Source organism: Cygnus atratus, chromosome 4, assembly GCF_013377495.2.
Source record: "Cygnus atratus isolate AKBS03 ecotype Queensland, Australia chromosome 4, CAtr_DNAZoo_HiC_assembly, whole genome shotgun sequence".
Lineage (NCBI taxonomy): Eukaryota > Metazoa > Chordata > Aves > Anseriformes > Anatidae > Cygnus > Cygnus atratus.
In genome coordinates, this window is record NC_066365.1 from 25,090,773 (window position 1) to 25,162,000 (window position 71,228).

Below are 71,228 nucleotides of genomic sequence, written 5' to 3' on the forward strand. Positions count from 1 at the left end.
ACAAGCAGCTAGAAACTTCACTATCTTTTGTTTAGATACAGAATCATATCTTGTATCCACATTTAAGTTAAAATTTAATTTTTCTTTTATTTTGTGTCCCAAAACTGTTTCAACACAACTGGATATGAAGCAAAGCTATAGAAGAATGGCAAAATATTTTGTGTATGCGAAAAAGGAAAGAAACTGTCCCAGGCACAGATGAGGACATAACAGAAGACACACTAGTGGCAACAGATGGCCTTGAGCTAAGATTAATGCTCAAAAATAGACCAAGAAGACATTAGCAACATCTACAACAGACCAGAGTAATTCAGACAATGATTTAAGCTGAAGAAAATAAAATAACCAATGTTGTTAGTTCTTGGTACATTGGCATTGAATCTTCTTCACTGGGTGCTCAAGAGGTCAAGCTCATAGCTAGCATAAGAGAGGTAAACATAGGAATTTGTATATGTCCCTATGTACTCAGTTCTCTACACATACTTGGAACATCCTATATACATATGGCAAAAATGGGAAATCAGTATATATGCAAATACATCATATTACTAAAATCTGAAGGAGAGGAGGTTTTTTCATCAGGCAACCTGAAAAAGACAATGTGGTTTCTCCAACATAATAAAGTATTTTAAAGGAAATATTTCCCCTCAACAAACTAAGCAGCATTCATTTCTCTTTCAGTGAAGGGATGGTAGGTCAGCTTACCTAGGAACAGGCTCATCCTATAGTACTCCATAGACCTACATGTCTTTTATTTTCCTCCCTCCTTGTTGTTTCTCCAGACAAAAGATGGTGGTCATTTTGGCACTACCAACCTTTCAGATTTCCTTCACTCTTGCTTGTATGATCCCATTCCAAGGAACCAGTAGCAAGGACAGTGGAGATGTACAGCAGCTCCCCAGCTTTTAGGAAAGCAAGGAGAAAAGAATTCTGAATCTCCAGGGGGTCCCATTCTAATACTTTGGTGTGTCATATTCTGGGTATCAGTGGCTGTTGGAAGAGGTTCACAATGCCTAAGAAATTGAGTAGAAAAGGCAAGACACTTTGTGTTCTTTTCTTTTGGACAAGCAGAATACTTCTACAGAAATACAAGTGTAATTTAGAACACCCTTTACAGAAAATAAATAAATAAATAAATAAATAGTCCTATTACAAATAATGTCTCTTCCCACCCTAAAACTAGCCTTCACGTTAAAAAATGAGTTTTTTCTTCACAGAGATTTTCCTTTTTAAATTGTTGTTTCCTGCATCATTTATTGCGTTCTTTGATCTTGGACTATACCTTTAAATCTATGTCATCTTTCTTAGGCTGTTCAGATAAGTGTAGCCTAATAACTTCGCAGTTTTATCTTTAGTAACACAGATAACTATCAAACATTCAGTTTGCTGTTCAGTTGTGAACAACCACAAGATACTATTTTTAAACCTTCATAAAAGCCCAAAAAATAGCTGAAATCACTTAAAGTATAATACTAGTAGCTATCATTGTAATTGTAAAGAAAACCTATAAGCTCATGCAAGCCATTTCTCATGTTTTGTTATTTAAAAAAAAAAAAAAACAGATATCAAAGAAAATATCTTTACTCAGTAAGGTCTCAGCTATTCAAAAATTCTGTATTTCTTCTGCATTAAAATCTCAGATTATATTAGTCAGACTTTTAGTGACAAATTAAGTTCCTCCAGTATTTATTACTTCTAAAGACATTCTGACTTGTAGATCTCTTTGCAGACAGTAAAAAAAACTGAGTAAAAGAACTAACATAGAGCAAGGTAATTTTAAAATAATGAAGTATTAGCAGAATTTAATACTTAATGTTACAGAAACAAATTTAAGGAGGTTATCAGGAAACTACTGAGTAAAAATGTAGCACCAGTAGACATATTTCCACAGACTTCTAAAAAGACAGAATTTCACTCCGAGAGGAAGTGTTGGTGGCTTTACCACCTAAGATTTTCTGACACCAATGTGCTTAATGAATGTTAAGAATTCAAAAAGAAAACTGAAACAATGCTTAGGTACTAGATTATAGTTTGGAAGATTTTGTTGAATGTCATTTCCACAGATTCAGTGCTTTACACTGAAAATTTATATTCAATATGCTCTTCAATATATTAAAAAGAACTGGACACAGAAAAACAGTTTATTATCAGTTGCAATCTTTTATTCTGAACTTTTTTCAGAATAGCTCCTGTAAATGTACAGATTCAGTAAGTTTCATTTAAACATGGTTAAGCTCACATTTTCCCTAGCATCATTAATCATTCTTTCTGTTGCAAGTGCATATCAAAAATTTTGTGCAAATAGTTAAGAGATCAACTCTTCCAGTAATTCTTTCTTTTAATAGGGCCAAATATATCATGTTTGATAAAGATTGTCTCAGGTGACAGCTGAGAATATAGTTACTGTGGAAAATTAAGATATATTTATAGCGCATGAGTGATACCTACTCTACTTAGATCTAGGTGCCCTCCCTGACAGTGCTTCTGAAGACCCTTATATGTTATCTAACCCTTCACTAAACAACAACTAGCAAATTGAGCTGACAATAATTACCCTTTGCTTTCTTTTACAGTGAAGGAAATGTTCTGCTGCAATAAATTACTTTTCTACAAGCAGTAAGGTAGGAAAATATAAGAACGTTTTACGTGAATACTGCATTCCTGACGCTGTATGAGTAATTTTCTTATGTTGTAAGGATCGAAGAGCTAGTCCAATTTAAATACCTGCATTTACCTCAGTTATAACCTTCATTTGAACTGGATGATAATGTTGTTTCCTATAGGTTCTAAGTTAAAATAAACTGGTTAAATCAGCAGCTGGATAAGTGGCAGAAGTATGAGCCAAGTGAAAGAGAGAGAAAGAAATGTCTCTCAGAAGAGTTTACCCTGATCAATATGCTCAAGTTCACCTAATAAAGCTACCTAGTAATCACTCAGAAATGAGTGGGAGAAAGTAGTGGACAGATAGGAACCACAGCTGATAAAACCAATTGAGTCCATCAGAGGGTCACCAAGAATGTGAAGGGGCACTAGACTGTCCAATCTCTGTTCTTGAGGGTTTTCATGATCCAACAGAACAAAGCCATGAGCAATCTGATCTGACCTCTTAGCTTACCTTGCTTTGAGACAGAGGTTGCCCTCCAGATGTTTCTTTAGCTTTAAATATTCAGCGATTCCATGGCTGAAGATAATCAAAGGCATCTCAGATTTAGAATGATCATCAAGAAGTTTCAAGTTGTTTCCGACAATTTTGAAATGAAATGTTTGTACCATTCACTTACATGGAAAGTTGTGAGACAGATCAGCTGTTTCACAGATTTTCCAACTCCTGCCAGTTCTCTTGTCTGTGCAAGAGACTAGAAAGCTGTGGGGAAAAAAAAAAAAAATCCTTCCAAGTATGTGTCTGCCTGTCCATCTGTTGGTGTACTATGACCTAGCACTCTTCAATCTTTACTTTTTGAACCATGGTAAGACAATGAAGTTCCCATTTTTAAACTATAAACTGGCTTTACAGGAAAGTTGTTTGGTTTTGGGGTGGAGAATAAATAAGGGATGAGAGAGACCAGTTAGCAATTCACTTTTTATTTTTGCTATAGATAAATATTTGGTGATAAAAGTAGGTACCTCATAATGAAAAAAAATCTCAAAGACAAAATTCTTTAGATCTATCAATTTGTAATGAAGTGGTTATTTCTCGGTTCTTTTATCTTTAGCTTTTTGTTATTGCATTGTGTTATACTACTTACATGCCTGCATACAAGACTGCATCAAATTTATTGGTATGTTTTTCATATCAATAAATGAAAAAAGTAGTAAATAGATATATTTTTTTAGTTAATATGACGTAGATTTTGAATTTTGTTCAACCTTCATTGAAGTTAAAGAATGCTGCTTTAACATCTTTTGAGGAAGCTCACTAAAATAAAATAAAATAAAATAAAAGCAGATAAAGCAGGTGACAGTGGACATATCCCATGATAAACATATATATGGACCTATTACTGTCTATTTGTACATTCATGCACAAACACACACTTTCCAAATGACAGTTTATTCATCATTTTCTCATCATCATAATTATTTCCCTGTGTCTTACCTAACCTATGCTTATTTTAATAAAAGGTGATAGGTTGGTCTGAGAAACAGACTAGGCTTTCAGTTAAGGCTTGTATAAAAAAAGCAAAATTTTTGAAAAGCCCATAGTGAATCAGAAATCTACTCTACCCTGAGAGTCAATGGGGCTTGAGTGCCCGACACTCTAAAGATCTACTGAGAACTTGCCTCTATCCTTGATTAGACGTACGGGAAGGCAAAAGGACTACCAGCCAAAATTATCCTCCTGCCTTTCAGTTTTGCTTTTGCCCTAAATCTGTATCTAGGCTCTTTACATACACACACACTCATATAAAAATGAAGCATATGTTTGAATAGACACATTTTCTTCACTCACACTGAAATACCACTGTGGTTATTTGACAGTTTTCAGGAAAACCACATATATCTGGTGTCCACATACCAATTAATACATTTGCCTGTCCTTCCAATGTTGCTGATTGTTCCTTGGGCTTAACCTTAGACAGTGACTTAGTTAAACGCTGTATTGAATTTCACCATTTCCATTTGAACTACCTTTCTGGTAGTTCACTGAAGGGTTTATAGTTATCATGAGTGACCAAAGTACTTGGATGTGTGTACTTAGGTCAGTGTATAGGCCTATACATGTGGAATGGGGGTGAAATCTTTTAAAATAAAACAGCTGCACAAGAAATGGTCAAGCCATTGAAGGCAATATGATAGCTGCTATTAAATCCCACTTTGAGAAGCTTCCTTTAGCTTTGATGATTTTTTTTCATCTCAAAAGTTGCTATCAATTTTTCAGTGACCTCAACTCAACCTCACAAAATCAACCTAGCTTCTAGTCTGTTCACATTTTCCTTATGTGGTGACAAAAAGAATAAAATAAAACTAGTAAATTACACCAAAAATGAATGTGACAAAAAAAAAATGATTCATTTGTTTTTGAAAATGAATTTTATTTTGTTTTTGCAAGACCATTACCCTGAGTTGGCTCAGATCAGGATCCCTTTTGTCTAAGGTTCAGGGAGGTTTGGATACACAGTTTGAGACTTCACCTTTAATTGTAACCAAATGCCCTATCTTACAAGCAAATGAGGATTACCATAAAGGTGTTCTCAGCTTTTCAGGAGCTTTTGCTGTGCTAGGAATAAAAATTATTTATCCAGTGCCTACTCAATACAAAGTCTGAATAACTCATAATCTCTATCTATGTTAATAGTGTCTTTATTAGGCATCCTTGCAATTTTGGTCTCAGATATTCCCATTCAGATGGGAAATGAAGGCATAAAAGCCATGATCTCTGTATCACCTAGAGCTGCGCTGCCTACATGATAGTGGGACCCAGCAGCACAAGTTACGCACTGAGTATCTTTTTCTCAGTGCGTATGAGGCATCCTGCAATGAGATCAACAGAATCACTATGTCAAAGAGCAGATTTCTTGTGGCCCTCATGCTGAACACATCTTAAAATATTGCCCCTCCTCAAGACTTAAGTGACTTGGCCAGTATAGAGCTCCTATATTTCAGCCTGGGAAATCTGTGCAGCGTATGTGCACTCCACCCCACGCTTCAGGAAGCAACACGTCCTGCTGCACATGCAACATTTCATTGCTCTGCATATTCACAGTAAATCTGACTTACAGAGCCTTTACCGTGCATGTTCCCAATGACTGGGTAGCACATGGGCAGTAGGTCCATTAGACAATCCCCAGAAGTGTCAGTCTCACTGTGCAGGCATGCAGTGACTTTGTCACATGTGCATAATAAATATGATGCTCTCTGAAAGTGTTGGGCTGACTATGAGAGTTCATGCAGTCTTGTGGTTACCACCAGGCTGTGTACAACCTGCTCATAGAGCAGCCAGGGCAGAGCATCTGACCTGCCACAGAAAGCAAACAGCTTGAAAATTTAACAAATGTATAAATTATTCAACAGCTGCCTAAACAATGTTTCTGGGCTGAAAAAAGAGAATGTGTTCAGTAAATCCAGCTGTTTAGTAGCCTTAAGTCAGCAGTTTACAAAGGTGCCTATGAAGCTCATGGTCTTCTCCTGAACATTGGCAACCGCACCTCTGTTCTCACCCTGGGATAAGTGACCTTCTACCTCCATCTGCATGTTCCAAACCCCACCTCAGATAATGAAGGAGCCTGTTTCTTTCATAGCCTGGGTGATATTTCTAAAAAGAAAAAAAAAAAAAAATGTGTTTTTATAAAGTCAGTGGAAGGACTTTAAAATATACTCAAACCAATAGCTACAGCAGTTGGCCAGAAATGTGAATATTTATAAACTAAGAATGACATCCAGGTTGATAAGTGCATGGAATACCTGTCTTGAGGATTTATGCACCTCTGTTTTGGCTCGCCCAGAATTGACACAGCTTCTCAAAATTACAGAACATGTCTGGAGCAGAAGTGGGGCATTTGAAGCTACTAATTTTGTTGTCACATCATAAATGCTGTAGGTGACATTTGATTTCTTAGCCAAGATTATCAGCACAGGCTGAGTGAGAGGGATGGTCTCGGAAATGATCTGCTTTCCAGCCTGCTCTGCTCTTCACAAAGTCACGCAGCCCTCAGCACCACATGCAGTAGCATGCAGCATTGAGTATTAGGTTAGATCTGATGGAGAAAAACAAGAAGACAGCTTCCCATGTGGAGTTTGTGTGTTGACTTTTCTGATAGCTGATTCACTTTCTTCTGATGGGATGTCACCCTATACGCCTTGGTACACGCCAGAAAAGTTCTGTCTTTCCCACAGACTAACCTTCTCATGGTTACAGAAATTAGCATGCCAGGTGAAGGCTTGGGTTTGCCTGCCAGACTGCCTCTTCCAGAGCTATGGTTGCTGTTTTTACATGCAGTGTCCAGCTGTTGAATATCCTGATGAGACATTGCACCACTCCACAGGAAACTGGCAAAGATGGTGGAGGGCACCTAGGCGATATGGCTGTTTGGTGGGGAGACCTGCTACTGCTTAACGTTCCTCACATACCCACATCTCTCTGCTCATCTATGTGGTATTGTTTTACTTCATATGGAAGATGGAAAAGATGTTTATAAAAAAAGCAGAACCACTGTCCTCCAAGATGAGGCAGCCACAAACGAAGTTAGATGTTACACACAGTTACAGCTATATGAAAGTGTCAAGGAAAAAACAAGACCATTATTAAAATGTTTTCCTATTTTATTTTATTTTATTTTATATTTTATTTTATTTTTATTATTAAACAACATCTTCCAGAAACGTCATCCTAAATTCTATCATAGTGCTATGAATTTTGCATTACATGTATGCTCTTGACAAATATTCTTGCAAGTACAATGTAATTCTGCAACCTTTTTACAAAATCTTCAGAAGAGACCAAAAGAAGTGAGCTACCTTGGGGCCAGATTCTGTTCTCAAATGCATTCTGCCTCCTACTGGCTTTGGTGGGGGTTTAGATTAAGGATAAAACAAAATGCCTAAACTTTCAGATTAACCATATTAGTTTGTGAGGTACTGACAAGTTTCTAGGGAGTGTCATTCTGATTTTTATGACAACTTTTTCTCTGAAGGTCTTCAGCAGGAAGACATCTTAAATGAGCACTTGTTTTTGTAGCCTTGGGAACCCTCTGAGCCACCATCAGCAGCAGTGATTCTCGTTGATCCAAGGACTAGGGAGTTGAACCACTGGGACTGAAGAGGGGGATCATGAAAGGAGTAACGGTGGTGACCTTGTGACTTCATCACGGCTCCCAGTTTCAGGGTGTGATCAAAAAACAGAAGTCTGTGTGTGGTTCTCAAGTTGGGAATGTTCTTTAGTGTCCACAAAGAGTTGTAGGTGACTACATTCATGCAGCCATAGAACTGACTTAACTTACAGGAAGGGCCAGTCAGACTTTGAATAGGAAATGTTGTAAAGTGTCTGCTGCTCAGCTGGAACACATGCAATTATACAGAATACATAGAACAGTGTCTCAGTGCTCTGTGGCATGCACAGACATAAGCAGGCTTGCACTCTGCACTTACACTGGGCACTTACCGTGTCAGGAGTCTTTCAGCTATTCAATCACTTTCCTGTACTTCTTCCAGTTTTTACACTATGCCCTCCTCTCATGCGTCAGGTCTTTTCATCCTTTTGCCCTTTCCCTATAATATTTTTACCCCTCCTTTCTTTAGTCTGCTTTTCTTTCTCTGACCTTTTCCCTCTCTATTCTTATTTTCCAATCCAGTTTTTGATCTAGCTTCTTTCTCGGACTCTCTATTCAAAGTCTGTAATGTCACCCCCACTACCGAGTGCATCCCTTTTTCCTGCTCTTTTTAGATTACTATTTCAATATAAGTTTGTTTTTCCTCAACATTCTTAAAATCTTTCTTCTATATATTTTATATATTTTTCATATTCCTTTACTTTCTAAATCATTACACTCTGGTCAGTTCCAAATGTAACCCTCTTCCCTACTGTTATAGTATCCATTCATGTAATGCTCTCACTCACAACTTGCTCTACTTCTCCATCCCTTCAGTTCTTAAAGGAAATGGCATACCATGATAAATCTTCATACAAAACTTCAAAGTTGCTACCCAGTCCTCTGCAGTTTTCTTCATAAACCACCCCATCAGGAAAAATTTATCTGTTGCCTACATCTTCTCACCAGCTGGTAGACAAGAACTCACATTGCTTGAGAGAGCTAAGGCAAAGGCAGTTTTGGTTCTTTAAATTCATCGGGGTCCCATACATTCTCTATCTACAGCAGAAGGTTTTTGGTTATCACAGGTATTCTCCATTAGAAATGTCTTCATTCTGGAATAATCATTCTATTGCACTATCAACACTAGTTATGAAACAGGGTAATATCAATATTGTTCTTGAAGAACAAGTCTGCTTAGAAGACATGATCTATGAGCATATTCCAAGACTGCAGTTCTTCAGCTGCATATATTTCCACTGAGGATAGGAAAAATACCTGCTCATCTGCTTAGAATTTTAAAGCCAATCCCTCAAAGTCATGTAAAGTGTTGTTTCTTATCCTTCAGCCTACCTCCTGCTGAAAATAGGGCATGAATCAATGGAAATGCTGCAAGAACCCAGGTAGCTGACACCATCCTGATAGATTCCTGTTTTTAACATATGTTAGGAAAAGAAAAAAAAAAAAAGAAAAAGAAAAGTAGATCAGATGTATTTGATGGTCTCCAACAAAACCATTTAAAAGCATGTATTACTGTGAAAATTGTTTATCTACCTATATCACTTTCAACCACAAAGCTAGTTCCTTCTATACTGCTTTTTTTTTTTTTTCTGGTATCAGGTGATCACTTTCGACTTCCCTACATATCCTTTAAAACTAGCAACAAGGACACAAGTTACTCATCTTTCCTAGACTTCTTGCAATCTGGCAAGAAATTCTTGGATATTCTGAAGGTAAACTCTTGCTCCTTGCACCACCATCAGTTGATCTTTTTCTCGAAGAGAATGCTTCAGCAATCTCTTTGCATCTCTCAAATCAAAGCCCGATCAAGAACGCAAATCCACAGTCCTTTCCACAAAGAATGACTGGAATTTTTTGCACTTAGACTGCTTTTTAGAAACACTGGGAGAAGTCTTTCCCATGTAGAAGATATACTTGCTTACAGAGAATTGTGAATTTTTGTTGTTTTTTTTTTTATGCCACCTAAAAACATGAAGATGAGCAATGTAAGCACCTGTGTTGGTACTTTTCTTCCTCTGCTATATAGAATTTTAAAGTTTAATTGGATGATAATTTCACAGTGACCATAAGGATATGTTTTGTATCTACAGATGTATGCCATGAATAACTGCAGAAGTTGCTCCTAGTATGATGACTAAGTGAATGCTAGATGATATATCAAGGAAGTAGTTGATTATTTCCAGATCAAAAATTGGTCTTGAGTAACAAATAACAGTTTTCCACTTCTAAATGGCTATCCTTTATTTTCTTTTCATGCAATAGCAGACAGATTCTGCATGGGGAATAAGAGGACCATAAAATCTGTGGACGGATGGGTAGAGGCTAGTGTTAGCTTGGGCTGCATACCTGGGTCTCCTTTTGTTCGCTGGCAGAATTTCTCGGGGCAAGTCCTTAAGCAGAGATGAAGGCTGGACTCAGTGGTAGAGGCTTTGTTTAACATGCTGCGGCAGTGAATCCACCAAACAGACTTCAGGTAAGTTGGTAGGGACTTGGACTAGCAACACAGAAATGAAAGGCTCCATTCTCTATTCATGGCCTCATAAACTATTAACTCCCACTTGAATTGCTCCACTAGATTCTCACTGTAAGGTCTTCAGCCTTTCTTTTGGTCTTTTCTCTTCACTTTATCCCATTGATTGTGCAGGAGACATTCTAGACATGTAGAATTTCAAGCTGAAAAGTCCCTTCCACTGGAAATTTAAATAGATTAGACACTATGAAAATATCTTACAGCATGCACATGTTGCATGTTACAAAGGAGTGCAGTTTCTGCCTGAGTCCTAGCTATTAATAATGATTTGTATGGAGACTAAGTAACAGAAAAAATATTTAGGAAAAGATTTCTTAGTTCCTGTAAGATTGATTCTTTGGTAGGCAACTTTCTTAGTTTATGAAGTAATTTAGAAAGTGCTGTGTTGTAAATTACAAAGTACAGTACATAGCACTCAGGCTAAGGGCAGTTTTGTTATTATGACTGCCTGAGATCTGATAAACTATTATATCTGCCTTTATAAACACTTTATTAAATATCACACTATCGCAAACCCAAGAATGTTGTATAAAAGCAACTTGAGCAATTCAACATCCACTTTTTGTCATAAAAAAAAGAAATATTCTCTTGATTAGTTTCTATGAAGCATAATAACCATAAAATAAACAAGATAATCCTTGTGTAAACAGCACAGGGTACGTGGAGCACAGAAATGGATAGAGGCACAAAGAACATTCTTGGCTTTAAAACTTGAAAGCAAATTTCCTCTTCATTTAACCTAGTTTAATAACAGTTTTAATTACAGTATTTTTAAGTCACTGGAAAAATAAAAATAAAAAAAAACACTTTCCTAGTTTGTGGTGTTGTTTTTTTTTAATTTTATTTTTTAAGTGCATCTCTCTTCCAAGGAAGCATTCCCTGGACAGCAATGAATCTTTGTGTTCATAAGCCGCTTCAGATCTACCCCTAGACTTCAACAGTGGAGTTCTGCCTGGCAACTATTGTTCTGTTCTTCATATATCAAAGAAACAAGATTTGGCTTGCCTGCCCCCAGAGTAAATATCTAACCTAGGGTTCACTGGCAACACTCGTTACTCCATATTAGAAAAACAGCAAGTGTTTCATGGCTATAACCATAGGAAATACAGACTTGTCTGATAATCAGCTCTTTTCCATCTTTAAACATTTCCTTCATGTCAGACATAATGAATGGATTTTATTTTCTTTTTTCTCATTATTTTAATCCCCGATTTTAAAGGCTGTACATTCCCATACTTGACAGTCCCACAGTGACCAAGGTCTATAACACTGTGCAAATGTTACATGGTGAAACTTCATGGGGCCAGCTGAGATGAAGACACCTGCCTCCACAGAGATCATCATTCATGTGGATGCCAAAGAGAGCAGTATCAGACCTTTTTCAAAAACTAGATAGTTCTCAAATATTACTAATTTTGCCAGATCCTAATGTCTCTTTTGAACTAGAATACTGACTAAGGTGGTTATGTAAATACTGAAAGGAAATGACTAAATCCTGTGGGGTTCTACTTTTTTTTTGCAAATTCTCATATGTGCATGCATATGTGTGTGTTAATCAACTTATAAAACATTTTTTAACTCCCATAATCAAAATATAAGACATAAACAATGTTAGAATTTAAAGTCCTGTTTTGATCTTATTTATAACCTCATAGCATCCATCCTACAGATAGCAGATTTTCTGTTGACAGCAGCCATGGGAATGCGTAGTAGCAATCAGTATTTAAAATGGTTGGAGTCCAGGCTAAAGACTGGGGTGCACTGAAAATTCCCCAATGTTTTTAATGGAAGAGGGTGGGGGAGGAAAGGACAGTTAGCTTTTTTCCAATGTCTGGTATAGAAACACTGGAAATTCTGAAAGAGTCAGGAAAGAAAGAATCTTATTTAAAATTATTCTTTCAAAATAGTGACATAATTCTGGACTAATATTTAAATCATTAGATCATAATTGCTGGATTTCATAGATTTTTAGGTTAAAAAAAAAAAAAAAACTACTGTGCAGTTTCATATTATATTACTCATTTGAGCACTTCCAAAAATAAGCAATTATGGTTCCTGTGATCTTGGAGATATGCAACATATAATCACAGTCATCATTTAATTGGAGATGTTATTGATTTTATGAGAAAACAGAAAAGTGTATGGGGGTCTTTCTTTACCATTTGCTGTTAGGCTACCTCTGGTGATTCCCACTTTGTCCTGGCACATGAAGGGTAGAGGTTATTGTAGAAAAAAATGTCAGAAAGAAGTAAAACAATCATTGAAAAGGCCTGTGCCAGTCAAGCCTGGGGGTGTTCCAGCCTACTGGAAGATAACCTGTCTCCAGACTCTTACCTATAGTCTAAAGAAGGAAGCAATCCTTCCCCATACAGAAAAGTATTCGAGCATATTATACCTACTCTTTTCTAGAAGGTGGATAAGCATCAAGGTTTTTCACTTACACTAATGCCATCTTTCAGCTAATTTACCATTTATACACCATTTCTGAAACCCCAAAATTTAACCTGTGGCAGATTTATGAGGAGTCAGAGTGAGAAAAGAAATTTAACTTCCATTATTAACTGCTGGGTAGCACCGTACACACTCCTATGGCATATTATGCTTTCTTAGTCATGCACCACCTCAATATAGATTAGGGCAGTGTCCTCCCAGGGATTATCTTCCTGTTTTTTATTATTATTATTCCTTTATCAGGAGGGTGGATGCAACATTTGCAACATTTATACATCGATATATATTTTTAGACATAGACCAACAGGCAAGAGCAACAAAATGTCTTGCAGATGTACCACAGTGTTCAGTGCAACTCCACGTTTCATACAGACTGCATTTATCATTAGTCTATAGGGTAGAAGCACAGTTATGTCATTAGCACAACAATCAACATGTTATGTGGTAGTCAATAAATGTAATTACTTGTACTTAAACGGACACATACAGTTTAGCTTATACAAGAGAATCTAACATAAGTTAGCAAGGTTTTTTTTTCTGAAACAATTTTTAAGGGGAACACAAAAAGGAGGTTTTCTCCTCTGGCTTTGCAGAAGAGTTTCTAGACCACAGTGCCTCTAATCAGGATTAGATGATACCATTTGAACACAGGCAGCTGGGGCTCTGTTCACCACTCTCCCCGGTCGCAAAGCTGCATTGCTGAGCTGATAACAGACAAAGATTTAAAAGCCTGTCCCAGGCACAAGCTCGTCTCTTTGGGAGCTGTCTTGTTGATATGAGGGTGAACCTCTGCCCAGTACGCATGGCCTAATGGTCACAAAGCAGCACACAATAGGAATCCCATTACCTACAAGGGTATTAGGAAAGTGTTCCCAGCTGAAAACCTTTATCCAATTCCTGTTGTTGTTTGAAAAACAAAAACATTAAGGGCAGCATTGTTCCATTCGCTACTGTGTAAAACAATGCAATGACTGTTTAGAATCACATTTTGTTTCACGAGTAGCTGAATTTACTGTGGGAGTAGAGAAGCATTTACATCCAGAAAATCTGCATTCCTCAAAGCAGATGTTTTTGATTTTAATAACATCAGCCTGTAGAAATGAATATCTGAAATATTCTGATTGCTGTGTGCATGTTGCTGTTTAGGACTAACACTCCATCGTGGTGGGTTTGCAGAAAGATTCAGGAGCCACCAGGAGAAATAAACTGCTGCTAACTCAGCCACCAAGAATAATGCTGCATTTTTTTTTCTTTGAAAGTCACCTAAAAATGCCCTCCTGTGCAGAAGAATGTCATTTTATGCACTGTAGATATGCCGCATTATAGACCCATAGACCCCTACTTTGAAAATTGCACATGTAAAATTGTTTGCGGTGTGTGCCTTTACTTTTCCACACATGCAGCCCAGATGTGCGCATGCACATATCATACGAAATGGGCATGTTCTGTTTTTACAAGTTAGGACATATCTTTAGGAACTGTACACCAATGGAATCGGGAGAAGCCCTTCACGGGCTCCAGAGTATGCAGGGCATAGCCCCTGGCTTCCAGCTAAGTAAAGATGTATGTATATCCAGGGCTCAATTTTCCCACTGCTCCGTCTATACTGCAGACTGCAGTCTAGCATAGAGCTCCTTGAAGTGGCTATAAAACCGTGCTTGCTTCAGTGCAGTAGCACAGACCTCAGTCCAGGCTAGTTTCTCAGTGAGAAACTGAGTAAAAATAATCTGTGTTGTGCTCTGCTTTTCTATGCAAGACTGCTCATGGTATTAGAGCCAGCTCAAGTACATATAAATTATTGCTTTTAACAGTACACACTTGCAAAACTTAAATTCATGCAAATGTGTGCCACTTTCCTAAGCAATCCTATTGCCTTAAGCAGGAAGACTTGTGCTGATGACTGTGCTTGTCAGTATTTGTGGTCTTTCTTTTTTCCATGGATATATTTTGTAGGTGTCGTTCACTGCATGGCTAGGATTGGCATATCTGATCTGCAGATCCTTCTACAGCTTTCTTAAAAAAAAAAAAAAAAAAAAAAAAAAAAAACAGGGTTCTGAAATCAAGTCTAATCCATTAAAAAAAATGAAAATAGTAATAAGATTTCCATTTAGCAGCATATAAGAACATTTTTAACTGAAATGACTTACTTTTGAAAGAATACATTTAACTGCATCCACTGCCTCTGCTTCCATAGCTGCTGGAGTTCCCAGTGACTGGTCACTTAGGGAGCCATGCTGCCTGCCTGTGTGTGTGCTGAGAAGGGGAAAAAGCTGGACTGTGAGACTACACGTGAAGTAATTTTACTCAAGTGCTGCACTTCTGAATCACAGAAGCCCAGCAGCAAACCACTGGACCTAGCAGCTATTCCTTGCTCTCTTGGTGACCTAAAGTAGGATTTGGGTGATCAGAGTTAAGCCGAATTAGGACTTGATAATAAGAAAGAACTAAAACAAGGCACGAAGTTAGACAGCAAAATATTCCTAACACCTGAGGAGCAAACTTGCTAGTATTGAACGAAACAGTTTTAGGACGTATAAATGCCTTTTTCCAGTGGAACACGACCCTTAAAAACTGTATTCTCTGTAAGGCAGATTTTTAGAGGTACTGAGATGCAGAGAGCTGCGTATTTTGGGGCTTAAATCATCAAAGGGATTTATATGCTGAACCTGCACATACTTCAAGGAGCATTAGACCCCTTGCCACTTTGAAATCCTCCCCCTGAAGTATCTATCTTTATTTTAGCATGTGAATCTCTGTAAACCTGGCCCTGTGAAACCAAAGCTGTGTTTCAGCTCCACGGGTGGATAAACGATCTCAATCGTTAATAGTTTGGGAGGAACTGGAAAGAAAATAACAGCCTTACGCGTTCAGCTGGATGGTGGAGCATTAATTCTGGCTTCAGGTTTTGCATATCAGTAAACCATGGGAGGGCACTGCCAGTGGCACCATAAATAACCAGAACATGCCCCTGCAGCGGTCAGACGGGAACTCTTGTGCCAGTGCCGCTCCCGTGCGAGTCCCGGGGAGTTTTGTCGCTGGACGGGGGGGTGAGGGTACGGGTGGCTGTCCCCGTCTCGGCGGCCGGGGGGGATACGGGGCGTTTTTTTTCTCTGCAGGCGTCTTTGGATGTACCTGTAAAACAGCTGAGTGGTAAACCCGTTGAATCCTCGTGGTTTTGCTGCTAGAGAGAATCCATAAAACGAGATTTATTGTCATATTTCCCTTTTGTGTTGTACCGTTCCCCTCCACCATAAAATATTCTCGTCGGTTTATAGCAAAGCAAATATAGCAGCTTAGTTCGTAAGCGCCCAAGTTTCCCTCTGCTGCACGCCGGGTTTCAGAGGTAATTGAATTAGCTCCTATTTTTGTTGACACCAGCGAGCGGGCGTCTGCCCCGAGCTGCAGCAGCGAGGCTTAGGGAGCCGGAGTTTGTGCCCAGGGCTTGTAATGCGGGGACCCAAGTGCCCCCGCGTCTGTAGGAAACCGTCCAAGCGGTTTTAACTTTTATTCTTCCTGCAGCAGCTTTAAAGCGGCTTGGTACACCAGTCAAACAAGAGCAAGCAGCTGTGGAAAAATCTAACAAATCGTAAGGGCGGTTTAACGGGGAGAGGGGGAGAGAATCCCGCAAAGCAGAGGGAGCCGCTCGGGGAGCCGGCTGCGGGGACAGCCTGCCCCCTGCCCCTGGCCGGGGGACACGGGGGTGCGGGGGCACCCCATGCGCTGGGATGCTCAGGGCGTCGCACGAAGCTCGGGCAGCGTTTGGGACTGGCCGGTTCTGCTGTGGGATTTTTAACACACCCGCCCCTAAGCCCCCCTGCCAAGTGCCCGCGGGGCCATGCGGGGAGCGGGCGAGGGGGGGGGCGAGGGGAGCTGGCCCCAGCGGGCAGGTAGCCGCAAGCCGGCCCGTAATTACAAAGCAAACAAGGGTGAAATATTGGGTCGGCCTCGCCCGTGACAAGATCTGCGCGTTTTGCCGCCAATTTGTTTGTGGAGCTCTATTTAAAGGCGCTTGATTGAGGAAATGTTGAAAATAGCAGTTAGGGTTTCCCTAATGAGACCTCTAGAGGAAAGCAGTGGCATTCAGGGGGCTCCGGGGGGGGGGGGGGGGGGGGAGAGCTTAACCCTTTCCAGCCGCCCCCAGCCCGGCGGGGCTCCTCCGGCCGCCCCATCGCCCCCTGCCCTCCTTGGGGGCGCCTCCAGGGCTCCCCACCCCCCGAGCCCCCCCTCGGACCCCCTCGGCCTTTCGCATCGCGACCCCCGGCAGGCTCTTGGAGGCGGCTTGGGGCAGGGCCGGGGCAGGGCTGAGCATCCCCGGCCCCTGCCGGCGGGGGGCGGCCGGGGACCCTCCGCCCCCGTCCCCCCAGGGTGCGCCCCGGCAGGACCGCGCCGTCGGGGCTGTGCCTGCCGGCCGCCCCCGGTTTGCCGGGCCGGGTCGTGGCGTGGCTGCGGGCTGGTGCTTCAGGAGAAGCAGGGGCCCTGAGAAAAGTCTGAGACGGCTGGGAATGTAGTGAGCAAGTAACGAGATTTGTCACATTAATATTCCCCGCGCCGGGGCCTTGTGACACTCTTCTCCATGAACTCATTGCTCCCTTTTCCCCCGCCGTGTGAGCCTGCCCCGGCACTAATGCCCGCAACCTCCCATACACTTCCATGCTCAATTAGCGCCTGTCTGAATCCCCTACTAAATACAAATGAGATCCTTGGTAAAAGGCATGTTGATAATATTTTGAAAGGTGCTAATGCCCGGGAGGGAGCACGGATTTCAGCCCTCTTTCAGGTTTCTTCTTCGAGTGCTAACACTTGAGCGACATTGAAATCTCCCGGCCGGCTCCCGGTTTTATAAATCAACTCGAGTGCCAAAAAAAAAAAAAAAAAAAAAGGATGGCTTCGGAGCTGCCCTGCCTGCAGCCTGCGGGGCCCTCAGATGCTACCCAAGGCACGGCTGCTCCTCCGCCTCCCCGGCCACCTCGACATCACGCTGCACCCTGGGCACTTCTGTTAAATGTATAGATACATACCTGGACCGAGATCAAAATGGTCCTTTAAGGAATACCTAATAAAAAGGGGGCATTGTCTCTTCCTAGAGGGAAGAGAAATGAAAAGCAGAAAAAACAACGTGTTGACTTTGTAAAATGCGTTCTGCGCGGGGATGTAAAATAGTTTTTTGTTGTTGTCGCATTTACACCCAACGTTTTGGCCACGGCTCCCTTTCCCTGCAGGTTTGAGGAGGTAAATGACATTCGGTTCTGTATTTCTCTGCTTCTTCAGCTACTTTCCCAAAGAAAAAAAAGCCTTTTTTTTTTTTTTTGGTGTGTGTGTGTGCCGGCGAAGGAGAAGCAAAGAAGCGTTTTGCATATTGCACGGCTCGGCTGTGTCATCTGCAGGAACGTATTACACAGGACGGCCGCGCGTTTCCAGTAAAGTCTCCTGCCTTCTATTTATGTTATGCCATTTCTGTTTGTAATTATTTTTATTTTAATTTTATGTCATTTTTAACAGAAGCCAGACCGTTTTTCCCTCCGTGTTTTGTACACAATGCTCTCTTCTCGATAAGATGTTCTTTCCTATCTTTTCGGTTTTTCTTTTTAAAATGTTTATAGTTCCCCACGAGCAATTCTCCAATATTTCTCTCTTGTATTTTAAGGACTTGTCCCTGTCTTACTTTATTTGTTTGTGTGAAATTTAGTTTGAAAGGAGATCAGAGAGAGCAGGAGGGGTTTGTAATAAGAGAATGACCAAGTGACCTAAAGGCTGATTATATGTCATTAACTGGAGACTTGGTGTATCCAAATTACCAAAAAAGACCTCACTCAGCCAGATCAATTACACCGAGATACTCGTAGAGGAATTGCGGTTCAGGCAGCTACACAGGCTGATGCCTCCAACAAGTGTGCAGCCGACTTTTGCAGCGGTCAGCTGCTTAGTTTTTAAAGGCCAGCCCGGCCGGGCGGGCCGGACAAGGGGTGCTGCAGCAGGTACACGGCGCGGGGGCACCGGGAGGACGACACCGACATTTTGGGGCGAAATTACCCCTAATTGTCCGCGCTCCGGAGGGATCTTTTTAAGCCAGGCTAGGTTGCTTTTGATCTGTGAACACCGCTTAAAGCCCAGCCTTGTTAAATGGGCTCTTTCCATGAATAACGACAACAGGAGTGTTGAGTTTTGTCAGCCTAAACCCCAAACGATGCCAGCCTAACCTCCAACGCTTCCTCCAAAGCGAGAATTATAGATGCTGGAGGAAAAATATTCATTAATAAAAGCAATGACACTCGCGAGCTAGTTCACCAGCGCCGAGCTCAAGAGCAGCTTCGAGATGCTCTTTCCCAGGAATGCAAAGAGCATGACACGGAAAAAATATGTGCGTGTCCTCAGACACACGTGTGTGTGGTTATACATGCGTGGATTGAGGAGATGGCCAACCCACCAAATGCAGACACCGCGCATTCACTGCGGGATCTGAGCAGGTCTTTATTGTTCTTCCGAAGAAGAAGGGGTCTCGGGTTGAGTTCGTTGTGTTTTTCTTTTCTTTCTGCGATTCCTTTCCGCGGTCGAAATGCAACTCTGGATCCTCGGTCACAAATATAAGCAATCCTCGAATAATTGCTTACACATGCAGGGGTAAAACGCGTACGGTCCCGCGCCTACCGCCAATCACTGCGACTCACAAAATGGTCAGTGTCTTGGGTTTTTCTCGTGCTTGCTCTTTTTTTATCTTTTTTTTTTTTTTTTTTTTTGTATACACAACGGCTGTGAGATTATCATGCCTGAAATATGTGGGCGTTCATTCCCGATAATAGTAACGTAAACCAGGGTTCCTCCACCTCCAATGGCAGCAATTAATTCGGGCCTGGTGGGCCCAATTCTGCCCTCTGCCCTAGACGTTGGAATCAAGGTTGCGTGAGTGTAACTGAGAGTATAAGTAGGCCCATTAGGCACAAGTCCTTTTCATTAACCCACGCTGACAGGTTGACCTTCAAATGATATTTCTCCGGTGCCTCTTTAAAAAAAAAAAAAAATACCCTTTCTAGCGGGTTTGCACTCTTCTGCGAACTCCTAAGCGGTGGCCCGGGGAAAGGAAGTGCCGCATCCCTGGGCCAGGGGGTACCTCGGCGTCCCCAAATTCATCCGAGAAGCATCCCCCTCTCCCGCACATTGGCTCGCAGGTCAATGACATCATGCACTCTATAAATTCAAACGCTATTTCAAGCCCTGCGCTGGGAGGCTGAGCGATGTGGTAGGCAGAAACACAGGAGAGGGCAGGAGAGCAGGGCCTGGGGGTGCCCTTGGGGTGCCGGGGGGGAGATGCTGCCGGGCTGAAAGGTACCGCCGAGGAGAAGGGAGGAGCCGGGCGCTGCCGCCCGGAGCGGGGACAAGAGGGGACGGGCCCCGGGGCTCCCCGGGCGGCCTTGCCCCGGCCAGCATCGTGCCCCCCAAATCGCCCCGTCGGTGTCGGGCACCCCTGGGGAAGAAGGGGCAGAAGGGGAGCGAGCCAAGGCGCTCGCCGCCCCCGCCAGGCGCTTTTACGCCCCTGGGCTGTTGATGAAAGCACCCGGCCCGGCGTGCCTGCGACTCTCCCGCCCGAAAGCCCCGAGCAGATGTGCGCTTCCGACCACCCAGCTCCGGCACCTCTTCCCCGTTTCCATAAGGTTTCGTCCGACTGTGAGAAATTAGCTTAATTCGCAATTTAGCTTAATTCACGCAAGACCGGGCTGGGACGGGGCGGGTGTGGGAGCAGGGCTCTATTGTTTTCTTATCCCCAAATTCCTCCCTACGTACGCTTGGCCGGGAGGAGCGAAGCGACCTGACGATAAGCGGCCCCGGCTCCCTGTCCGCTTTGGCCCCGCTCTCCTCGGCCCCCGGGCCCCGGGGGCTCCCCGCTGCCGGGACCGTAGCGACCGGGGGCAGCACCGGCTCCGCGCCGCCGCGACTGCCGGGCTGGGGAGGTGACAGCCGCGGGGCAGCAGCGTGAGGCACCCCCCTGCAAGAAGTACATAAATAAATATATAAATAAATAAATAAATAAATAAAGAGCCGGGGGGGTATGGTGGAGGAAGGGGGGGGGGGGGACCAGCCTCGGCACAGTCGCCACCAAAATTTCTTAATTACGGCGGGCTAGGAGAGTCCAGTCTGGCAGCATAGCCCAGATAAATCCCCGCCTAACGTGCAACCATTTTGGCAGGGCAATAAGTGACATAAGGCGAGAGCTTCTTTTTTTTTTTTTTCTTTTTTTTTTCTCCCCTTTTCTAAGCGAATGATTTGTGAGCGAAAAAAATAAATCTAATCAAATCAATAAACGGGAGATGGGCAAAACGCTCGGGCTTTTTAGCGGACTCTTCTAAGCCTTGTCTTGGGAAAGTTACTTCGGGCTGCAGCGGTTTCAAACGCGTTGATCAAACAGACGAGGCTATTACCCCTGATCGGGCAACCTGGGTAGTTAAAAGCTGAGGGAGTACACAAGAGCTGCATTTGCTCTAAAACTCACTTTATAAAATGCATAAACAACCGCTGGGGGATAGGAGGGAAAATTATATGTAAGATCCTGCTGGGTGCTTTATCTAGAGACCCTCTTTCTCCAAAGCCAATTAAGCAATAACGACGCTAGCTTTGGAGACTGGTGTTCCGATCGATATCTCCTGTATCTTTTATTACTTTTTCTCTGCCTCATGTTTTCCGTTTCCTTCATCACAGGAGATGTTATCGAAGTCACCGTAGTGGCTTGCCACGGAGACTGTCACAGTTACAATCCAGCCCGCAGTATTTTGGAAAGCTCCTACACAAATAAGGAGTGCAAAGAAACACGACCCTATTTGCAAGCCAATATACCTTTCCGGCCTTGACAATGCCCGCTTCTTCTCCACATGAGGGAAAACACAGCGGTAAAACAAAGCCGGAGAACCGCTGCAGAGACTCGGTGGGTTTCCAGGCTGCTCACTGCAGACCTGGTACCCCGAGAGGCTGGGACACAGGGCTCTGCGGCACGGCGTGCCCACGGCCTCTCTGCAATTTCAAAATCTGCGCCGGCGGTTCGTTATTTCCTCGGGGTGATACAACATGTGTGCGCGCAGATCGACACAGAGATATTTATCGGTCGTTTTAAGTGCCAGCATGTGTGCGTACGTACGGATGTCCGCGTATTTACATACGTCCTACATCTGGACTAGCTTTTCACTTTCATCCTCCGTTTACACCCGGCCGCAGACGCACACGGGCGCACGTTTAGATGCCCGTATGCCTGCGCTCCTGTCCCCTGGGCACGTCCCGGGGCCGGCCCCAGCCCCGCTCTCCCCTCGAGCTTCGCCCCGGGGGTTCCCCCAGCGCCGCGGCCCCGCGCAGCGCACCGAGGCCGCTCCTCCTCCGCCGGCCTCGGCCGCGGAGCCCGCAGCCTCCCCGCCGCTCCTTCTCCCCCGCAAAGACCCCAGCCACCCCGAGAGCCCCCGGGCCCTCTCGGCCGAGGGCGGCAGCCCTTCCCCGGGCCCTCGGGGGCAGCCCGTGTGCTTGCCGCCGCCGCGGAGCTGCTGCCCCCCGAGCAGCGTTTTGGCCGTCCTTTCCCCCGGCCCCCCCGCCAGAGGCGTCCCCGCAGCCCGTGCTGTGGATGCGGAGAGCGCACGGAGCTCCTGCGGGAGCGGGGCTTGCGGTTCCCGCTGCCTCCTTTGCAGCCTGCTCCATCTCTATCTTTCTCTTTCTTTAATTTATGACCTCTCAACTCCTGTTGACACAGTTTTCCACACTGCCTATATTGTAGGATCGCATTGTAATATACGCCGAATCAGCTCAGCCGTCAGCCAGCACACGGAAGGGTGGGTATTTGATATTTCACAGCTATTTAGGAACGCTCGGCTCCGTCTGAGGATGACAGCAATTCGCCTCGCCTCCAAGTTATCCGTGAATTACAGCTCGATATCCGTTTTCATTTCATAACGTCTTCGAGATTAGCAAAGAAAAACACCTAAAGAGCCACGGCTGCTCTCCTCCTGGCCCGCCTGTTAACCCGGCGTTTAACTATTCCCTTTCGATAGCTAAATCTGCTTTCCACAGATGCTGGTCTTTTTTTATTGCAGAAGCAGGAGCGCGGAGAAATTTTTATATATTTGTTAGTAAAAGCTAGAAAATAAGCTCTGAACATGCTGTAAAAAATATTCGGTTACTTACCAATCAGCCTAGTTAAACAAGCATGAAACTGATTTCAGAAGCATAACTGAACCGGGTGAACACTGGTCGAGGTACGTGCGCGCAGCCGGCAAGCTGGAAGAGAATCGTTTACAGTCGGTTTTATTGCTATTATCTCAAAGCAATTCTTTCTGGAAGAAAACAGCGTCCCTGGCCAAACCCCGAGCCCTCTGCTCAGTCGGGGCGCCAGCAGCCGCGGAGCCGGAGCCAGTCCTCGCTAACGTGAAAGGCAAACTCGGTGACAACGCAGAGCGACTTCGTCTCCCTCCTCTCGGAACCTCGTTACTAGTGATCTCTTTGTGTATATTAACCGGCAATAAAAGTATAAGCCCGAGTGTTACATGAGGCATGCCTAGCACAACCAGGCAATCGATAAAGTGCCCTCTGAAGCGGTTTTTATGTGTTCCTCTACCGGACCGGCACAAAGCGCTTTGTAAAAGCAACGACGGAGCTTACCAAGCTCTCACACAGATTTTTGCCAAGAAAAATCCTCGCATCCATACTGTACCTGGGTTGAGATTATCCGATATTTAAGTTTTAATGAGTTTGTTGCTTTTTTTTTTTTTTTATAACGAAGATTTTACAGTAAGGCATCTGCTAAACACTTGCATTAACCTCTGCCTCCATGATAATTTTTCCCCCCTTGTTTTAATTACATTATGGATGCGGAGGGGCAGCCAATCCTAAAAGAGGAGCTCGGCAATTAGCAGGGCGAACATCAAAAAGTTTTATTGCGGAGGCCCGCGGGCCCCGCCCCAGCCGCCAGCCATTGGCGGCCGCCGCCTCTGACGACATATATTAACCCGAGCGGCCCTAAACATGTAGCTGTACATGGAGATCGGGCCGGGGAGCCCTGCCAGTGCCCCGCGCCGCGCCGAGCCCCGCCGCCCGCCCGCCCGCCTTCGCCTCCGCGCCCGGCCGAGCGCCGCGGATGCCCCGGAGGAGCGGGGGGCGCTGAGCCCCGCGGCGCGGCGCGCAGGGATGCTCGCTCCCGCCCGGCACTGACGGCCCCCGCCGCCGCGCAGGGCAGCGGGGAGCGCCCTGCCCGCCCTGCCCTGCCCGCCCCGAGCGCCCCGAGCCCGGGGGCGCATGGAGGGGGGCCGCGTGTAAGTACCACCCGGCCGGGCCGCCGCGGACTTGGCGAGAGCGGAGGGAAGCAAGAGGCGAGGAAGATATCCCGGGCTGGGAAGCCAAAGCCGTTTTGTTTGGTCGACTTCTCTCCATAGCCTTTTTTTTTTTTTTTTTTTTTTTTTTTTGGTGGTGTGTGTGTGCGCGCTTCCTCGAAGACCCAGCCCCGGGCGAGGAGGAGGAGGAGGTGGAGGCACAACGCATGAGCGGCGGCGGCGGCGCCTGGGGAGGGGGGATCGCTCGGGCACCCGCGGGGACTCTGCAGCAGCGCCCTATGGAGAGGCGGCGGGCAGCGGGGCTGTGCTGAGGGGTGAGCGGCGGGCAGCATCTCCCGCCGGAGCGGCGGGGGGTGGGGGCGGGCGGGGAGGGGAAAGCTTTGTTTTGGGGCCCCGGGGGGCGGGGTGGGGCGCGCTAGGGTGCGGGGATGAGTCTAGTGGGCGGCTTCCCCCACCACCCGGTGGTGCACCATGAGGGCTACCCCTTCGCCGCCGCCGCTGCCGCCGCCGCCGCCGCCGCCACCCGCTGCGGCCACGAGGAGAACCCCTACTTCCACGGCTGGCTCATCAGCAGCCACCCGGAGATGTCCCCCCCCGACTACAGCATGGCTCTGTCCTACAGCCCCGAGTACGCCAACGGGGCGCCGGGCATGGACCACTCCCATTACGGGGGGGTGCCGCCCGGGAGCGGCCCGCCCGGGCTCGGGGGGCCCCGGCCGGTGAAGCGCAGGGGCACGGCGAACCGCAAGGAGCGGCGCAGGACTCAGAGCATCAACAGCGCCTTCGCGGAGCTGCGGGAGTGCATCCCCAACGTGCCCGCCGACACCAAGCTCTCCAAGATCAAAACCCTCCGCCTGGCCACCAGCTACATCGCCTACCTCATGGACCTGCTCGCGAAGGACGACCAGAACGGGGAGGCGGAGGCCTTCAAGGCAGAGATCAAGAAGACAGACGTGAAGGAGGAGAAGAGGAAGAAAGAGCTGGTCAGTGCTCCGCCACGGGCCGCGACGGGGCGGGGGGGCGAGGCGGCTCGGCGCCGGCCGCGGGGGGGTCCCAGCTGCGGGGCGGCGGGGCGGGGGTCCCGTCCCATCCCGTCCCGGGCCGGGCCCCGACGGCGCAGCCGAGCTCGGTGCATCGGGGGCGGCCCCGCGGCCCCAAACGCGCGGCTGGGGGGCGCGGGGCTCTGCGGCTTGAGCGCGCTGCTGCGGGGCGAGAGGCGGTGAGAGGCGGCGGGGTGCCGCGGCCCGCTTCCAGCCCGGCCCGGCGGCACCCTGGGGCCGCCCTCCCCCGGCTTTCGGCGGCGGCTCCTCCGCCGCGGGGCCGCGTTTTGCCCGGCGTGCCGGTGCCCGCCTCCCCGCGGGCCCGCAGGGGGAGGCTCGGCGCGGCCTCGCCGCGATTCGGCGAGCCCCGAGGTCCCCGCCGCGGGCCCGCACACGGGCGGCGGAGGCGCGGAGCGGGGCGAGAGAGCGCGGCGAGGCCCCGCGGAGGCCGCCCCGAAAATGCCCCGCAGGCCTCCGCCGGAGCCCGCGGCTCCTCCTCGCAGCTCTCTCGCTCGGGCGCAGTAGGAAGCGGAGGAAGCTCTCTAATCTTTTTTTTCTCTCCTCTCCCCGCTTTGTTTCTCTCCCCTCCCTCCCTCTCTCTCTCCCTTCGCATCCTGTCTCCCCAGAACGAAATCTTGAAAAGCACAGTTAGCAGCAACGATAAGAAAACCAAAGGGAGGACTGGCTGGCCGCAGCATGTCTGGGCTTTGGAGCTCAAGCAGTAAGCACGGCAGGACTGGAGGAGCCGTCCTCTCAGTCTCGGTAGCGAGCTCTCCTCTGAGGACTCTTTGTATTTGGAATCATCCAGTTTATTTATGTGCAATTTCTCCCCCCACCCCCCCCAAAATGTGGATATTTGAAGGAGAGGGAAAAAGCATTCCATATATGAATATGAAGAGGAAACTCCAGCTTGGTAAGGGGTAACGTCTCTAATAGTTTCGTGAATGTTATTTGCTCTGTATAAAACACACGGGGAAAACAGAACCGTAGAAAAGAAAAGAAAAAAAAAGTCCCTCCCTGGCATTAGTGTGTATGTGAAGTGTATCTTTAATACTTGGCCTTTTGGATATAAATATTCATGGGATTATAAAGTTATATTTCAACAGAAGCAGTTGCACCAATGTTTCGGTTGACTCGGTATTTAGTGTTGTAATTTTGTTGTGGTCGTTCAGTATTTGAAGATGTTTTCAGCAGTTATTGGTTATGTGCACTTCCGTCCGTAAGGGAAAAAGTGGAATCTAATTAATATTGAAGGTGTAAACGTTGTAAGTACTCAATAAACCACTGTGTGTGTTTTTTACAAAAAAAAAAAAAAAGGAAAAAAAGGAAAAAAAGAAAACCCAAATCTTTTTATGTTTTATACCTCAAAATGTTTTGAATAACAGCGTTGTTTATGGCTTTTTTTCATAATATTTAAAATATTCGGAAGTAAACTAAATTATAAAGATGGCTCCGAAGTTTATTTTTAAACAAGTGACTGAGGGAAAGGAGGGGTAGAGGGAGGGATCTCGCCAGCCCTGTGAGTGTCGAACATGCAAACGGCAGTTCAGCAGAGGAGAAATGCCTTGCGGTGGTGTTCTCCAGGCAGGAGACCTACTGCTAACGGGAAGCGGACAAGGCTGCAAACGGGCCCGGGAGCGCCAGCCGCGCCCGTGCGGGCTGCTCCCGGCGGCGGTGCCAGGCAGAGGCTGCGGCGGAGGCTGAGGCTGAGGCTCCGGGGGCAGGCGCGGGAGGCTTTTAGGGCTTTGCTCGGAGCGATTATGTAACAGGTAATTCTACGTCAAGCACGAAAGAGAGAACAAGGCGAGGGATTTGCGCGGGGGTGGGGGGAGGACGGAAGATTTACAATGAGCGACGGTGAACTTAATATTAACTTTGTGGTTCCCAAAACTCTCCTGGGTTGCACGTTTCCAGTCCGCAACAGCGAGCCGATTTTTTTTTTACTTTTTTTTTTTTTTACCTTTTTCTGGTTGCAAACTGCCGCAAGCCGTGCTACGGTTCTGCTGTGCGTTTATCTATCTGCTTCCCCAGTGTGACCGCTCTTCCCCTATGTTTGTGTAGCTACCTGTCTGCAGGCTCCTTTGCAAGGCTCCTGGTGCCAGGCCACTGGGTTTTCTGCTCCCCGGCGTCGGGGTGAGCTGCAGCGGTCCACCTGGACGCTCGGTGCTGGGAATCGCCTGGCTTCCCCCCGTGTGGTAGGCAGGCGAAGCAGAAAGTTAAACCTTTTGCGAAATAATCTTGTTCTAGGTACGCTCGGTCAATCCCCGGTTAGACGCGAGGTTTTTACACTTTTCCCATAATAGAATTCGGGTTCGTGTTTCTGCGCCGTTGAAACCCTTGCTTAACTCAGCTCAACCTAAACCCAGCTGGCTCTCTCCCCAGGTCCAGGGCTGCCTACCTGCCTGCCTTCCCCTGCCGCCGCGCCTAAGGAAGTGGCTCCCGACGCGACCCGACAATAAGCGTAGGTAGATGTGCAATTGCCCATAAAAAGATAAGGGAGTCCCCGCGCCGCTTCGCCGCCCCCGCTGACAATGGGGAGGTTGCGGGGTTACAACAACCAGACAAAAGTGATGTGCCCTCTCTCCCGGCGGGTCAGGCAGCCCGGCTCTGCGCTCCGCCGTGGGTCCGTGTTTACCGACACTTGCCTTTGTTTATAACACTCGCAGAGAAGAATCTCCCCTTGTTTGCTTTTGTTGCCCAGCTGATAAACCAGAGGACCTCGCAGCCCCCCGCTCCACCTCCGCCCAAATCTCTTTTTTGCACGCAAACGGCGAAGGAGGATGGCTCCAGGGGGGCGAGGGGTGTAGGGCGGCAGGGCCAGCCTAGCCTTCCCTGCCCCAGCAGCCGAGCTGCTGCTCCCCGGACCTCGGGGGGCAGAGGAAAACCGCCCACCCGCTGTCCCCCCCGGGCTGCACAGCCGGGCGCGGGGTGCGGAGGCGGTGGCCGCGCCGCTGGGGTAATTCGCCGCCGCCCCGCGGGGCTTTCCGATCGGTACCTCTCCCCTTTCCTCCCCTGAATTTCTCAGGGATATCCCCCCTCCTCCCCCCCGGACCCGCTGAGAAGGATTTCTTTTAATTGCTCGGTAATGAGAATGTTGCCATTTTCTCAGGAGCAGTCATTCCCGGAGCTAAATCACAAGAGCCCTAGACAGGCCGGAGCCGACAAAAATGTAGGTTTTGACGTTAAAAGCTAAATGGGGAAGCAGGGCGGTAGAAGGTAAATTGATGGTAGACGGGGATGTCAGTGCCCTGGCCCCAGCTCCCGGCGAGCGGAGCCGGGGGCTGATAAGAGCGGAGCGCTGTGCCCGCAGCCAGCCCGCACCCTGCGGCCGGGGCCGGCGGCTCTGGGGGGGCTTTTTTCGGCGGTGACAAGCACGTAGCAGTCCATGGGACCGGGGAGCGGCGGTCTGTCCCCTCCGCAGCGTTTCCCTGCACTGTGCGGGTGGGTAGGGATGAGAGGGAGACGCAGGGGGTCGGTGCGCTGCAGCCGGGTCGCTCCAGCCGTGTCCCTGCAGGCGCACGGCCCGTGTGTACTCGCCGCTTCTTTTCGTCGCTGGGGGAGCCTCTGCTGTGCCTCCAGAGAAAATAACTTTTTTTTTTTTTTTTCATTTGAAAAGAAACAGCAGCACAACTACCCCGGCTGGCGTGCCGCCTGCCCTGCCCTCCCAGGAGGCCTCCCCTCGGCTCCCCGGGCCCGAAACACAGGCGGGGGTCGGCACCCACGGGAGAAAGTGGGGGCACCCACCCCTCGGGGGCACGGCCCGGCACGGCCCGGCTCTGGTTTAGGAGGAAAACAGTGCGGTTTTGGCTGCTCGGCTTGCCCTCTGCGCCATCGGGAGTGCAGGGCACCCCTGCAGCTCCATAACGGATTTCTTAATGTTATTTTATTTTGTTGGTTTATTTATTTATTTATTCGCCCGCTCGTTCCCGGGAGCGCCAAGAGCTGATTGCAATAATTAGCGCTGATTTGCAGTCGTTGTCAAAGCGGGGCAACGGGGCCTTTCTGGGCCAGCCGCAGACACCCCTGGAACAAGCGCTGAGACATCCGCGGGCAACTGTAAGGACATAAACACGGCCGGGGGATGCCATTGAGACAACGTGATCTTGAAAGGTGGGCGGGGAGGAGGGGGGGAAGACGGTTAATAATAAAACCTCTAAGCAAAATATCCTCCTCCTGCGCTGGGAAACCTAACCTTAATCCTCCTTTTTCACACGTACTCGCCCAGCGGCTCGCAAAGGCACCCAGAAGAAAGCTCCAAGTAGCGGAGGGAAGGAAACGCGTCCCGCGCTCCTGCAGACATAATCCCTTCTGGTGTAACGAGGGGCTTATCAATGCTTTATATATTTTTAATTCGGAGCCTTTTGTTTTATTATTATTTTGCGGGCCGTGAAATATGGGCCTTCGCAAACGAACGCTAATCTTTTCTACTTCTAATTGGCCAATTACTGATCAGCTGTTCCAGGTCGTCCCGCACAATGGAGATTAAAGCCGAGTTGTTATCTGAATTATACATTCACATAAATTCTAGCAAAGCCGGCCGATTCGTGGGGCCAGCGCCTCGCTGGGAATCCCTGTGGCCCTCTCTCCCCCTTCCACGCCAGCGTGGTGTGTCTCCCTCTTCCCCAGCTCCCCCCACCCCCATTTTCCTCTCGAAATGTCGCTGCTTTGATGATCCGATTGTAGAGCATTGATTACAAATTTATTCTCAGACACTATATAAGTCTTTATATCTGCTATTAGGGACATCTGGGAATGATTAGAGCCGTCCCTCCCCCGGCTCTGCTCCCTCTATCTCGCAGCGAGGAGCTATAGACATGTTGACGTCAGATCAGACGGCTAGGAGCCATCCTGCTCTCGACTTGGGTGTAATCACAGCAGCGCTTTCCAAGCTCCAGCCCGGCCGCGGCCGCCAGCTGGAATGCGGGTGCAGCGGGACGGCGCTGGCCGGGGCTTCGCGGCGAAGCTGGATTTTCAGCCCCCGGAGGCTCCGGCGTTTCTGGAGCCCGCCGCCGGGGCTGCTCGGGCGGTGGGTTGAAAAGAAGAAGCTTTGCTTCCCGCGGGGGTGCTCGCCCTGCTCCTTCCCGGCCGGCGCTGGCTTTATCTTACATTTCTCCCGGCGCGCTCGCCCGGAGCACTGCCTTCCAAACCAAACAGCAGGCCAGGCAGATCTCCACCTTGTGTCTTGGCAGGAAGAAATGAGCGAAGCAAAGTGCAGCGCTTACGTGCGGGCACCGCGGGCTGCCTTCCCCGCACCCCCGCAGCCCGCTGTCCGAAGCGGCGGTCGGGTTTCCAGCGAGCTGGAGGCCGCCCTAAATCCGGAGCAATCCCGAAGTGAACGGGCGTGCTGCCGGCAGGGAGATGGCTTTGCACCTGCTATTAAGTCCTAACGCTAATTGAGAGCTGGGGCTGCCTCAATGTCGCGCCGAGCACCTCGGCGGGACCCGAGATCATCTTTGTCAGACTCTGTTTTACAAACTCTTTACTTTATTGTTTTGTACATTTCTCTCCCCCCTCCTCCGTCCAAAGAGATAAAAATAATAAGTCGATAAATACAACTTGAGCCTCCGCTGCCTGCTCGCGAAGTCTTGGACGGCCGACACTTGTCCAGCTGTACGTTGCACTCGGTGCTGCTACCAGGAAGGGGGGGGCGGAGGGGTGGGGATGAGAAAGCAGTTGATCTCGTCTCCAGAGAAAAGAGATAATGTTAGATTATTTGTCTGAAGGATTAAATTCTCTGGGTAAAGCACTCCTGCCAGGAGTAAAAAGCCCTGTGTAACCCTAAAGGGAAAAAAAAAAAAAGTGTTTCCATTTCTTTGTTCCAGCAAAATAAAATGAAATGAAATAAAATCGTATAAAATAAACCCCCTAAGATACCGCAACGCTCCGCTGTGTCTATGTGTAATCTCGAAAGGAAAAGGAACATTTCCTTCCTAAACCAGTGCAAACAGTGCGCTGTGCGCTCGGCTTCGCACCGCATCCCCCAGCCCAAGGGCTGGGGCAGGGGTTGGGGAAAAGCGAAGAAAACTGGCAAGTGAAAGCAAAGAACAAAACAACCCCACGGACACGAACGCAATGGGAAAACTCCCAATAAATCCCATCGCAGAGCTTAGGGGTCGCTGCCCTGCACGGCCGGAGGGAGCTGTTGCCCCGGCCGGGGGCTGTAGGGCCGGGGCTGCCCTCAGCAGAGGGCAGGGAGCGGTGGGGCTGGATCCTGCCGGCCGGGGAAGGCGGCGGGGAGCGGGTTGGTTTCGGGGCTGTGCCCTGGGACAGGCGGGAGCAGGGTTTGGGGAGCAGCGGTGATGTACCGGAGGCACAATGGGGATCGGTGCGTCCGCCTCCGGGAGCCTTTTATCTAAGCGCGAATGCTGTTGGAGGGAGAAAGCCCCTGTGTTGCCCAACTTTTTCAGGAGAAAAAATGTGACATTATATTTTAATGTAGAGCAGTAGAGTCGTTTTCCCGGCCACGTCTATTGAACAAACATGTGGGGATAATAGAGAGGACGATTCTCCTATAGGGGTCTCTATTTGCATGCCATATGTGGCTATAGGCTAAAACAGCTGCGCATAATGAATTTTTAAAAAGCTAAATGCGTATGCAGACCCATGGAAGTTTCTAAAACCGGCCTGAAAGACAATGAAATGTTCTGCCAGAAAATACAGGAGGCGGAAGAGATTAAAACTAATAATAATAATATCAGCCCCCTCCCCCACCCCCCACCCCCACCCAGCCCAGCCCAAGCCTCAAGACTTTGCTGGGAGCCCTGCCCGGAGGAAGACCCCGGCAGCCGGGCGGGGGGTCCGGCAGGGCTGTGGGGCTGTGCCGTGCCGGGCCGTGCTGTGCCGGGCCGGGGTGCGCGCCCGCGGGGCCGCGCAGGGCGAGCCGAGGCGCACGGCCCGGCCTTGACTGCCTCTCTCCCCAATCTGGTTTTCATAGAGCCGCGCGGTAATTACCTAAAGCCATAACTGTCTCCGAAATTATTCATTAAAGTCATTCTCAGGAATCTCGCGGCGCTGGCGCTTACATTTACGGCCTTTGCACCATCAGAGTATGACACTGCCTTTTCGCCCCGTTTCCTCGGCGGCGGCGTGTTTAAAATCGAGGAGGGGAAGGGGGGTACTGCTCCCTCTCCCTCGGTGGGTTTGTTTGCTCGGGATTCAGGTTGCTTTCCCCCTTTTGGCGAAGGAGCGCGATGCAACCCGGCAGACACCCTGGGAGCGAGGAGGGTATTTTGGGGAGTTGCAGTGTTGTGCGGAAGATCATGTCTGTGCCCTGTGGTGCTGTCAGCAGTGACAGATCCCAGATGCAGCCGCTACTGTATGGCAGATTGAGTTTCTCAGCAGAAAACTCTCTCCCTCCCTCCCAAACGTCTTCAAAAACCTTCTCCAGATACTGCGGGTCACTTCGGCTCAAACGGGGAGAGAAAGGGGGAAAAAAGGCTTTCCCTCCACCCCACCCTCTCTCTTCCCCGAGCCTGAGCTCTCCGGGGTGCGGGGGGGCCATGCCTGCTCCCCTCCCCTCCCGGGGTGCCCTCTGCCCCCCCCTCGCCCCCGGCCCGCTGCGAGCCCGCCGCCGACCACGGGAAGCCTCGTCCAGGTAAGCGGGGGGCGGCGGGGACGGGGACGGGGCAGGAGCCTGCGGCCGGGGGGGCCCCGAGCCCGGCCCCCTCCCTCGGCCGGGTCTCGCTGCCTGGACGGGGCGAGCCGGGGGAGCCGGACGGCGAGGGGATCCCACTGCCCCAGGCAGGGCCGGGGATGGGGGGGACTTCGGGACGAAACGGGACCCTCCCCAGCCCGGATCGGTTCGGCTCTGCCGGTGCCGCAGCCTCCTGGCAGCGAAAGCACGACGCTGGGCCGAAGCGGGCTGGGGGACTCTCGCCTGCCTCCCGGGAGGGACCCCCCGGGCTTGGGCTCCCGGGGGGGCTGTAAGCACGGAAAAGGGACGAGGGGGCGCGGCTAGAGGGCGCGGGCGGGACGGGACGGGACGGGCTGGCCGGGGGGGCGCCGCTCCTGGCACTGGCACGGGAAACAGTCGGAGGTTGGGACCCCCCCGCGGCCCCCCAACCTCGTACCCCCCCGCTTTTCCTCGCCGCTGCGAGGAAGCGGCAGCGAGCCGGCTTTAGCAGCTCTGCAGGGGCTGCGGCTCCCGGGAATCTCATCCCGCTCTTCCACGCGTGCCCCGGGCCTCCTGCCCCTCCTGCCCGCACCCCCGGCAAGTATTCGCCCCCCCGCCGAGTGCCGAAATCGGAGGCCGAGGCTGGGCTCTTTCCTCCTGCAGCCTTTCTCCCCCCTCCAGCGAGTATTTGGCGCTTAAGGGCTCTAAGCTGTCTGGCACCGGGCGGGTCCCACGCCCGCGGATCAGCCCCGAAAGCCTCCGCACCGGGCGGGCAGAGACCCGCTGCCTCCGGCCGGGGGGGCCTCCGTGAGCCGAGCCTCGGGCCTCGGCCTCCGAGCAGCGCCGGGATGGAGACGACCTGGTTTCACGCATGCACATGCCTCCTGTAAACGATTCCTGCCACCCTCGCTCTCGGTCCTTCCTTCCCCATCTGAAGTGAAAGGCTTTAATTCAGCCGCTCGCCCAGCCCCCTCCCCTCTCTCTCTTTCTCTCTCTCTCTCTCTCTTTTTTTTTTTTAAAGCTCTTGCCTTTAGCAGAAGTATAATTGTGACCCTGCCTGATCCACAGAGCCTCCTGTTGGGAGCAGTTAGCTGTGGTTGCATTAGGCCGAAGGACCTCCCAAGTGGCGGTGGCCTGGGTGTCATAGGAAGGGACTCTGCACATTGTCCATTCTTTCTCATCAAAGTCCCAGGCACCGTGGAGCCAACAGTTTGGTGGAGCAGGAAAATAGTAAACAAGCCTTCCTCCTCCCTTCCCAAGCCAGCAGCGCCGTGATCTTCCTAAGAGGCAAGAAAATGTAACAAACTTTTTCATAACTTCAGCTCTACGGTGTGATTTACATTTCCGGCTCCCCTGTCGGAGTGGCAGTAATTTACAGCGTGATAAAAACACTTTTACAACGCCAGAGCATGTTCGAGTAGTGTCTCAGTGTGCAGAAAGGTTTTAAAAGACGACACACATAAGAAAATGTTATTTTCTCTGTCTTTTTTTTTCCACCGTGGCTTTCTGAAGAGGCAAATGAGTTGAAATTGCAACGTAGGCAAAAAAAAAAAAAAAAGTAAAAAGTAGACAAGGGCTGAAGCAAACGTGGATGAAATCAATCCCCTGCTTTTGTTTATATGGTGTATATTATATGTCCACATTTCTCCTATTTCTGCAAGGCTTTCGCTTAATGCATGCTTCTATTTTCGTGCTTTCGGGCCAAATCCTGCTTGTCTTGCCCCGGGGGATGCTTTCATTCGGTCATGGATCTATTGTGTTTAAACAATTTCTTTTATTCAATAACTCATTTCTTCTCCGGAGTCTTAAACCGAGTAGGTCTGTTAGCGTTTATGAAAGGGAAGCATCTTTTATTCAGTTCTAATTTCCCTAATCTGATATAGCCAGCTTTTCCAAATACTGGGGTAATAGGGTTACCCCTTCTCCAAGAACATCCAGTTTGTTCCAGCCACGCTCCTCCACCAGGGAGGACTCCTGCGGCGGGGCAGGACGGGTCTGGAAACTAATGGACACCATCCCTGTCCTGGGAGAGACGATAAAGTTTAGTAAATTACAAATATGCGAATTTGGCAAACAGTTAAGGATTAAAATGATCAAACGATTAAAAAAAAAAAGGGGGCAATGAATAGACCACATGGAGCAGTTGCCGCTTTCATGACTTTGGTAATTATTTACACCTGAATCGTAGTTTACTCCAGCCACGGTTTCAAAAGTAAACCTTTAAAGAATTTAATTATTTCCAGTTTTCGGCCACAGAGATAAAAAAAAAAAATCAAAATAAGAAGTGTGGGTGAGCGAGCAAATGCTGTCTCCCGGCTCTCCTAAAAGTCTTTCCGTGCTTTTCCGTCTCGAAGACCAACGCGGCCCCTCCGCGCCCCCCAGCCCGCGCACGGGGGCGCGCCCCGCCGCCCGTGCGCGCCCCCGCGGCCTGAAGCAGGGGCACGGGGGCGAGCCGGGTGCCCGCACGGTCTGGGCGCTCGGGGCTGCGTGCGGGCCAGGCACGCTATTGAAACGTGTGCGGGGGGACTGGCCGGCTCCTTCCCTGCGCTCTGTAATAGCTCTGTTATTCTTGCTAAACGAGCAGGATGGCTCTGCGTGACCCCTCGGCATTTAAAACCGTTTTCTATCACCGCACGTGTGCCGGTGGGGGGGGGGGGTGGGAGGGCAGGAATCTACAAGTCATTGAGAACAAGCGGGGAAGCCTGTGATGTATGGCACGTTTTATCTTTATTTAGGCAGCGTGTCGTTCGCAGGATGGCCCGGGTTTCCGTGCGCGGTGGGGGGATGAGGCACATCCATCCTTCGGCAGCACCGGGAGGGAGGCAGGGGCACATCTCCTTCCCCTTCTCGCCGTTTTCTGCGTGTGAAATCGGCGCTTTTCGGGAAAAAATAAAAATTAAAAATTAAAAAAGGAGTTGTGGGGAGCGGGGCCGGTGCTGTGGGGCCGTGGGGCATCACCCCGTGGGCATCGCTCTGGGCTGGGACCCCTTGTCCCGACCGGACCCTTCGTGGCTGTGGGCACCGCTGAGCGCTGCAAGCTGCGAATATTTTCAGTATTTCACTGCTCGCTGCCCTTAAATCTCCCTTTTCCCCCCGCCGGGGCTGCCTTGGCATCCTTCCCGCAGCCGCGCATCGCTCCGTGCCCTGCGGTCGCAATGGGATGCGCAGGGCTCGGGGGCGCCCGCCCCGCGGCCCCTTCGCTCTGCCCAGCCGCCGCCTGCCAGGATGGGGTGGGATGCTCCTGGAGGCCAGTCCGTGCCGGGATTTTAACTTTCTGAAGCTTCTCCGCACCACCAGCAGCCGCGACCTGTGCAGGTTTTAGGCGCTAACCCCGCCCCGAGCCGCTGCTTTAGCTGGGGGACACTAGGGACAGGTGGGGGCGTGAGGAAGAGGGGGGCTTGTGGCATAGGACTCAGTCCCCGGCTTCTTTAGGGCGCTGGCTCCCACACCGTAAAACATCTGTAAGAAGTGCCTCGCTCCCTTCCGTAAAACGAGCTGGGAGTTGCATTTTTATTTTTCTTTTGGCAACGGGAAAGGAAAACCACGCTGGGCGCAGAGAGGCGAGGAGAGGAGGCACATGGGCTCTAGCTCATTTTCCTACAGAGGTAAAGCACCTCAGCGATGTGCTTAGTCATACTTCGCATTTTTGGTGGCCGGTCGTGGTCATGGACTTCAGTGCTGTTGTATTTTTCACCCCATTTGCGATGACTTTACTGGCGCGTCTTACTCCTTTTCGAGAACAAAGGTATTTCGGAGCTGGCCAGCCCTGAGAAGACACGCACCCACCTAGGATGGAAAAGAGCATAGCCTATGGAAGCCGGGACACGACCGTTCCCACTGCAGCATCTCATTAAAAGCAACAAGAAAACAGGCTGAAACATGATAAGGTCATATAATATATTCGGATTGAGCCTAAGCCGTATAAGCACAGAAGGTGTTTAAAACTTGAACATTTCTCTGTTATTTTTTCGCAAACATATGGTTTAAAATAGACAAAGCAGTCGTTTTATTTAATTGGGCGTATATATAGACATCCATATATAATTCCCCCCAAAGAAAGCTCCGACACCTGTTATAAGCTCCGAAACAGGAGATCACAGAGCAAATGCTTTCCGCATTCTTTAAATGGTAAACACCGTTCTCAGGCAGAATAGCTACAGGAAAGCTTTGCTAAGTAAATACGCTACGAAAATATACTTGAGGTTGAATTAAGCTTCGGTCGGGACGAAAAACGTGTTGGATTCGCCCTGCGTTTCCCCAGTCGGACACATCCGCACAGACCGCTGGAAATGCCTTCATTATTTTCTTAAATTCTGGAGGGAGCAGTTTGCTGAATTTGCTGGGGTTTATTTTCACTAGCTGAGTAGCGGCAGGGAAAGACCGGGAAAAGGCGGTCAAGTGAAAAGGGCTTGCAAGGATGGCCAGGAGAAAAAAATAAATAAAAAAATCTCCATTTTGCCGGAGCGAAGACAGGCTGGGGGCTTCTGCCCCGAGAAGCCGGGGCTCTCTGCATCCCAGCAGGGCTGCCCTGGCGGCAGCAGTGAATTCCCCCCGGGCACCCCTGAGCAGGGTGCGGGGCCGGGGCCGGGCCGGCCCGCCTGGGCCATTAGCGAGGCAGCACGGCGGAGGGGGCCGCGGCCGCCCTAATTGTTTTCCCTGCAGATGTTGTCCTAGTGTTTAAAGGACTAAATCCCAACTTCCAGGCGCAGCTGGGGTATGTTGTATCCTATCAATTCATAACAGGGAGGCATTCTGGAAAGACTCGTAAGAATATTTATTTTAAAATGTGTGCTGAAAAGATATACGCCGGGGGGAGGGGGGACAGGGTTGGGCGTCTCGAGTTTTGTTTCGAAGCCAAAATGGCACAGTTCGAGTTGTGAACAAATGGTTTCCAGAGAATACTTCTTTTCTCTTTCTTTTCCCCAAAAAAAGGTTGTTTGAAGTTCCTGGATTTTTAAATGTTAAATAATATTAATACCAAAAGAATACTTCGGGGCTTCTTGTTTTAATTTTGAAGGGCTGGCATGTGTTTTTTCTTTCCCTTTCTTTCTTTCTTTCTTCCTTTCTTTCTTTCTTTCTTTCTTTCTTTCTTTCTTTCTTTCTTTCTTTCTTTTTCTTTCTTTCTTTCTTTCTTTCTTTCTTTCTTTCTTTCTTTCTTTCTCTTTCTTTCTTTCTCTCTCTCTTTCTCTCTTTCTCTCTTTCTCTCTCTTTCTCTCTCGCTTTTCCTTCCTTCCTTCTTTCCTTCCTTGCTCTCTTGCTCTCTTGCTCTCTTGCTTTTCTCTGTCTTTCTTCTGTTTGGAATCTCCTTGCAAACTGACCGTGTTCGGGATATTGTTGTTATGCGTAAAAGAAATAAATAACCCAATAAATAAAGCAGGCTCCTGTTATGACAAGTTCCAAGCCAGAGCAACATTTTACAAGTTAAGGAAAAAAAAAAAAAAAGCGCCCTTGAGGAAACGGGAAAAAAAAGAAAAAAAAAGGGGGGGGTTTAATAACAGAAGCGCTGTCAGTTGCGGAGGTGTGGAGCCCCGGCCCCGGGCAGGCGCTGCCGCCGCCGGCCCTCCTCCGCCCCAGCCCCCGGCCCCCGGCGGTCGGGGCCGTCCCGTCGCGGTGCCCCGGGGCACGGCAGGGGCCGGGCGGCCGGGCGCCGCTCCCAGATCCGCGGGGCTGCGGGATCAGTCCGCAGCGTTTAGCACCGGCAAATCCTCCACGGAGCAGCCGGCGGCGCTGGGAAGGCGCAGCTCTCTTGGAGGCTCCCAGATGATGCCCCGACAGCCTTAAAACCGGCGAGGAAAGGCGGAGGAAGGGCGGCAGGACCGGCTGCTTCACAATCCCACCCAGCTGGGAGCTGCCCCTGGTCCCCCCCGGTGGGGCCGGGCTGTCCCATTAACCTGGCTCAGCACCTTGAACCGCAGCCCCGGCGGATTTTTCCCCCGAAATGGAGAGGCAGAAAAAATAAATAAAATAAATCTGGGATTTTGGAGGGGCTTGGGGGTGGATCGCATTGACACGGTTCGGTGGAAGGAAGGCTGCTTTTTTTTGTCTTCCCTTCCTCCCCCCCCCTTTTTTTTTTTTTCTTTTAAAGCTGTTAACTCCTGTTTATGGTCGAAATGTTACTCTGTGCGTTTTGGTTCGTTCTGGCTGCCATTGGTTGGCCTGGGTTTAATCAGAGGGAAAAAATGCTAGCCGCAAATGTAGCTATTGTTTGGCTGGAGAGTAGGAGTGCCGAGGGGACGGGGGAGCAGTGCTACCGGCAGGGGTGACAGGGACGGTGGGAGCAGCTCCCCCTCTCCCTCAACTCCTCTTCTGCTCTCAGCCCTTCCCAAAAGCGAGCTCCCTCTGGCCCCGACCTGCCTGCAGCGGTGTGCAGAGGAGCCGGAGGCACGTTATCTCGGGAACATAACGCTAATAAACGTGCTCATATGTTGGACATTCCCCTTGCACGTTTTATAGGGTTTCACTGGTGGTGCTTAATGGGCTGGGTCACCGGGACTGATGCTAGCGAGGCTATTAGGATTAAGTAACCTAATGAATCGTAGGGCCATTAGCGGGCTTTGAAAGAAGGTAGTTTTCCCTGTAACCTGGTCTTCTGCCTCTTGACACGGGCAATTATTTTTAACTGTCCCTCAATCACGAGTCGGAGGGGGGGCTTTTTTTTTTTTTTTTTTTTTTTTAATCTTTAAAACCCCTCTCTGATGCCCAGCAATGGATTTCTTTGCAGGAGGAGCCTCTCTTTTTATCCCGGGGTTCCTCGGAAGCCGAAAACCCCGGCTGCTCCCTCCCGGCCCGGCCCAAGTGAGCGCAGAGGGCAGCGGAGGAGCCCCCGCGGCGGCTCTGTGACTGAGGGGGAAGACACCCCCAGTTTGGCCCCAGCCAGGTGCCTGTCCCTTTGCCCTTCTCGCCTAAGGCAGGTAAGAAAAGCAATGTAAGGTCCCTTCTGCAGCTGCTCGCCCCGCATCTCGCCCCCCCGATGCGGGCAGGGAGCAGCGGTGCTCGGGGTGGGGGGAGCGCAGGTTGACACACGGGTGAGCTCTTGCGCCATCCACCGTCTTGTCCGGCAGGGAGAAAGCAAACTTTTGTTTTTTTTTTGGCACCGGGATTTAAGATTTGCGCCGCCGAGGATTTTGCAGACCTCGTTGATTGCCCGCCGGAGAAGGGGGAGGCTGGATGCGGCCCCAGGGTACGGACCGTAAGGCTCACCCGGGGCAGCTGTAAGGGCGGTGAGGATCTCCGCTTTAACGGGAACGAGTGTTAACGGCTAATTAAATGGGATCGGAGCTGAAATGTTCGTCCCGTGGTTTTGTTTTTCAGGCCGTTCGCACTGAAAAAAAAAAAGAAAAAAAAAAAAAAAGCAGAGCGTTGTGCTAGGTTAACAAAAAAATAAAAAGAAAAGAAAGGAAAAAAAATAAAAGAGAAAAAAAGAAAAGGCAAAAGAAAAAAAAAAAGAAAAAGGAAAAAAAGCAGCAGGAGGATGCTGGGAGCAGAGGAGAGACCGCAGGCTTTTGGCCGGGCGCCCCTCGACGGCTGTGGGCGGCGGGGCTAGTGGCCACAGGGGATGCCCGATTTCCCGATTTTCTGGCTACAAGGGGGCAGGGGGGCACCGCATCTGCCTTGCTGCTCGACCCACGGCTCCCGGGACGAGGCAGCTCTTTTTCGGGGGCCGGGGCACGGTCGCGGCGGCGGGAGCAGCGCAAGGTGTCCGCCTGCAGAGGGGAGGAAAGCTCCAGTCTGGCTGACTTGGAAAGCCTCCACTTTCCCACAGCTTTTTCAATCCCCAATACTTTTCACACCCTGTTAGGAGTTAATGCCGCCGAAACCGCTAAACGCTTCCATGCCTGAAGGTACGCCCCGACGGGGGCTGCGCCTCTCGCCCCCCGGGGGCCGGCGGGGCTGCAGCGGCGGGCCGGGGCTCGCTTCCCTGCTCGAAATTCCTCGGATGCTTCGAGCCTGGGCTAACTCCTCCGGCCTGCTGCCTTTCTAGGGGAAGGATTCCCGGGATACCTTTTCGGGAAGCGCCGGGGGAAGCTGCCGGAGCCGCCCGAGCTCCCTGGGGGTATGGCAGACGGCAGCCCCCCGACGGCTCAGCTGCGGGGGCCGCAGCCAGGCCCTCCGTGCAGCCGGCGGAGGGGAGAGCTCCCGGGGGGCGGAGGGGGGAATAGAAAGCAGGTGAGACCTTGCCCGCAGTCAGCGAATTCTCTTTTTAATTGATTTTTTAATCTAATTTTATTTTTTTCGGGAGCCCAGCCGGGGGAGAGGGGGCAGTTTTCGGCGTCTGGCACCTTTCAGCCAGACCTCGTCTTTGGTGTGCCCCCAGCCTGACCTCTCTCTCCTCAAGGCCGAGGGCAGGGAGAGGACCGCTCCTTCCCTCATCTCACCGCGACGGTGCCCGACCTGCACCCACGTCGCAGGGCAGAGCCTGGCGGGCACGTTTTCTGCCCGTTTTCCCACTGAAGCCCATGGGGAAGTTCTGGGGGACGTCTCTTGCCACTTCTTTGCCAACCTGCCAACCGCCTCCTCAGCCAAACCGGCCGATTTTGGGGGCCGGCTCTGCCTCACCTGGCTTTGGGGCCACGTCGGGCCGAAGGAGCATCACCTGGCGGATGGGGCTCTCCCTTGGGGTGGGCTAAAGGGGTTGGAAGCAGCACCCCTCAGCTCCGCCTGTGCTTCCCTCGAAAGCTTGTGGCGGGGAAGGTAAATCCGTCAGCACCGTGCACTTGGCGGAGGGAGGATGCCCGCGCCCCATCAGCGCCCTAAATCCGCTTCGGGGCCGGCACAGGAACCAGGAGGATCCCGCCCTGCTCGGTGTGACCTGGGGCCGGGTGTCGGCCGTGTCCTGCCCGGCACTGGGAGGATTTGGACCTCCTGGCGGTTATTCACGCGGGACAGAGACCCTCGGGGCTAGAGCCGGGAGGACCCTCGGGAAGGGTTGCTCCGGGCGGGGACTGGGATGCGAAACGAGCGCTGGAGGGGCCGGCAGCTGGGTGGCCACGGCGGCCCTCATTACAAGGTGTCACCCGCGGAGAGCTGTCACCGCCTGCTGTCACCCCCGGCAGCCGCGGGCAGGTAACAGGCGGCACCGGAGAGCTGCAGATGCTGGCGTGACCCTTCTCCGGTCCCCCCGACGGCTGCCCCCAGCAGCCGCTCCCCTCCGCCCTCCCCCTTCACCGGTCCCCTCTCCACGCCTGCCCGTCCCCCGCCGCCGCCACCGCCCCGCTCCTCCTGCAGCGGAGCGCCGCAGCACTCGGAGAGAGAAAAGTACCAAAACCATGGTGTGCACAAAGATGGTGTCATTTTTTTTTCTTCAGTTCTTTGTTGTTGTTGTTTTTGAGGCATTTCTATATTTTATTATTTTATTTATTTTATTTTATTTTATTTTATTTTATTTTATTTTATTTTATTTTATTTTTTATTATTTTTATTTTTTCATTTTTATTTTTTCATTTTTATTTTTTCATTCCTTTTCATTTCTTTCCTTTTTATTTTATCCTTTCATCTATCTATCATTCCCGCGCCGGCTCTGTTCCTTTGTCCGTGTCTTCCTGCGCAGGCAGCGGCTCTGCCTGGGGAGGGGCTGTTTCTTAAAACCTAATCGCGCCCTCCCCACGGGTCCGAGAGCAGCAGAGTGGGAGCGACCCCCCCCCGGCACATCTGTTCCACTCCTCAGGTCTTTCCATGGGTGCACGGCGGCTCCGCGTGGGCTCAGCGCGGGGCGAAAGGCGCCCCGGGCTGTGCACGGCGAAACACGTGGGCGTGCGTGTGTATAAGTGGCTATACATCTCTGCACGTGTGTGTATAAGTACCTATGCATGTACCATTAATATATGCTAAATTAATACAATCGAATGTACATCGCATTATTTTAGTTACCTTATTAAATAACAGGGAATTAGTCCTGCAGTTTCCCTTCATTCGCGTCATGAGCTCCAAGATCCTCAACAAATAAAAACTGAGGAATGTTTAGAGATTGCTTTTACATATTAAACATATACAAAAGATATTATACTGTACATATAACCACATATGAACATGGATGTATGGACGCGCATACAAATTTTATCGAAATACTCCGGTATTTAATACGGCAGGATAGGACAAGTGATGTGCTATGATGTGATAAGACAGAGTGTTCCTTGGCCAGACCCCCCCCAGGGCTGGCAGCTCTGACCGACCCCCCCGATTCCCGGCGGGCTCCGGCCGCTGCGGCCCCGGCCCGGTCCGGATACGGCCCGTGAGAAAGGGGCCGTGATTTGCCCGCCGCTCGGCGGGGTGTGCGGCGCTGCTGCCCCATGCTCGGGGAGAGCGCGCCAGTGGGAAACGAGCGAGCTGAAAACCGAGGTGGCTTCGAGCCTGGGGAGCTTCTGCACGCCCGGAGGATCGGGGGGTCCGCGGCAGTTTGGCGGAGAACGCAGTGAGAGGGTGTCTTTGCTGATAGCATGTGATGTACGGCTTTTCCCCGCAGAAATAAATCTTATCCCAGGAGGCAAGGGGCGCCTGGAGTTATTGGCATATCTCGGTATCCCCTCTCCGCCCCCTCCAAAAAAAAAAAAAAACTGGACTAAAAAGGAGAGGGACTACTGTAGGAAGTAAGCAAAGGAGCCCCGGGATGAAGTCCTTTCCCGGTGCATTGCGAAGAGGTGAGGGCTGCTTTTCATTCGTACTTCTTTTGTACTTCTTTTTCAAAACAGTCCTGTGCCTCCAGTAGTAAGACGTCAACTCAAAACCGCCGTTTCCAAAATTCACGTGGCACAGACCAGACTTTTCAAACACCTTGAGAAATATGAAAGAACAGGCATTTCCCCACTTTTTTTTCTTCTTCTCTTTTTCTCCTACAACTGCAGGCTGCGGAATACGAAAAACGTGGATAAGTGCATCCATCCATTCCTCATGTATAACATGCCAGAACAGCGATTTCAAACCTGAATCAGTAACTCAGCTGACAGAAAAAAAATAAAAAGAAAAAACAACAACAATAAAAGAAAACGGGGAGAAAGAAAACCGCAGTCATTTTGGCTATTTGTTGATATTTTCCCATCGGTTTCTTGCACGAAGAGCCGAGAACGGGCACGCAGCAAGGCAGAGGGAGCTGCCGAGCGCCTGGAGCCGGGAGCTGCGAGCTCCCCGCCGTGAGTCGGAGGGCTTTAAGGAGCTCTGCCTTCCCTTGGGGGAGCTGGGGATGGCGTTTCGGGGCAGGTACGGGGGCAGGTGGGAGGGCAGGCCAGCTCTCCGCAGGGCAAGGCTGCTCCCCCCGTCGGGGCCGCGCCGCCGGCTCGGCCCCAGGCTGCGCCTCCCGCGGGGCCAGGAGCGGCAGGCGAGGAGGAAACGAGCGGGCTTGCGGTGGTGAACAGGGAAAGCTCTCAGACAGTAGCGGGCAAATAATAATAATAATAATAATAATAATAACAACAATAATAGTAATAATAATAGTAATAATAATAATAATAAAAAGAAAAGAAAAAAGAAAAATTAAGAAAAAAATAAAATTAAAAAAATAAAAAGAGAGAGAAAAAAAGGAAAAAAAAGGAAAATAAAAAAGAAAATGCCTGGGGAAAAGAAAAAGAAAAAAGGGAAAAAAGCGCCCTGTGCACTGGGGGCTGCGGGATCGGCGCTGGGGCGGGCTGCCCGTGGCCGCGGCGCGGTGCGCAGGGTGGCACCGGCCGTCCCCGGGTGAGGATCCGGCCCTACGCCTTCCCATGAACAAAACCCGACATCAAAGGGCACGCGATAGGCAATGTGGAGCGCACATGGGAGGCTCGCAAGCCTTTTCTGTCAAAACGCGTTTCCTGGTGTTTTTCTGCCCCCCCCCCTCCCGCCCCGCCTTGTCAGCCCTCACCCCCCGGGACGCTCATGGGGCCAGGCAGAAGCAGTGGGGATGTGCAGACCTATGGGATGGGCTGTGCCTGGTCACAGCTCCCAAAGGCAGCCCGGGGAGCCACTCTGTTCCTCTCTTCCTCCATGGGATGCAGTGACTGGATGCAAGTAAATAGCCATTGTCATCCAGGGGTGTTTTCAATTATCTTTTTGGGCCTCTGCAGACTTAACTCGTCTTCTGCCACTTTGCTGCGCAACCTGGGCACCAATCCAACATCCACTGTCAAGCTCAGCCTTTGCAATCTGTACCTCACCTGCTCCATGTCTACCCCACTGGCCAACTCATCGTGCAGCCAAATGCAGTGACCTCAGGTCCGATGCCATGATGGATTTTCCACTGCTCCCCCCATTTTGGACCTCCTGCTTCGCCACTGCTTGTGACCCTCCCGTGATTTGCCAGGGTCTGGAGGCATGGTGAGATCTGAGGTGGGTCGTAGTGGGAAACTGAAGGGCATTTCAAGGCTCTGGGCTGTCCGGGAGTGGAAAGAAGGCAAGAAAGGAAATTAAGACCATTCACCTCTGTGTGAGTATTCATGAAAACAGTTTCATAAGCATTTTAGGCAGTAAATTAAAGAAAGTTCCTATTTGGGATGGAACCAGGAGTTTGTAGTATATTTGAATGACAATTTGTTTCTATCATTTTTTAGATTTCTTTTCATTTGCTCACACTGTGTTGTGTAGGGAGATTATAAACAGAGCAGGAGGTGTGTGTGCACCCATTTTTACACTGCAGTATACTACAGCAAATACTACATATTAATATGTGTGCATTCATTTCTCATTGCCACAATGAGTCTCGGGAAAAACTTACATTCAGAGGCGGTTCCAAGATGCCGTATTTAAGAGGAATTACTGCACTACTTCATACCGTCTACACCTAGAAAACTGCTATTACGTAACTGGGACACAAGTCCAGCTCACAAACATACCATCGCTGGGGATTAGGTGGAAATCTGGTGTTTAAATGCAAACTGTCTTTTTCATATCATCGTGGCTTTACCAAGTAACCCCCCAGGCACCAGGGAAGTCTCTGAGATGCCTGAAGTTCTGCTCTGCACATGCACTGAAGCCTTTTGGTCTTGACAGGGCTAAGTGCGTATCTCACACCTAATCCCATCCGGATTCACAGATAAAGCATTCCTCCTCTGGAGGAGCCTGCTCTGACAGTGAACATGCAATACACGCTCACACAGGCGAGCTCTGCGCAAAACGCGGTGGCACTGCAGCATGGAAGGAAAATGCCAGCAGGGAGAGTGCAGGCAGCCCCATTTTGCACAGCAGCCTGCTAATCATGCACAACTTGAGTCCAGGAGTAGGTCTGCCTCCTTCATCTGCTTTAGGGAGTTAACTGCCACATCTCCTGTCACTGTGGCATGTAGCTTCTGGGATAGCAGGCAACCGAAGGGTGGGAGAATAAATAGTTCTACCCCATGTGTAGGAAATCAAGTGGGGAAGGCAGGAAACCAACATGACTGAGCAAAGCCCTGCTGGTCAAACTGAAGTACAAGAAGGAGATGCACAGGCAGTGGAAGAAGGGACACATGGCCTGGGAAGAGTACAGGGATGCTGTCAGGGTGTGCAGGGATGGGATCAGGAAAGCCACAGCATGGATGGAACTGAGCTTGGCAAGGGATGCACAGAATAACAGGAAAAGATGCTATAGGTGCATTGGTCAGAAAAGAAAGACCAAGGAGAGTGTAGCCCCTCTGGTAAACAAGAAGGGAGAACTAGAAGTCAAGGTATCGTTGACTCGAGGGTGGACAGAGGAATGAGACTGTGGAGGCACCTGTGATTGTGCAACCTGCATCTGGGTATATTTTCTAAAAGGATCGACTTTGTGTTTGAATCTGTGGCCACTACTACTTCACTCCACAGACATGGAGAAAGCTGAGGTACTCTATGAGTCCTTTGCCTCGGGCTTCACTGCCACTCAGGCTTCCCACACCTCTCCACTCCCTGAACCTCAAGGCAGGGTCTCGGGGAGCAAAGTTCCACCCACTGTAAGTGAAGAGCAGGTCTGAGGCCACCTGATGCAACTGAGCAACTACAAGTCTAGGGGGCTTGATGACATGAACCCCAGGGTCCTGAGGGAATTGGCTGATGGAGTCGCCAAGCCTCTCCCCATAATATTTGAAAAGTCCTGGCAGTCAGGTGAAGTTCCTGGTGACTGAAAAAAGGGAAACATCACTTCCATTTTTAAAAAGGGTAGAAAGGAGGACCCAGGGAACTACAGACCAGTGAGCCTTACCTCCAAGTCTGGAAAGATCGTGGAACAGATCCTCCTGGAAGCAATGTCAAGGCACATGCATGAGAAGAAGGTGATCTGAGATAGTCAGCATGGTTTCACCAAGGGCAAATTGTGCCTGAGCAGTCTGGTGGCCTTCTATGACAGAGTGACTGCATTAGTTGACAAGGGAAGACCGACCGACGTCATCTACCTGGACTTCTTCAAGGCCTTTGACATTGTCCCACATGACATCCTGATCTCTAAATTGGAGAGATAAGGATTTGAAAGGTGGACTCTTTGGTGGATAAGGAATTGGCTAGAAGGCCACAGATGGAGAATTGTGGTCAATGGCTCTATGTGCAGGTGGAGGCTGGTGACATGTGGTGTCCCTCAGGCAGCCCGTCCTGGGAACAGTGCTGTTTAATATCTTTATCAACAACACAGACAGTGGGATCGAGTACACCCTCAGCAAGTTTGCAGATGACACCAAGCTGAATGGTGCAGTTGATACAACAGAATGAGGGGATGCCGTTCAAAGGGACCTGGACAAGCTGGAGAAGCACGCTCATGTGAACCTACTGAGGTTCAACAAGTCCAAGTGCAAGATGCTGCACCTGGGCTGGGGCAGTCCCAGACAGGAGTGCAGACTGGGAGAAGAACTCACTGAGAGCAGCCCTGCAGAGAAGGACTTGGGGGTTCTGGTGGATGAAAGGCTCAACATGAGCCAGCAGTGTTGGCTTGCAGCCCAGAAGGCCAACTGCATCCTGGGCTGCATCTAATGAGGAGTGGCCAGCAGGTCAAGGGAGGGAATTGTCCCCCTCTGCTGTGCCCTTGTGAGGCCCCACCTGGAGTGCTGCATCCAGGTCTGGGGCCCCCAGTAGAGGAAGGATGTGGGGCTGCTAGAGCAAGTCCAGAGGAGGGCCACAAAGATGATCAGAGGGCTGGAACACCTCTCCTATGAACAAAGACTGAGAGAGCTGGGGGTGTTCAGCCTGGAGAAGAGAAGGCGCCAGAGGGACCTCACTGCAACCTTTCAGCACTTAAAGGGTCCTATAAAAAAATGGAGAGCAACTCTTTGCTCAATCAGATAATGACAGGATGAGGGGGAATGGTTTTAAACTAAAAGAGGGAAGATTTAGGTTAGATGTTAGGGGAAAATTCTTTACTCACAGGGTGGTGAGGCACTGGAACAGGTTGCCCAGAGAAGCTGTAGATGCCCCAATCTTGGCCAGGTCGGATGGGGCTTTGACCAGCCTGGTCTAGTGGGAGGTGTCCCTGCCCACGGCATGGATGGTCTTTAAGGTCCCTTCCAACCCAAACTATTCTGTGATTCTATGATATGATTCTTCAAATCTGCTTTACTCTGCATGGCACAACTAGAGGTTCTGTGCCTCCTGCCTTCCCCCTTCTTCTGTAACAATGTAGGAACATCTTCTACCCAGAGGTCAATACACCTTTACAGAGGAACAAAAATGAGCCCCCCAGAGCCTCTGGGAACATCTAATTAACCATCACACCGTTGTTTTCTTTTTGCTAGAAAAAAAAAAAAAAAGAAAGAAAGAAAGAAAGAAAAAAGGAGTGTTTTTTTTTTCAGTTTCTGATAGAAAAGTTTTATTCTCCACCACCACAATGAAGGATAGCAGGATGCTGCTTAGGTGGATATCGCTGGCATGAGCACACCGCAGCTGGAGACCCAGGGGAGTGCATCTGTGTTGCTTATGTGGAAGAAGTCAAAGGCCAAAACCCTCACACCTCTAAGCTCCTGAGGCTATTGGCACTTCTGCTTGAATAAGGAATAGAGCATAGGGTCCAAAAAGTGCAATTTTAAAGCAGTCTGAGCCAAGTTTTCCTTCTGTACATGTCAGTACAGCCTGTCAAAGAAATTTATTCCAATAAATATTTTAAGAGTCCAGTGATGGTGCTGAAATGGAAATCTTAGCTTGTTATGCTTTCAGCTATGCTGGTGTTTCCTAGAATCTGCACAGATGATCAATAAGGGATGTTTTTTGAGGAGGTACAGTTTCTAGTAAAGAAAGGAAGAGGAAATGCAACAGTATAGTTCGTGTGCCCAAGGCCTTAATCTCCCCCAATCCCACTCCCCATAAAATTAACCACACAATTTGTAATCATTCATAACAGTTGGAATTGTCTTGACTTTTAAAAGGCTTTTCTCATTAACCAACCCTTTTTTCCTTGTAAAGCATATTATTGATCTTAATATGCAGAAAATACCATAGCTAGCAACTCATAATGTCTGTGCCATTTTTGTTAAACAATGAGAATTGATGAGGTTTGGCAGGACATTAAAATATTTAACATTATAGCTTTGAGAAGGCTTTTATGTGTCTGTACTAATAGGAAAATCTTTTAACAGGAAAAATGTTTTTCTCTGCCTCTCTAAAATCTTCAGTGAGGGTTGATTCTGTTTGTATTAAACCCAACGGGAGGTTTCTTACTGACTTCAAAGCAAGCCAAGAGGAATTCCAGTTTGGAAAATCATTGCTAGACACAAATCTGAGCCTTTTTGTCACATGACCAGTGTCATTTAAGTTAGCATTTTGTTACACACCCCAACACTTGAGGAAGCATCTGGGGCTGGCATGTTTGTCTTTGTCCAGAGAAGCTCGGGTTGTGCAGCTCCTGCACCATCCCATCATTTGAAACATGTGAGATGGACCAGGTGCCGCCCCACGTGGACCTGCCAGCCTGTATTACACTCTTCAAGAGCCTGATTTTGAGACATATTTTTATTTATTTTAACTGTCCAGCTCTCTGTTCTTGCTATCCAAGAGATGACCAGCTTTGCAGGGTTCAGCTGTGGCACTGTGGGGGCTTCTCTGTCTTTGCATCATTATTTGTAGGGTGCAGGACTCAGGGGAAGCACTACAGGAGGCAGGAGAGCATTCAAACACCAGGCCATTGCTTCATAGATCTTTACAAGGGGTATTTGCCAGCCAGCTAATTTGCCACACCTCGGTCCATGGCTGCTGAAGGGCTTTAGTAGAGCCCCTGCAAAACAGAGTCATCATCACCCCTGGGGCTGTAAGGGCATCTCCAGGTGCTTCACCTTCCTGGCAACCCAGCCAGGTGCACACCAGCACTGAGTCTGTCACCTGCAGTGTGTCTGTCCTCTGTCTGTGTGTCCTTGCATTCAAAATGCAGCGGCAGCTGGGCAGGAGGAAAAATCTTTAGGCTAGCTGGGTAGCTTTAAAGAAAGACGTTACAGACAGGAGACTGCGAAGTCAATGCTTATCCTTGTCTTTCAGTAATGAACTGACACTCGTGAAGGCACTCCAGTCCTCTGGGCACCTCGAACTTAAAGGTCCTTTCCTCCACTCTTCTAAAGGCTCTACGCTCAGGAGCCCATTCAGGCCTCTCGGACATTTTGCAACTTAAAAAAAAAAAGTTGGCACCAGTTCCCATACTCCATTTTATCCATGAACCTCACTCACAAATCTTCCAGAGGTGAGTAATTTAGTTATGAACATCACATTATTTGAGAAGGTCAGAATTCTGTCGTTTGAAATCTTCCCTTCACCCCCAGAAGGACAGCACCTCTTATAAATGCCAGCAGGAAAAGAACAAATGTAAGATTGGTAACCAGTAATCATATTTATTCCTGTACATAACAACCTCAAACGTTGGGATCTTTTAATAGCTTTTTCCATATTGGACTCTTTGTTTGGATGTGGTTTTCCTGATGTATCCTAGTAACATGTTTAGTTAATTTATATTGTGTGTATGTGTAGACAGATATACACACATCCATATGTATGCACACACATAGTCCTCATTAAGTAAGTGTTAAACCTCCCACAGCAGAACTGGGTTTGGGGGGCAGTTGGGCTGGAAACTCGCAGTTTGTTCCCTTTTACTGAGGGGTACCATGGGGATGGTTCCGGGGGGCACATGCAACCCCCAGGGGGAACCCGGAACCCCGCGCCTCAGTGCGAAGGTTGCTCTGACGTATGGACTCCGGGTGGGATGGAAATCCCCATTTAACGCTGGAGTGACTGCAGTGCCGTGCTCTCTAGCATTCTGGAGGGGGTGCGTTCGCAGCCCCCTGCCTGACTGGCATGTGCAGAAGACAGCGTGCTTGGCCAGCCCCCAGTAGCAGAGGGGCTGCTTGCTTGTAGTGTCAGCAAGTATACGGGTGGCTTGAGGACTCGATCCTTAGCTTGTTAGAGCATCTCGACTGTTGCAAGACAACCTCCAAACCCAGAAACACTTGGCAGATGATGAAAAGAGGAGTGATTCTCCATATTTCATAGCAAAACATAAGTATAACCTACTTATTTTGTTAGAAGATTCTCTCTTGAAGGTCTCAATACTGGACTGTGTGTGTCTCTATAAACAAAGAAGAGCTGGTTACAACATGCACTCTTGGAAAGCCCACGTACTCCTTACCCTCTTTTTATCCAGGCCCACAACTGGATTGCAGAGATGAGATGATGGAGAACGAGGAACCGGCTGTGAACATGCTGCTTCCCAGGCACTCCTGGCATGATCACTCTGTGCCTGTGGACAGTGTTTCTAGGCAGTAATAAAACGGTGTGGTACGTAAAGCTGGAAGCACCGAGTCCTGCACAGTCATATCTACTCAACAGCAAAGCTCCTATTTGCTCCGAGGAGAATTCTGCCTACGTAAGGACTTAAGAGCCAGGGCTAGGAGCAAAGAAAAGAGCATTCATAATTTTCTTCTTAGCTGGTTTAGAGAAAGCCAACTGCTTTCTACAGCCTTGCCAAAACTAAGAGGAGATGGTCTGAGGTTAAGAAACATGCGGGATGATTTTCATACCAAATGTGAAAAATGAGAAATTGCTTTAACATACAGTAACTTGCCATAAAAATGTGATCCGTGTTCCCTTCCAACTTTAAAAGGAGACTTTATAAACTCTACAGCCTTTGATTTGTTAAGGTAACTTTATACTTATTTTTTTAATTCACAGGTTTGTGAGAAAATATAATGGAACCCTTGATGTTTTTATGATCTCGATTATCACTTCATTGTATAAGTATTTGCTTAATGAAACATACAGTAAAACACTGTAAAACCTGCTGCAATGTATTCAATATCTTTTGGAATTAATAGAAAAATTACAAAATTGAAAAAAAGGCACTAATTTTTATTTTATTTTATAAAAAAAAGTTACTTGACTGCACAGTTCTTTGTTTTATTTTCTCATTTATTTTATATGTATTTGAAGAAAAGTGTTTGTTGCACTAACTAACACTAAAAGCTGATGCTGTTATTCATATGTTAACGAGAAGAATAAACCTGTTTGCACTTTGATTTCTGTCATTCCTGTTGAGTGATTCTTCTGGAATAAACATAGCTCTAACACATGTAAACAACACAGGAAATTAATAACAAAATTCTTTGGATTTATTTCAGATGCCACATACTTTATGTAAATATATGTGGCTTTCAATTTCAATGATTTTCCAGTAAGTAATAAACTTTGCTCATTAACCTCCTTTTAAACTAAACATTTATTACTTTGTAAGTGTTATTTCAACTAAATCAAGTGGATATGCTTGGTAAATTAATGCAACAGATCTGTTCAACCAGAGAAGTAGGATGGCTTCTTTTGAGTTGGGCAAACTGTGAGTTTCTATTTAAACATCAAGGGAGCAGGATGCAGTTTAATATGTTGATTTTTTTAATGTAAGAAAGGATGATAATATATTTTTTTAATTATTTATTTAAATTAACCTACCTTTTCCTCATTAGCTCAGTGGCAGAAAATGGGAAAAATCCCCAAAGTCGAATAAAGTTGCATATATCTGCACTGTGAACCTTGTGCTAGTACTTCACAGAATTGGCTTAGTGGATTATTTTTCTTACCCAATGTGATCAGTCAACATTTTCCTGGCATGATGAGTGGGGTATCCTTTACTGAAACGGAGTCTTCTTTAGTTTATTGTTTTTACAATATAAAGACAAAAATGTTTTGCATTTTCTGTATGGAAAAAATGCATACTAAGAAGCATTCTGCTTTCATATTTATGATCATAGAGGTTTAATTGCTGAAAAGTTGTCAGCATTGGCCTCTGTGGTGATGCTTGGAAGTCCCAGTCCCCGGGGTGTGGAAGAAGCCCTGCCGTGCCATGAAGGTTTGGTCTGGGACAACGCAGGACCTTGGAGCCCCTTCCTTACCCAAGAAACTAGGAGCAAACTGGGTTGACCAGGGTCCCATGGGAGCCTGCCACTTCTGAACCCGAACTAGATGGAGGTGCTCAGGCAGTGTCAGCTCTTTTTCCACACAGGAGCCCGGAGGAGGCGGGTGGTGGCGTGGCGTGGACATCTCCACTTTCGGGGGCTGCAAGCACGTGCAGGGGCTGCCGGCTCTGGGGCTGGTGGGAGTTATTTCCTTGCTCTGACCACGTCAGATATCAGCGCACAGCTGAGTATTCAACATGAGTACTAGGCTTCTGGATTTTATCTCTTAATGAGGCACAGGCTATCCTGAGGGGACAGTGAATCATCACATTTCTCAAGCACCAGATCGCAACCAGCAGCGCTCGTTTCAGGGATTGTGTTGGCCGGGATTCTGCACGAGGCGACATTAGCTCTGATTACAGAAGTCAAGCACTAAAATCTATTAACTCAGCCATAAGAGTTTTTGGTTTCTTTTGTTATTATTTTGTTTGGTTCAATTGGATTTGCTTCAGACATGACTCATTTCCACTTCCTGCATCTCCACAATAGTTCCTGCAAAACCCTCAGCCATGGAGCATGGCTTGCACCCACTTCAAACGCAAAGCAGTCTCTTTTCAATTTTTCATACTAAGGCTTCATCTAAATTAAACATGGCAGGCCAGAGGGTATGCAGTACACATCCTTGGTTCCCTTAGTAGACTGAAAAAAAAAACAAAAAAAAACCTCCAAAACAAGCAGAGAGAGAGAGGGAGAGAGAGGGAGAGACGCAGAAAGAAAAAAAAATCCTCTGGATATATAAAGGAAGAAGTCAAATTCCAAAAGCTCACAGGAAGCCAAATTCTCCAGGCAAGAGAAAAGTGACATTATCCAAACCAAGCCTCAACACATCATGGAAATGTGATGAAGAGTATGGCTGGTATTCTCAGCAAGGCTATAGACATGTATGTAAATACAATCAAATTGGGAACACATTATAGGGATTAAAGAGATCTGCGTAGCACTAGAAGAAAGAAGCAGCAGATGTAACTGTTAACAATAAAGGAAGGGATTTCTGGCCGAAGTTCAAGATTTTCTTGCACCCAAGCTCATTGTTGCAAATGAATCTGGACACCGTAAATAATTTGTAGTGACTTGTAGATCCAACAACTTTCTGTTGTTGTTCATGAGCTAGCTACCACTTACTAACATGCTGATTTTTATAAATGAGTTCCTTCAGCAAACACATAACACAGATGTATTTCAATCTAGGCAGTGTCACTGCTCTATTAAACTAAGCCACTACAGTGGCTGCGAGATGAGTGGTGACCAAAAAGCGTTGATGACCTAAGATGCCCCAAAACTTCTGAGCCTTGGGCGGCCAATGTCCAGCAACTGAGAGGCATGAAAACCCACGAGGCTGATCTTCAAGCTTCAAAGAGTCCCAGGCATCCTGTCTCACACCAGCCTCTCTCAGTGAAGGTGGAGAGGCACCATACAGGGAAGGGCGCCTTGGCGGAGCACTCTCTGGCCTGGGAGCTCCACCAGGATAGACCAACATTGATTTTAATTTCTTGGTGTCTGAGCCAAAGGTCTCTGGCCCACTTAGCAGCTGGTATTAAAGTCATTAAAATAGGGCAGTGTAATTAGAAAACCTTGCCAGGCCAAGACAGGCATTACAAAAGAGATAAATGTCATTTCAACTTTCATATATAGTTAAGAGCATCCTTAACATACGAGAAGAGTGCTCAGCCAAAATCAACCTGGAATTAAGACTCAGCTTGACAAGCCTTTTCCTTTTACTAGTCACCTGAGAAATATCAACAACATTTTCCACATTTTGAATTTCATGTTCCTGTCTGTACATTGTGAAGACCAGAAGCCTGATGGCTTGGGGAAACACAATGAGAAATTTTATTCAGTATCCAACACACTTCCCTCTGTACTCAGCCGGTCCCCACAACAAATGGATGACAACAAATTCTGATAACTTTAAATTAGTGAAAAACAGGGATGCCAATGCTGATGATGGTACTCTGTCTTGCTGCCTGTGATAAGGGAGTCTGTCTCTTGTGATGTTCAGTGATTCTGAAGGACAGAAAGAGCCACTGGGAGACAGAGGAAGAAATACCAAATGTCTTCTGTCCATACTTGTTTTTAAGGGAAATAAGCCTTATTAAGGGCAGCAGCAGACCTTCCAGACCTGGGGAAAAAAAGCAACAGTGGAGAAACTGCTTGCACTAAATACAGAGGATCTATAAATAAATAAATGAGTGGGATATTTATCACTGAGTTAGTTGATTATCTCTCTCTCTCAAGCTGTATGAGCTAATTTTGCTGGCTGCACACAGCTTTTTGGCAAGGTTTTCAACCTTTTCCCTCAGAGATATCCACAGAAGATCCAGTTATATTAGCAACTGATATCACATTGACTGCTTAACTTAGTGTGAAACTTTATGGCTGTCATCAGGAAAAGTGGAGAAGTTATTTTTGCAGGTGATTTTATAAGAGCAACTGTGAGCTAGGATGGGTGAGAAAAATGAAGGTTTCACACCTGTGCTTGCACATGAGAAACAGGTGTGCTACTGCACCTCAGGCGAAGCAAGTGGAATTTCTCTGGTTCCCAGGAGGGTTTTCCATGCTGATGCCATATCCCATTCTGGGAGGTCACTGGCACCCTGAGCATTTGGTGCTGTCCCAGCCCTAAGAGACTGCTGCAGATCCCCAACCATCTGCAAACTCCCTTGGCAGCCACTCCATCCTGCCTTGTTCGCTGCCAGCCACAGTGTCATCTCAGTCTGAGTCCATGCCACAGCCTGAGCTCTCCTCTTCGTCACCCTGGGAATGGCAGTAGATGAAACATCAATAAGGTATGACTATTTGTTCTATTTATTGCTCAAAAGAAAAGTCCCACTTTGGCACACAGTACTTTTATTTTTGTAAGATCCTGTTCTGTAGAACAACAAAAAAAAGGGTAGATAAATGAATCCGTATTATATATAGATTTGCATTGCCCTTTTTAAGCCTTAAGGCCTACATTCAAGTGTTTCTAGTAATGATCCAGGATGCTAAACAATTTTTAATATCTTATTACAAAAGCTTTTCAGCTTGCTTTTAACAAAAGGAAAAGCTGGATTAACATATGAAGCCTGAAATATTGCCAACTGTGAAAGAACATCACTCTTTTTTTTCTTTTTTTAATTATCTGAAATGCTTCTGAATTCCCAACGTAGCTATTGGGATCCAAGGTTATGATCTAAGAGAAAAGATACGTTCATTTAATTAAAGTAGCCCTTTACATTTTTTTTTAAAGTTACTTTCAAAACATTCATATCACTGTTTATGAGCTTTGGGAGGACAAGGAGCTCTGGGGATTGCTAATGACATACAGATAGCCATATGGTCCTCTCACCTCCGCTGTTTTCCCTGGGACTGATCCTTCCCTGTCTGTGCCACACGCAAAGTAATAGCAACGTATGTCTCTTTTATGGAGCTTTGTAGCCTTTGGCAGCAAAGCATCAAATGGTTCTGTCACAGATGGGAGATGGAGGCACAGGAGATGAGCTGGTTTGACACCCACTGCAGATTGGTGGCAAAGCTCATCCCAGAGCAGCGCCATCCAGAGTGACCTGTGCTAGGTGTGAAACATTATCACCTGATACTGCTGACTCCTTCACAGCCCTTTGCTACTGCAAACGTAAAGAATGGGGAAACATCCATGGATTTCAGTGATTTTCACCTCACTGGGAAGTTGGGCATATCATCAGCATGATTAAAACAGAGCAATAAGAATTTATCATGTAATTAGTATTTAATAAGAGATTGGTTTGGTTGCAGCCCAGCTTCAAACAAGTAAGTGCCTTCAAAGCAATGCTCCAGTCACTCTTTGGGGGCTGTGTGCTACAGTCCCAGCATGGAGCACTCTCACCTGGAGTTCAGTTTTACCTGCCATACTGGCAGAGCAAACAGCAGGCTGAATAAAAGAGCCAAAGCAACATGACAGCACAAAGAAATCCATACAAAGGGAACTCTGGCTTTCACCAGTCAAATGGTGAAACAGTTTGATTTTCTTTTCTTCCTCAAAAGTTAAACCATGCTGACCTCCCTCAGAGCCACAGCTGTACTCACGAGGTCTAGCTCCGTGCCTAATTACCAGAATGCTGTCTATGATGGAGCCTATTTTTAAATAACTTCCCTTCCATATTTGAAATCAAAGAGAGAGTATGTGATGTAAAGAACTGTTTAGGTCCAAATAAAGTTTTAAAACTATAAGAGAGGAAGTAAAGAACAAGTAAAGGAAGAGAAGGATGGTCTAGCGGCCAAGATAAGGCTCATAAATTCCCTAGGCTTAAGGGCAGAGGAGTCATTGGAGAGTCAGCCCTGCACATATTGCAGGCCACCAAATTTCACCCCGTTAGGTCTCCAGTGAACTCAGGCTGACTGCAGCATAGTGGGTATTGCAACAAATGCTTGCATCGCTGATTTATTTCGTCACATCTTCAGTGAAATACTAACAAAATGGTCATTGCAATGAAAGAAAAAATTCAGCAGTTGGGGTGGAAATACAGTGAAAGTAAATCAATTTTTAAAAAGCTTGCCTTGAAACTGTCTTGGATAAGAAGCAAGGCAGGGTGATAGCTGGAGGATCAGTGGTTGTGTCTATATCATCTTGTTGACTAGAGGCTTGGGCCAGCTTTGCTGGTGTCCCACGTGGTCACCACTGGAGCTCTGGATCCTCACAGGGAAACATGTCTTCCCTGCCAACACACGGAGACCTCACCTTGCCCAGGGAGGCAGGACAGGTGCAAACACCACAGACCTCGTGGTCCAAGGGGGCTGAAGCGCCTGCTTGGGCAGCGTGGGCATGGCCATGGGCACGGAGCTGCCCATCCTCCTTACACCTGAATGGTTCCATGGCACTGGGAAGCTCGGGCAGGTGCTGTGGGGAGCATCACTCTTCCAAAAAGGCTGTTTGGGTAGCAGAATAACCCTCTCCTCAACTGGCACCATTGCGACTCTTTGCAGAGAAAAGAGCATGGGACATATCAGATGGAGACAAAATGGCAAGAGGAGACTGAAAATTAAGACACCTCTTGAGTGTAAGCACGCTTTCCTTCTCTCTACAGGCTCACTGTCTTCTTCCATGCTAAATAAAGCACCTGGTGCGAGCCTGGCGTGCAGATGGCCCTGCCGTGGTTCGTGCAGTGCACAGCCCGCCAAATCTGGCACGCAGCTGTTTCGGTTTCTTTTTGCCAGGCTGCCAGCTCGAGATTGTTTTTACTTTTCTTTCCCCTTTTCTGCTCCCTCTGTACTCAGCCTTACCCTCCGCGATGTAAATTGGAAGAGCAGATGTATGATCTGGGAAATTTTCCACATCCATCTTTTAAAGAGGAAGGTGGATAAGCTAACTCAGCTCTTTAAGTCCCCAGTTCGGAAAAGGCACTTTAAGCACATGCTTAAGTCCTGTTGATTTAGGAAAGGCAAAAAAGGCTGGTGATTTCATAGGTCTTAAACACATGCTTATGTGTCCTTCCTGAAGAGCAATATGCACCTGAACAGTGGCCCGATTATGCCAGTGCAGAAGGCACAAAAATGAGTGTTCACTATAAAATACACAAACCAAGCAGTGCCCCAGCTTAGCTCTTTAAAACAACCACAGTTTCATTGATTTTGAAGGTCAAAGAAATGTGCTTACCCTAGACTCTTGTTAGTATCAGAACAATCAAAATCCATAGCAAATATCTAAATCCTGGTTACTGAAATCTTTCAAGCTCTTCCTCTGCCAATAAACTTCTACAGCTGTTATCCCTTAATAAAAATATTGACAGAGTTTCCTTAGGGGGCACATTTGGATTTTAGCAAGGAGAAAAAGAAAACAGTGAAGGCTTCTACATGGAGGATGGCTTCCACCACATGTGGGGGTTAAATATTCTCCTCAGCTGCTGCAGCACCACAGAGAAATGTGCTGCAGCACAGGCAACTTTGCTGGTTGATCAGCTGTGCCTGGGAACACGCAGCGAACTGGAGAAAGCTGTTCCCTGTGAGAGCCCAGTGAGCTGCAGTGGTTTCACATCACACATGCTGGTTTTTGCCCTTTGCCTTCTCCTGCTCCCCGTTCCAGCACCACTCCGCAGTCTGCTCTGTATGCAGGTATTTTCTAGCACCCTGGTGGGAGGAAAAGGTGGGCAACCCACTCCAACCCAAGGAGCTGTTGGTGGCATTCCCATAGTCCTGTCACTGGCTGTCCCCTTTGGTCCCAGTGTCTGTTGCCAACTAAGCTCTGAGTCCCAGCCCCCCTGTAGCACAGTGTGAGCCCAGCATCTGCACCAGCTGCTTTAAATGAAACAGGCAGAAGTCTCTCCCAGGTGTTGCTGGCATCATCTCCCAAAATAGCTGATGAGCAAAGCAAACCAATGAAACAGAGCTAACCATTGGAGCTAATGAGCAGTTATCACTGCTGTCTTCAACATCCCTTTTTGAGGGAAGAACGTGCTCTCTTGGGATGACTTGTGGACTTCATGACCACTGAGCCACAGATCAACAAGCACCGGGGCACAAATATGGTGATTTGGCCTTTGTTGGCTTATCATTTCTGCCAAGAGGTTTCTGCAGAGGTCTCCATATGAATCCAGGCTTGCTTTGCCCTCTCTTTCAGGAAGAGCTGAAGAGATCAGATAGCCAAAAGGCTGAGGATCACCTCCGTGTTCCTGGTGCACTGTTAGCTATCAACAGGCAAAAGTCACAGAAAGGAAGGAAGAAGAAACAGGGCTGGAGAAATTAATGAGGAGGCAGATTTGCCTTACCTTTTCCCTTAATCATGGTTTGTGGCAGATTAGCAGAGATCAGCTTTCATTGCAGCTGCCTATGTTGTATTTGACCCTGTGGAGAAAGAATGAATTTGGTCCCCAAGCCTGGAAGTCAGGCACCCGAGCCCAGCTCTGATTTCTCTTAAATAATTTTAATTAAACAAGGGGAAAAAAAAAAAGTGAACTGACAGTTATGAATAATGATGTGAAAATGGGCTATGAATACAATAAGAACTAATTAAACAGTGAGGGTAAGACCATGTTGATTTATTTCCTTTTTTTTTTTTTTTTGTCGTAAGACTTTTAAATGAAATACATGTGCATTAGGCCTAAAGAGGGATTTAAATCTGCTGCACACACTTTCCTTCAGAGCACAACACATGACAGATGTTAGTCACATCACTTAGTGCACTACTGCCTTGGGTTCAGGCCCTAGTGAGCAGTGCAGCATAGGAACCCATATTGGGAGGGCATAGAAAATGGTGCTGGAGAAGTACATTTTACCTTCTGCTATGGATGTACTTGAACAAGTGTACAAGGAACCTCTAGCACAGCAACCACCGTAACACCAAATCATTCCCAAATGCTAAGATGCTTCAGCTTGTTCTAATAAAAGTATCTGCATTACCCTAACATGTTACTACTGAAGATGTGCAAATACAATAGCAATATATCGTACCACAGTGAAAATGAAATCACTGGCAAGGGACTATCCCACAGACCACCTGCAGATTATATATCATTTCATTTCAGAAAAGCCAGAGCAGGAGGGAGAGAGGGGATTATTTTATTCCACAGAAAGTGATAGCATCAAGCTGTAAATGATACAGGCAATATTCATTGCTTGCTCCCAAAGAGGGAAGCAAGGGTCAGCTACAGAAAATGAGAAGGCTCTACTGAAGGACTTCCTGGCTGAACTCCTCCACAGGGTCCTTACTGCTGGTTCCCAGGCAAATGACAGGAAAAGCACTGGAAAAGTTGACCCGGTAGCTGACCAAGTAGCCTCTGCCTCCCCTTACCCGGCACTGCAGATCCCATCCTTTCGCTAGCACTCACACACTCCCACCCTAGTGGAAGTGGGTGGCTGAGCATCATCTAAATGTTACTGAAAACTGGCTGCCTGCCTCCTTGCTCGAGACTGACTCCAGACTCCCCAGGTTTTGCAGAACATCCCTCAAATTCCCTTGTCCCGCCTTTACTGCTCATCGCGTTCCTCTCCAGCAGAAAATGTCGCTGAGTTTGGGTCTGTTAACACCCAAGCAAGCCATATTTTTTCAATTGTCCTACAGAGCAGACCGTGAGATGTGTTTGCTGTGGAGATGGTTAAAGCTGCGACAGTAGAGCCGAGGATGGATCGCTCTGTGCATTCCTTGCTCCTTACACATTTCCCTACACAACCAGTGGGGAGAGGGGAGGCAGAGGTAGGTGGGCCTTTGGCTCAGGCTGCCACAACAGGTTTCCTGCTCCTATGGGTAGGAGGCCACATGTGGCTCCTGGGAAACCCCTTTTAAGCTGTGCCCTGCTCTCCTTCCCCACCCTTTGTTTAGGGGGACTGACATCCACGTAGGGTGACCAACATCCACCTACAAACCCTTGAAGGCCCTTTGAGAACCCACGTTCAGAGAGCTGAAAAACTCACTGAAGCAGTTTGGCCTGTCTACACACACAAAAATGTCTTTTCTTCCTGAAAACAGAGAGGGGCTGCGTTTTCACGGAGCTCACTTGCACACAGAAAGTCTCCTTTATGAATCTATGCCCTGAAAAAGTGCTCTTTTTGTGAATAAAGCCTCAACTGTCTGCTAGCAGCGCTAACACACTGACATCACTCTGCAAACATTTTCACGTAATACAGTCTCTGACAAGCTTTGTTTCCACTCGGCTCAAATTACTTGGAAAAATCACACTTTTCGCATTAAAAAATCGTTTTGCTCTTTAAGCAGCTTCCAAGGCACTCCACCCCACCAGCTTGCACTTGGAGCTGGCTCGTCCCACTTGGCCAGGCCCAGCAGCCAAAAGAGGAAGGGTCCTCGGTGCCGAGGGCAGGTGGGAGCCGGACAGATGATCTCCGTCTCCAGCACACACATTACACAGAGAGCACAATTGCTTAAGTACTTGCAGCTCTGGCAGCAGAGCTTACAAAGTTATGCACCCTGAAGAACAAGCAAATTTTTTTTTGGCAGCTTGCAAAGTAATGCAAGTAACTCCCAGCTTTCTACTCAGAGATTAAAAACTCAGGTGAAACTCTCACAGGGTTTATTTGCGTAAGTAAAAGCATCCCGAGCTTCCAAGCGATGTCCGGATTTGCTGATACACTCTGGATGCTTTTTTATTTTCCTGACAGCCACAGAACAGCTCACAGAGGCCAGCTGGTGACGCAAAAGAGTGGAGAGGAACTGGGTTTGCCTGCAGAAAAAGATGTCACATATCTAAGTGGACTGACAGCAGAGATTTGATACGTGCCTTGAAGATGAAGAGTGAAGGAACTGATAATTATTGTCACGTTAATTATCCTGGGGTGTGTCTTCAGAAGGTCTGTCTTTCATGGCTGTGGCTTGGACTGCAGTTTATACTCCAGGACAGAGCATTAAGAACAAATCAGCTTGATTGTATATATGTCTACTTGACAGCAGATGGAAATTCTTAGCTGGAAATTAAGACTGAATTTCCATTTTCACTAAGTCAGTGCAAATTTTGGGAAGGAAAAACATAACAAAAAAAAAACCTTAGGAATTAGTCAGTGTACATTATCTTTTCTATAGGAAAAAGTATGTTGTTTTCAAGGCTGGACTATTTTTAATATGGGTAATGACCTTAGTGTCACTTCCTCTATGAAACTTGTACTGTAACACCTTTGTACTTGATTCACTTCCTGAATTACTGAATGAAGCTAAAGTGTTTTGTCAGTGAGAAGGCAAAGTTCAAACACTATCCACATGCAAACTTGTGGCTTTCAAAAAAGCTATGAATGTTGAACATTTGGTCTCACTAAGACGTATCCTGTTTCTAGAAATAATGTGACACTATTATAATCTGAAAGGTTTTCTTATTTTTTAACTACAAACAAACAAAAAATACAATGCTTTTGTATTACTTCATCAGCTTTTCTTTAATTATTATTGGATTATTATTGGATAAAGGAGGCAATTTCATTATCCATATTCTGTGTTGGGGAAAATGCAAGGAGGGAAGTGGCCATACACCAGACTAATGGCCAGGCAGGGAGAGCACCTATGCTTTTAGAGTCCCAGCACAGTGCTTCGACATAAACTGCTGCTCTGCAGAGCGTTTTTACAGGCTAGAGAACAACGTGAAAGGGGCTGAGATTCCTCATGCTGTCATTTTGTTGGAAATGAGAAAGAAATGTCAGTTCAATATGTATCTCTTCAAAAAAAAAAAAAAAAAGAAAAAGAAAAATGGCACTGTAATAATACTGTGTTTCAAACTATTGAATTTTTTTTTCACTTTGTCTCCATTCCTTTCTGCACAGTATTTGTATATTGACCATCTAAATATCCTCCTGGGATTAGGCATGATCTTTTTTTGTTTGTTTATTTGTTTCCTTTCATGGTACCAATGTTTAACAGTGGGAACAATCACGTTCCCTTGACCAATAAATTTTTATTCCAAGGTAGCTTCATTAACTAATATACTAAGACTTGCTTAATTTCACTAAAAAGTGCCCATTAAGATTGAGAATCATCTACAATTCTTGCTGCATAATTACAAAATACAGAGATTTAGTGTCTTGCTTGGCAAGAAAAACAGAAGTCATACAGAAGGGATGAACACTGGTACTGCATAGAAGCACAGGAGAAAGACCAGAAACATTCCTTATTCATTTACTATGAAAGATGAAGATATTGGTTTAAATTATTGGAGCTACACAGAGGCAGGCAGGTGGAATGGGGTGGAAAAGGGAGGTGGGAGATGGGAAGGGAGGAAGGTGGGAAGGGAGGAAAGAGAAGGAGGAAGGAAGGAAAAGAAAGGGAGGAAGGGAAGGAGGGAATAGCTAAAGGTTGCCCCTTATGTCTGATCAAAGGACTGGCTTTCTAGGCACCATAGCAGAGATCTAAAGAGGCCTGAGGAATGTGCATTTGCTGTGGTGTTAAATGGCTTCCAGAACTGACCCTTGTCTAGCAGCTCTAAGCATGGGCAGAGCAGGTGTGCAGCTCGCTGTGTGCACCTGTGTGGTGAAAAGTCTATGTTTGAAGTGGAAAGGCAAAGGAAAAGAACTTGTGGGCTGTCTGGCTGTCTTACCCTTGACGGGCATTCAGTCTTGTGTTTTCAATCTATATTCAGCCTTGCATTGAATAATTACGTCACTTTATAGACAATTACAGATATTCACATGGAGCTTTGTCATCACCTGTTCAAGCTTAAACTCCCCCAGGACACCATGCCCCCAGTATTACCATAAGCATTTATGTTCAGCACAGCAAGCTAGGAAAAACTCACAGCATGGGGTCTATTCAAACACTTGCCTTACCACAGGCACCTGGGGTGGGACAACTCTCGCCTAATGGCAACTGCATGTGCTGCAGGCATATATATAAGGCAATCAGCCTGGGGTCCTTCTAAGGTTACTGAACTTCGGGTGCAAATTCATGTGATTCATTTTTTATGCCCGCCTTTGGTGAAATTAATCACTCCTTAAAAGTGGTTATTTCTTTCTCGTTGTTTTAAAGGGACTCTAAAAGAGCAAGTCAGGCTTAGAAATTTGCATTATAGATGTTTGTAGTTGAATCCCAGTCTTACCATAGGTACCAAAGGTCGTGCTGATAGTGTCCTTTCTTGACTAATTGGAGGAGATATTAGTGTTTTGAAGGACCTGGGTCTCTCAGCTTACCCTGATCATGCTTATCGTCCCCTGACAGCAGCAAGTTTGTCTCAGGCACGCTGCCAGGAGTGGTCACAGCAGCTTGTTTTTTCATAATGATGTCCCCAGTCAGAGCATTTACTTTTGAACTGGGGGACGCAGTGCCTGCCCCACCTGCAGCTTGAGAGGGTTGGTTCTCTTCTCACAAGGATATGCAAAGCACCAGGAACATGGGATGATACTTGCAGCTGAAACAGCCATTCTGCAGTTAAGGACATGTATCTCTTTCCTTTCCCCTCACTCCTATAGCACTTCTACTTTTGTAAAGGAAACAGAAATCCTTTCTCAATAAAGATTCCCAGAAAGGTGTGCAGCATGATTTGGTCCCATATGAGCAGGATTTCCTGCCTGACATCTGAACATTGCTCAAGAATTATTTTGCCTAATTTTACTTCTAGCATGTAATGTGAAGCTTTCCAGTTGTTATTACTTACAAACAAGTATCATGATTAATTTGACAAATAGCTCCAGACATGAATACCTCTGCTGGAATCTTTATTTAAAGGCTACATCATTTTGGACAAGTTGTTGTGTGAAGCAGAGGAGAAACAACCTCTTTGGCAACAAACAGAAGAGAACTCTTAGTTCTCATTAAGGAACGAAATGGATTTCTTCTGTACCTGTGGTCTCAAACTCAGTCATGTACATGGATGAAATTTTGTTCCCAGAAAGATCAATGGGGATTTCAGCTGCCAATGTCAAAGGGCTGAGAATCTATCCAAGGTGCAAATTATATTTTCCAGGGGGAATCCTGAATTACCAGATTTCTCTTTGAACAGAGAATTTCCTGAAGAGAAATTCTCTGAATTTGCACTTAGCTATGTATATCCATAACGAATATGAGAGTTAGAAACTAGCAGTCTGGTCCCATGATACTGAATAAATTACTACCCACTGGATCATAAATCAAATGTTTGCATAATTTGGCTATTTACAAACCAAGCCTGCGTCCAGAAAATGCTCTTTCCCAATGCAGTCATTGTAGTTAAGCGAATACTTGGAAAGCACACAAGTTTTCATGTATTTATCAGTTTCTTTTAAAACAGCTGTTAGTATCTGTAGTAAAAAGGAAGATGCAAAATGTTCTTGGAACATATTCAAAATATGAAAATGATCATAGTAACAGTGGGAACAACATGAAACCTCACGGAGGGGATCCATTTTCCTTTCCATTGCCTCTCAGGACCCAGATGCCCATGAAAAACAGGAGGATATTTTGACAGTGCACAGCAGGAACAGCTTTTCCAGCCAAGAGATCACCATGTGAGCAACCAGCTCATCCCGTGGCTCTCACCCAGCTCTGTCCCCATCTCCAAACACCATCCTGCCAGTCTGTGTCCCTTTCTGGAAGGTAATGTGCACTGGCTCCCTCAGATGCTGCTTTAACAGAGGGATTTACTGCTTTGCACTTATTTTTATAGGAAAAAGGCCATGATCAGGGGTTTGTTCCTATTGCCATCATATGCTATTCATATAGTATTATGTACTATTATATGCTACTCATATTCTTGAAAGGGGCCGAGCCAGTGCCGACTCCAAAGCTTGTGCTGACCTGAGTGACAGAAGTTTTACCCTACTGAGATAAACAGCCAAAGGCCAGAGTCTGCCCGAAGTTGCAGCAGGACAACCCCTCAAGGTTGTGCAGCATGTACCAGTGTTTCAGGAAATCCTGGCTGCAAAGTCCAAGCTTGGTGCTGGTTCAGCTGAACACTCTTACATCCCCAGGGTGCCCACTGTAACCCGAGCAGAGTGGGCACCCACGCCTAGCCCAGGTTTGGAGCTGGCAGCATTGCCACCTGTGTGAGTGGCAGCGTGAGGACCGAACCAGAGAGCCAGCTCGCTTGGAAGTTGTGCCCTTGGCCTCATTCAAAACAGACGTTTAGAACCATAATATTGTGCTTAGAAATACATTTGAGTTTCCGCAGTCATTTTTAGATGCAATAAACTAATGAAAGACAAGAAAGCTGGAATTGACCACTGTTAGCATTTCCAAGATAAACATCTTAAAATACATTATGATCAAAATAAAGCAGACAGAGTTACTAGTGAGATTTTCAAGAGTAGGTGGCTTATTTTGAAGTTCCATTAATGTTTTCCATTTTGCTTTGGTGCCAGCCTGTAAAGCAAAAATATTCCAAGAGATAACATAAAGGTACATGCTCAAAGGAAGAATAAGCCAATTATTCATTTGTTGCAAGGCATTTGGCCGCAATGAAGTAAGAAGGATGGAGCATGGAAAGTTGTTGACGTGTCCGGAAGATGGAGATTATTTTGTGGAACACAGTGTAAAGCTTAGCAATATCCATGAAAAAAAAAAAAAAAAAAAAGATTGCTGGGTTGTGGGAGAAGGAAAGCAGCTACCCAGATAGAAGCCCCACAGGCACAGCAATGTCATCTTGTGAAACTGTCTGTGTTAACCAGTGTATAACCATGTTTTTGTACCCCAGACAGAAAATGTTTATTTCTCACACTCTTGCAAAGTTCTTCCCCTTCCCTCAGTAACAACCATAACACCTGCAGTAAAAGACCAATGCTTGCAGTTATATGATACTAGAGTGATACTAGAAGAAGAGAATATTCTTATATATATATATAATATATATTCTGTTCGCCTACAGGAAAATCAGCAAAAATAATTCCCAGATGAGCCTCAGAAATGGCACTCCTCACACTAACACCAGTGATCCCTGTCAGCCTAACACAGGAGAGAAAAAGGAGCTGCAAAACTAAGGTTCAAAAAGAAACACATGGGCAAGTTAAAGGAGTCATATTGAAAAACATTTGGTATCACAAGGTTCTTGAGAAAATAGCAACTGGCAGTACTTGGATAATACTGTTAGTATTTGTAATTCTTGCATCTTAGCTATTTTTAATTTAAAGAACAAAGCATTAATCTGTTTATGCAGGAATTTAAATCCAGGATTTCTGGATTACCAACCTCTATTTTTATTAGCTTTCACAGAAAAATAAATAAATAAATAAATAAAAGGAAAGGAATGTCCAGGCTCTTGGAGTCTAACAAGGACAAAAACATAAAATAAGATAGTTCAAATTTTGTTGAATGACTAAATCCTGTTTGTCATATTTATATACACATATAAATTCAATAAATTATGTATATAAAATTTGTCCGTAGCTACGTCCAAATGTTTTATAGCATCATTTAAGGAAGGAATTATATTCCTTAAATGTTTTTCTTATGCACATTTTTTTGATTGTTTTTAAAGGCCATGTTCAATAATTACACCAATCCAGCCTAATTGTCTCCTTGAAAGCATACTCTACTTTTCTGGTTCATATGTATTGAACTCAAGTCTCAATAAAAGAACAAATAAGTTATCAAAATTTGTCCACATTTGATTTTTTCTGTCCTTGTTTCAAATACCACTAATCTCCAAGAACATCTCAAGCACAATGACCTTCTAGCTGAAGATCTGTAGCTGAGCACCCATTCCAGTCTTCACTTGTGAAGCCCACCTCTGGTCCCTGCTGAGGCATCACTTGGCTCTTGCTGTCCATGACAGATGTTAAAATGAACCTTCATTTTTCAGGTACTTATTAACATTAACACAGTGTCAATTAATAAAATTATTCTGTTAACGCAACCTTTGACCCAATTAATTAGGCCCTAGCTCATCACCTGTGCCTCAGGATCCTGCAGTGGCAGCTCTGTGATCAAGCCCCCGTCCCTCAAATTTCTATCGCTTTGGGGTTGTAGTGCTGTAGCCTGGAGACGGCAGGTATCAGCTCATGTTTTCCTGCTGTAGCCTTGCTGTGTGAGTCTGAGTCTTTTTACCAATCTTGGAAGGAGATCTACAGGGCTTGTTTTATAGGCATGTCGGAAAGGACTGCCATAGGAAAAGAAGCAGCAGGACTTTCAGAGGTTGTTCTGAAGCTGGCAAGGTGCATGAAAAGGTCCAAACTTGGCATTTGAAAGTTAGAGTAACCCCTCTGCCCTCTGGTGCTATATGGTTCAGAATATGTTTGCACAGTCAATTTGATACTCAACACCTGCCAAATTGGCATCTGAATTCCTTGCCAAAAGAATTACTATAGCAATAATGATAAAATCATCGGTGAAAGCTCATTTCCAAGTGTGTTTTTCAGCACAGAACAGCTTATGACTTCCAATACATCTCTATAAATCCCAATACCTAGCTGAATTATTGCTGATTTACACAGCGTAACAGAGCAGAAGTGGGTCTGGATGCAGCCTGACAAGCAGCAGTCACAGCCTTTCGCTCCCAAACCACAGGCCTTTACCACTCGAGCTAAAGGAAAGTTTTCATTCGTTGTGATTAATGCAGGACTAATTTAGACCATGCAAAGCTGAGAAGATTCTAACCTGACCTTTCAAATATACCAGGGGGAGGGCTTTCCAAGGAGAGTCATTAAGTTTATTGCTAGTTACCATAATTCCATAGAAAGTTGGTGTCCTCTCACATACATTTGCACAGAAGATGAAGAATTGTAAAAATGAGGTTGTGGAGGTATTTGTTGTAGAAGAAAAAATCCCACAGCATGTCAAGTTTCCTGCTTAAATAGAAGTGCCTTTTTTTTCTTTTTTTTTTTTCCTCCTTTTTTTTTTTTTTAACAACAGTCAGTTTATATCTGTCTTGCATTTGAGTTTTGGCAACCAATGAACTATGTTTCAAATGAGCCTCAAATTTCCCTCCAGCAATCACCAATTCTTAGTGAACCTGAGTCTGAATTTCAGGCTCATTAAAAAAAAAAAGCTGAAACCAGGTGAATGAAGTTTTGCCTGGTTTTATGTTTCATTATAAATATTTTGCACACCTTTGCTCAGAAGTACTTGGTGAACCAGCCATTAGAGGATGACTGTTTCTAGTGGTTGAGGAAGTAACATTCTGCTCAGCATGGATTACAACTGCATTATTTTCTCTCCTTCGTAATAATATTTGAAAAAAAAAAACAACCAAACAAACAAAAAAGAATGCTAATAATCATTGCCAAAAATATAGCCTTTTCCTAGTTCTAGTATCTGATGATATGGCCTTTCCTAAGCTGATACTTTGTCTACAGGTTTGCTCCATCACCTTTTAGACTGCACATGCAGTTGATAGGCAGTATTTGACCAGTGTATGGCATCTCTGGGTGGTCATGGCAGTGTCTCTGCAGTAATAACTGCATTTTCCAAATTCTCTCAAGGTCAGGATATTGCTATTTGCCTCTGGCGCCCTCAGCTCCTCTTAATGAAAATTTCCAGAAAACTGCTCTGGCACAAATCAGAATATTTACACCCTCCTGAGTCATGATGATTTGATTTTTCTCACTTTTGAACAAGAATTAACATTTTCGTTGTGCTGGTTTGCATTCAAATGACTTTTTTGTTTTTTTCTTTGAAAGACCAAAGAAGGAGATTTTTCAAAATATTTTAGGAGGTTAAGACATGTTTTTCACTTAATTAATCCAATTAATTCAGATTGGTGAAAGGTGTTGAAATCAAAGCCAAAAATTTGATGAGCTTTGGAATCACAGTCAAAAGTAAGTCTCTCTTCAGTACTAGCAACACAGTCTTTCTCATTTGGTTAGAAGTAACTTAAAGCTGCACAATTTGGACCTGAGTTTCCAATGCACCAAAGGATATTCACACCATATGACTGAAGAAACAAAGCCATCTGTGAAGAGTAAGGCTGTACCCTGCCTTGTTTATATGTGCATTCATGGAGTCCTCAGTAAGACAGATGAAAAAAGGGTTTTTAAACCTTCTTATACCTGGTAATTTGCATTAGTGCCACTACAAAAGTGGAATATATCGTTGGCAAAGGGAATAACATTGACTTTTGCCTTGTAAGAGTGAAGGAGAGGACTAGGCCTTCTATGAATAATTTTCCTTACGAACAGTTTCCCCAGATGAAGATCTTTGGTAGGACTGGATTTTGCAGTGCTTTCTAGGTTGTGGTATAGCTATACCCAATACATACCATGGCCCAATCCACAGCATGGACAGTGCTATGGCTCCTGGGCTGGGGAGGAAGGCAAAACTACAACGACACAGAGGCAGGGGAGCAGCACTGAACACGGTCCCCATTTTACTCCATGCGCCAAGAACCACACCTTGCCACTCTGGTGCGCTCAGATGCCCCTGCCCTGGCATATTTACCCTGAATAGGTCTGAAGCAGTCCTAAAACATCCCAAACAAGTGCCCTACCTTCAAGTCAGATTAATTGTGTTAAGTTCCTCTCCTCATACTTAGTTCTCTCCCAGTGGGGCCAAGTGGCTTCCAAACCACTTGTTAATTGCTACTTAGTGTTTGGAGACAAAACCACTCTGGCTTATGTATATATATAAAAGATACAATTATCCACAGTCTGTAGTAGTGTCAGATGGATACCTCCTGTGGTTCTGCAGGATGTGCCTAACACACTGTTATACCTTTCTCTTCTTTTTATGACATTCTATAAAACACAGTTAAAAGACTGAAATAACAAATTCACTCTACTTGTTTTTCCTTCCTACAATATAGAAAATTCAGTTCTAAGTAAGGGCATTATTTGGTTACCAGCAAATTATCTGGGTGTTATTACTGCCAGTGCAGTAAACCTGGCTTCCCAGAAACTGCACCTTTAATACTGTTCAGATTTAGAAGTGATTTCTGGG

At 47.1% G+C, this 71,228-nt stretch overlaps 1 protein-coding gene and 1 long non-coding RNA gene across 3 annotated transcripts; both read left to right on the plus strand.

Moving 5' to 3' along the window:
* Positions 1-24,452: 24,452 nt before the first annotated feature.
* On the plus strand, positions 24,453-43,573 carry HAND2 (heart and neural crest derivatives expressed 2). Of its 2 annotated transcripts, none has more exons than XM_050710381.1 (2): positions 24,453-25,021; positions 43,529-43,573. In XM_050710381.1, the coding sequence occupies exons 1-2, from the start codon at positions 24,467-24,469 to the stop codon at positions 43,553-43,555; spliced, it is 582 nt and encodes a 193-aa protein (XP_050566338.1). In that variant the 5' UTR covers positions 24,453-24,466; the 3' UTR covers positions 43,556-43,573. The 2 variants fall into 2 exon arrangements, with proteins under 2 accessions (XP_050566338.1, XP_035413792.1); XM_035557899.2 differs by lacking the exon at positions 43,529-43,573 and adding an exon at positions 25,705-26,476.
* A 1,164-nt stretch (positions 43,574-44,737) lies between these two features.
* On the plus strand, positions 44,738-51,886 carry LOC118253508 (uncharacterized). The gene is made up of 3 exons (XR_004780449.2): positions 44,738-45,081; positions 50,052-50,250; positions 51,208-51,886. It is a non-coding gene; the product is annotated as an uncharacterized LOC118253508 (long non-coding RNA).
* Positions 51,887-71,228: the final 19,342 nt, after the last annotated feature.

What these genes read in the sequence shown, in the direction of transcription:
- HAND2 (XM_035557899.2), top strand. Translation starts at nt 24,467, where the DNA reads ATGAGTCTAGTGGGCGGCTTCCCCCACCACCCGGTGGTGCACCATGAG. An exon ending in AGAAGAGGAAGAAAGAGCTG is followed by an intron (nt 25,022 to 25,704) that starts GTCAGTGCTCCG and finishes CTGTCTCCCCAG; the next exon opens with AACGAAATCTTGAAAAGCAC.